Source organism: Trichosurus vulpecula, chromosome 4 (assembly GCF_011100635.1).
Source record: "Trichosurus vulpecula isolate mTriVul1 chromosome 4, mTriVul1.pri, whole genome shotgun sequence".
Taxonomy (NCBI): Eukaryota; Metazoa; Chordata; class Mammalia; order Diprotodontia; family Phalangeridae; genus Trichosurus; species Trichosurus vulpecula.
The window spans coordinates 421,610,933-421,683,021 of record NC_050576.1 but is presented as its reverse complement, the minus strand read 5'-3'; the positions used below and the strand labels follow the sequence as shown (position 1 = coordinate 421,683,021).

Here is a 72,089-nt window from a genome sequence, read left to right as displayed (position 1 = left end):
GATGCTCAGGGGCCATGACAACATAAAGAGCTCAATCAAAATTTTCCTTCTTTGACCTTTGAACTCAAAAGCAGATGAAAACAAAGGTTGGCTCTGGTGAAAGCAAATTAATTTTAAGGTGACACCTTAATGTTGGCTTCATCTTCAGAAAGATGGGAATTTTAGCCTCAAAACATGTGTCTTAGGAACAAGAATGTCCTAGGTACTTTATCTTTTCTTTTACACAAAAAATCAAGTTGTGAAGTAGGGATTCTAGGTTTGTAAGGGACATTTAAAAGCCTACTTTAAGGAGCTAAAGGTGATTGCTAATTTATAAGGAGTTAATAGAGTAGATCACCAGTTAATTTTGTCATAGAAGAGTACAATCTGTAACTCTAATATCTCCTAAGTGAGGTTGTATATTCAATAATTACAGATATTTAAATGAATATTTTCTTATTTTTGCATTCTTTGAAAATAGTAATGGAGGTAGTTTTCCCTTAAATTAAAATAAGCCATAGGCACTAATTCACAGATCATAGTCCACTCTAATAAGACAGGGAGAAAGAGAGGGAGAAAGAGAGGGAGAGGGAGAAGAGAGGGAGAGGGAGAAGGAGAGGAGGGGGGAGAGGGGGAGAGAGAGAGACAGAGAGAGAGACAGAGACAGAGACAGAAAGAGAGATTCTATAAATTGGATGAATCCCTGGGTACACATTTATAGTATTTGAGGGGAATTTAATGATTTATCTATACAGACATATTTTTGTATAGATCACTTTTATTACAACTTTGGTGAAACATTCAGGGGCAGATTTTCTTTTTAATTGGATACAATGTAAAATTTTAAACTTTCTTTAGAAACAACAAGTAAATCCATAAACAGATATTTAAGTAAATTCTATGAGCCAGTCATTTTTATGTGCTGGGGTTACAAAGACAAAAATGAATCATCTTTGATCTCCATAAACTTATATTCTAGAGGAAATGTCACTTAAGCATGAGCAAAATATATAGAGTGTGTGTGCACATATATATATATAAATTTGGGGAAGGGAAGGAGATAGCAATTGGGGTATCAGCAAAGATGTCATATAAGAGGTAGCACCTGAGCTGTTTTGAATGAAGCTAGACATTCTATGTAGAGGTGAGGGGAAATGCTATTCTATTCATGGAGCCTGTGGAAAGGTATAGAAATGGGAAATGGAATGTAATCAGTAAAGAACAGTAAAAAGACCAATTTAAGGGAACCTAAATACTCATGACAGAGAAGAATAAGTGATGTCAGGAAAAATAAGCTGGATGGATTTAGATTATGACCATTTTAAAATGCTAAAAAGTATAGTAGACATTTGATTCTTAACCACTGCATATATAGAACAAAGGAGTAACATGGTCAAACCAGTGCTTTAGGAATTTCATTTTGTCACCTGGTTGGAGAATGGATTCAGAGATATGACATTCACAAAATGACTAGAATAAGTGCAAAAGAAGCCAGGCAAATGAATACAAACATGTGAAGGCTTCATCTGGGAAAATCAGAAGAAAGTTTCATTGAGGAGTTACTTAACTCCTGACAGGTGGAGCTAAGATGGTGTAGTAATGGCAAGGATTCACCTGAGCTCTCCCCCAAACCCCTCCAAATACCTTTAAATAATGACTTTAAATGAATTCTAGAGTGACAAAAACCACAAAAGATGGAGTGAAATGAATTCCCACCCCAAGACAACTAAGAATATTGGTAGGAAAGCTCTATTGTACCAGGGTGGGAGAGGAGCACAGTCCAGCATAGGCCACACCAACATAGACCAAGTTCTAGAAAACCCAGAACAGGTGTTGGGGTGATTGAATCAGTAACAGCAGTGGCAGTTTCCAGATCTCTCAGACCACAGATGCCAAAGACAACTTAGAAGATGTAACAACAATGTTGCTGCTACTGTGGCTGTGTAAGACCAATAACACTAGCACACAAGAAGGCTGCTAGCACATGCTCTTTAATCTGCTTTTCTAAGGAAAGCAATTTTAAGGGTTTAGCAATCTTACTTTAATTAAACATACATATACCATTCACTTAACTCAGGGGGAAAAGCCAGCATCCTGAATTTCAGAGGGAATACAAACGGAAATTACAAACAGATCAGCAGACAGGCTTTTATCTGTCTGACCAAATCACAATACATACATAGTTACCAGAGAAAAGCACCAACATCTGGGTATTCAAAGCTGGGGGTACTGCTTCAATGGCTACCTAGAGTCTCATCACCAACACTCTTTCAACGAGTGTTCCTCCAAAGGCAAAACACTAACCTCTCAGTTTATATACACTTTTTCAGATTAAAGGGTGTCACAACCATATGACTCAAAACCACGTGACTTAGGCCTTCTTGTGACATACACACTTGCCTAGGGTCAGAGGGTGTCACAACCATGGGACTCGAACCCATGTGAAATATGCCTTTCCTTGATGTAAGCAGGTCATCAAAGACTCTCCATTCAATCAAAGATTCCTTAGTGCTGAGAAGCACTCCAAAACAAAGACAACAAAAAGTCCACTTTGCTTGCATTACATTTGAAAAGCAAAACTCTTCAAAGGTACTTGATTACCTCAGCATTCCAAAAGAGAAAACAGTACAAAAAAGTCCCACCCTAATTACCTTAACAGAAGATCAGGAGGATCTGGGTGAGAGTGGAGCAAATCCAGTACAAGCTGTGCCAGCACTGCCCTGACTCCAGAAAAGCAGGAACAGGTCTTAGAAGTGGCTGAATCATCATCATCAGCAGCAGCAGCAGCTGTTTCTGGAGTTCTCAGCCCACAGATGGTAAAAGGATTGCATCATCTGATCAGAAGGAGATTACAGGGGTCTCTTTGCTTGCATTGAGGTAGGACTCAGTTGCTTTGCCCATACTTCAATCCAGGTCACAATTCTGGGTGGCAGACCCAGGGTGAGAAGAAGCACTTGCGCACCAAATCTTGTGGCCACACTCATCACAGGACACTCATCACAATTCCAGGGCAGAAAAAAATAATTGCAGTTACTCAGAAATCAGAGCACTGGTCAAGAGAGTAGTAAACACCTCTCCTTAGATCATACCACTTTGGAAGAACTGAAAACTCACAAGTCCCTTGACGTATCTCTGAAAACAGATGGAAAAACCTCCTGAAGCTTGGGACAGTGTGCCCTCTACCCTGGAAGCAGAGCCCCACTTTAACAATGACTTAAAAGTCAAATAATAGGCTAGGAAAATTAGCAAACAACAGTAAATAATTCATACCATAGAAAGTTACTATGATGACAAGGAAGATCCACACAGTCAGCAGAAGATAACAAAGTCAAAGCTCCTAATCCAAAGCTCCCAAGAAAAACACAAACTGATCTCAAGCCAAGAGCTCAAAAAGGATTTTGAAAATCAAGTAAGAGAGATAAAGGAAAAATTGGGAAGAGAAAGGAAAGTGATACAAGAAAACCATGAAAAATGAGTCAACAGCTTGGTAAAGGAGACAAAAAATATACCGAAGAAAATAACATCTTAAAAAACCGACTAGGCAAAATGGGAAAAAAGATCCAAAAAGTCAATGAGGAGAATAATGCCTTAAAAAGCAGAATTGACCAAATGGAAAAAAGAGGCACAAAGATTCACTGAAGAAACAAAAACCTCCTTGAAAAGTAGAATTGGCCAAATGGAAAAGGCAGCACAAAAGCTCATTGAAGAAAATAATTCCTTCAAAATTAGAATGGAGCAAATGGAAGGTAATGACTTTATGAGAAGTGAAGAAACAACAAAACAAAGCCAAAAGAATGAAAAAAATAGAAGACAATTTGAAGTATCTTATTGCAAAAACAACTGACCTGGAAAATAGATCCAGGAGAGATAATATAAGAATTACTGGACTACCTGAAAGCCAAGATATATAGCCCTTTGTATATAGTTCCAAATTGGTTTACAAAATGATTGAATCAGTTCACAACTCCACTAACAGTGCATTAATCTCTCATTTTTCACCATATCCCTCCACCATTTGTCATTTCCCTTTCCTTTCCTATTAACCAATCAAATAGGTACAAGGTATGTAACAACAATGTTGCTAGCAGTGCTGTGGGTGTGTAAGACCAATAACACCAGGAAGGCTGCTAGCATAGGTTCTTTGATCTGCTTTTCTAAGGAAAGCAACTTTAAGGGGTTAACAATCTCACTTTAATCAAACATACATATATCATTCACTTAGCACCCTGAACTTCAGAGCAAATACAAACAGAAATTACAGAGACAATATAAACAGAGCAAACACATACGATTCTCAACAGACAGCCCTATAGCTGTCTAATCAAAGAATTACATAGTTACCAGAAAGACAGGCAACAACATCTGGGTTTTCAAAGTTGTGGGGCTCCTTAACGAGTACCCAAAGTCTCATCTGGCCAAATGACAAGAACAGTTTTCCAATGAGTGAGCCCCAAACAAAACGCTAACCTCAGAGTATATGTACCCTTTCTCAGGGCCTGAGAGCACCACATCTTTTGAGGACTTCACATCTCTCCTGACCTAAATAGAAAAAGCACCCGAGGCCCCAGCACACAAATCCAGTGTCCAAGCCCCTTGCCCTCAGCACAAAAAGCTTGGGACAGTACCCCTTGTGCTCCAACAAGAAAGCACAACTTTAGAAGTCAGGAAATAGGTAAATAAGATGAGTAAAAAGTAAAAGCAACCACCATAGACAGTTTCTATGGGGACAGGGAGGATCAAAACACAAACTCAAAAGAGGATGATATTGTCAATATGCCTACATTCAAAACTTCAAGCCTCAGAAGACTTTTTGGAACACCTCAAGAAAGATTTTAAAACAGAGGTAGATGAAAAATTGGTAGATGAAAAGAAATGAGAGGTATGCTAGAGAGAATCAATAACTTGGAAAACAAAGGACAAAAATTGTCTGAAGAAAACAATTCCTTAAAAAATACACTTGGCCAAATGGAAAAAAAAATCTACTGAAGAAAATACCTCCTTAAAGAGTAGAATTGGGCATGTGGAAGCTAATGACTCTATGAGACATCAAGAATCACTCAAACAAAATCAAAAGAATGAAAAAAGTAGAACAATATGTAAAGTACTTCATTTGAAAAACAACTCACTTGAAAATAGATCCTGAAGAGATAACCTAAGAATTATTTCTCTACCTGAAAGCCATTATCAAAAAAAGATCCTGGATAGCATCTTTCAAGAAATTATCAAGGAAAACTCTCTGGAACCAGTTGGTAAAATAGTCTTCGAAAGAATCTACCAATCACCTCCTGAAAGAGATCCCAAACTAAAAATACCAAGGAATATTGTAGCCAAATTCCAGAACTATCAGGTCAAAAAGAAAATACTGAAAGTAACCAGAAAGAAACATGTTACTGTGGAACCAGAGTCAAGATTATGGGGACTTAGAAGCTTCTACATTAAAGGATAGGAGGGCTTGGAATATAATATTCTGGAAGGCAAAGGATCTTGGATTACAACCAAGAATCAACTACCCAGAGAAATTGAGCACAATCTTTCAGAGGGAAAGATGGTGGGGACTTTCAATCATTCCTGATGAAAAAAACCAGAGGTGAACAGAAAATCATATGATTATCTTAATAGATGCACAAAAATGTTTTGATAAAATATAACACCCATTCCTATTAAAAACACTGGAGAGCATAGAAATAATAGAGTTTTCCTTAAAGTGATAAGTAGTATCTATCAAAAACATTCAGCAAGCATTGTATTTAATAGGGATGAGCTAGAAGTATTTGCTATAAGATCAGGGTTGAAACCAGGATGTCTTTGTTATCACCACTGTTATTCAATATTGTATTGTAAAAGTTAGCTTTATCATAAGAGAAGAACAAGAAATTGAAGGAATTAGAATAGGCAATGAAGAAACAAAGCTGTCACTCTTTGCAGTTGATATGATGGTACACTTGCAGAATCGAAGACAATCATATAAAAACTACTTGAAACAATTAACAACTTTAGCAAATTTGAATGATATAAAATAAATCCATGTAAATCATCAGCATTTCTATATGTTACTAACAAAGCCCAGCAGCAAGAGATAAAAAGAGAAATTCCAGTTGAAGTAACTGTAGATAATATAAAATATTTTGGAGTCTACCTCCCAAGACAAACCCAGGAACACAATTACAAAACACTTTTTCACAAACAGTCAGATCTAAAGAATTGGGAAAATATCAGTTGCTTATGGGTAGGCTGAGCTAATATAATAAAAAATGACAATTCTACATTAATTAACTACTTATTCAGTGCCACATCAATCAAACTATCAAAAATTATTGTGGTATTATTTTATATTACCAATTTTGGCAATTTATTTTAAATTCTGAAATTTAAATTACCAAAATATTTAGAGCTAAAAAATATTAACAAAATTCGTCTGGAAGAACAAAAGGTCTAGAATATCAAGGGAATTAGAGAAAAGAAATTCAAAGGAAGGTACCCTAGCCATACCACATCAAAACTGTATTCTAAAACAGCAGTCATCAAAGATATTTGGTACTGGCTAAGAAATAGAGTGGTGGGTCAGTGGAATAGATTAGGTACACAAGACAGTAGTTAGTGACTATAATAATCTACTGTTTGATAAACCCAAAGACTCCAACTTCTGGGACCAGGCAAATATTCCTAATACTAGGCAGAATTAATGTCCATACTCAACCTCCTGTTTATGGGAGAAGAAAAGGGTATGATTAGAAAGGCAGCCATGGAGGGATGAGAAAGGGGACACCCTCCAGGACCAGGAGTGGTGGCTGCAGATAGAAAATTCCCAAATGAAGATCCAAGCTGGGATAACAATATTAAAGAACATCATAAGAATATGCAGGATCTTAGACAATTGGTAATAGAATGGATAAGGGAAGCTATGCCAAAATTACAGAATATAAGACTTTTGAAATAAAAAAAAATGAATCTCCTTCTCAGTTCCTAGAAAAAATTAGGAGATATTCAGGATCCTGTTAAAGAGGTTAAATCAAAATGAAGGTTGTTAGTGAACCATTGGTTTCTGGGGGTGCTCAAGACTCCAAGGTGCCCACAGGCTGGGTCCTGCCGAAGGAATTCGGCTTGGGCCTTCTCGGCCAAGGGAGGGGATGGGGTTTGTTGGAGGTTCACCATGACGGGTTGTCTTGGGTGGTCCCACCCCTTTGTGACACCTGTCAGGTGGGCCAGACTTAGTCTGGGCTGAGCTAGATTGAATCTGAGCACCTTCAAGGAGGCAAGATGGAGATTATATACACAAAGATTGTAGGAGGCATTGGGGGGTGGTCTGGGGTGACTAGTAGAGGGCTTTAGGAAGGGTCTTGAGGAGGAGTCTAAGGAGGACGAGATGAGGTCAGACTCCAGCAACCAGGAGAATGGAATTGGGGGTTGAAGGTAGCTGAAGGCATGGATATTGATAGTATCAGGGGTGGGAAGTAGCTGGACAATAAAGAGCAAGGCTAGGTAGAGATTTGGGCCTAATGATAATGTAAGGCTTGTGGCCTTAGGGGAAGGCCAGATCTAGTTGGAAGATTCAAGGACAGTTCAAGGGGGCTCCCAGAGACTGTATTCCAGATTGAAGGGGGTTCCCAGAGACTGTGCCCTCATCACTGTGGCCCAAGTGATGCTAGAAGTAAATTTTGTCACTAGGGTATGGCCAGATATAAATAAGAAATTGCACAAATTGAGAGAGATGGAGTGAGAGATCAATGGGAAAATTATTGAGAGAGGCTCAGAAACTATATGTAAGGCGGGAGGATGAAAGATAGAAACAGAAAGCTCCGGTCATGGCCAATACTATGAGGGAAATTATGAGGAAGCAAGAAGGAAGAGGCGATCATAAACAATCCTTAAGGGAGAATCTCAAAGGGCACAGGGCTTCAGGATATAGGAGAGATGTGGGTAAATGGGCAGGTAGGACAGTCTGTTACTATTGTAATAAAGGACATTTTAAGAGAGAGTGTCCTGACTTAAGAAAGGAAGAACAGGGGAGCTCCCCTCCTCACTTTTGAGGAAGAAGACTATTGGGGTCTGGGGTTCTTTCTCTCTAGACCCAGCTGAGAACCCCTAGTAAACCTAAAGTTTGGGGATCATAAAGACATAATATTCTTGATAGACACAGGGACAGAGAGATCTTCCCTTTGTACGCTAGCCATTGGGGTAAAAATTGGGAGAAAAATCCGGAGTTAAGGGTGAGGATGGACCCCTATCTATTGGAAGGGTCAACAGGTTTTTGCTCAATTTATATATATATATATATATATATATATATATATATATATATATCAGAAGTAATAGGATCAACAATTCCTATAGGTAGTGACCTGGAAATGCAATTGATGTCATCTGAAATTTATTGTTTCTGTATTTCTAAAATTCTCTAGATTGTGAAGTTTGAGAAGAGCATTGTGATTTTAGTCTGAGTTTGATATATGTGAATTGGGTGCTTTTAAAGGATGTGATGAAAATTTGGTAATTCTAAACTGTCATATTTGGTTTAGAAATGTATTTACCTAGACTGAAATGGGTAGTTCAAATTTTACATACATAATAATGTTTAGGGCATTATTACATTTATTTTTAGAGCTGCATTAGATTAAGAAGTTGGACAATTGCTATAACCTAAGAAATTATAACTTCCAAGTTTTGTCTGGAAGTTCAGTTGAAATACAAAGGCCTGGTTGGGTCCTCCTGTCAATTCAGGATACATTGTGAACGGTTAGAAATGTGGCTTTATAAATTTTCTTACAATGCTAAGAGTATTGGGCCTTAAAAATGAAAATGTTACCATTAGTGATTAAAATAATTTCTCGTAATCTAGAGGTTAGATTAGGAATTGTACTTAGTTAAGAAATTGATGTTGTTAAGTGGACCAAGGATTTTTAGATATTCAATCTTGTGTAAAATTTTCAGGGTAGAGGGATTCCTATGGACAAAGGGTATGTAATGTATAGAAACTAGATGTTCTCCCCATTACAACACCTTTTTGGCTAAAGAATTTTGTGATATCTGGAAATTGTGTAATAACAAAGAATTGAGTTGTTATAATACTTTGAAAAATACAGGAGTGTGATTTTCAAGCCTGTATCATCTAAAGATATGGACTAATTGGTGATGGCACTTTGGGAATTTGAATTAATCCCAATGTTTAAAGGTTATTTTGCTTTAAGAAGGAGACATCTCATTTTAGAGCTGTCCAAATAATTGTTCTTATAATTTTTAGAAGGCCTGCTGAATTTCTACCTGTAAGCTAATTGGTTGCAGTTCAAACCTATTGAGACTGGGTGCTGATTAAATCCTGGAAAGAAACTAAGCTTCAGCCCAGCTGGGAGGGACCGTTCCAGGTACTTCTCACTACAGAGACTGCTATACGAACTGCTGAGAAAGGGTGGACTCATTACACCAAGGTAAAAGGACCTGTGGGGGAATCCCAAGAATGGACTATTAAGGACAATTCCTACCCCTTGAAGATTATTCTACACCGAAAGGGAGAGGGACACCAGGAGAGAATGGACTAATAACCTTTGTATTAATATTGTTTCCATTATCTTGTTAATCATTCAGTATATGCCAGCTTCAATGAAGGATGGAGGGATTATTCCACTAGTTGAAAATTAGGAATAGTGGAGATAACAGGGACAGTGACATTTTTTTTTTCCTTCCATCAGAATAAGGGGGGAGGCATAAGGGAAAGCACAGGCTTATCTCTTCTGGAAAAGGTAAAAGAGAGCTAAAAATTAGTAAAGTTAGGTAACTTAAGGTAAAAATTAGGCAAGAAAATGAGATCCAGATACAATCCTATTGTCCTGGTTACTTGGATCGCTCTGATCATTGGAGCCGCTATCTCCCCTCCATGGAAGGAGGAGAATAATTTAAGTCATTGACAGAACTTTTAATGTAACCAATTGTTGGATCTGTGGGGGTCCACAACAATTTGAAAGTTGGCCCTGGGTACCTGTACCTCTGAGTCTGGCCTGGATCCTTAGTAATCGGTCTCTTCCATACCAGACCTAATGACCTCTTGTGGTATAAGGCTTATGAGTAAGGGTAATATAGGTCGGAATTTCTGGCACTCGGTAGCTATAGCAAGGTGTCAAGCAGAAAGAAAAACTAGTGGAATATTCCTGGATCCTTATAGACAGTGGAGATGGGGTAATGGTTCTGGCAATAGTCACTGATCATTGGAATTTGCCTTTAATGGGACTGTTAACTGACTGTTTTTCTGAGTCTAACTCCAGGTGTGAGTATCAAGGAAGGCTGACCCAAGATGGCAGCAGCCCTGTGGGAGGGCAGGCATGAACTGCAGGTATGATTTCTTGGCAAAGTTGAGGGGGCAACTGTTCAGCATGTGCTGAGGTGGGACCATCTTGACCTGATGCCTCAACTGAAACCTGGCAGACTAGGCCTGGCTCAATGCAGCTTGCAGTTTGACACAGCCTCTGCCTGGAGTTGACAGGAAGCTGGGGAAAATACGGTCCGCTTACTCTAAGTCCCTATTCTCTTGGTGGCAAATTTCTATAATCAGAAGGTTTTGTAAATCTATTAAAATAATTGATTATGGAACATCTTAGATTACTCTAGGACTGGGACTAGTGTTAAGTTAGGTTTTTTTTCTTGGAAATGGTATGGAGACAATTAGGTCAAGGGCTTGTGAGGATATTTTGTTATTTGGTTAATATCATGCTTGTCTAAAGCTTTGTTACAATTAGTAATGTTAAAAGAAGAATGGCTTGTGGTTTATTTCGTACATGCCATCAAAGAAACATGGCATGACTAAAAGTTTTATATATGTACTGTGTTAAGAATTGGTTATCTAATGTATTTAGGTAGGTGCTGGAGTCCGCTGTTAATTCCTTAGTGAAATATTATCCTCCTAGTGAGGAAATGTTAATGTAAAGTATGTTAAGTAAAGTATGTAGGGAGTTAATGTAAAGTATGAGGAACTGGGTTCTGATGTAAAATTTCTTAAACATGGCAATTGGCCAAAGTTCCAATTTTGAATTTGTAAAAATGATCAGGGTATAAGGATTAGAAAATTGTGCCAAGGTGACTTTTGTAGGAGAATGGAAAGAAAGCTGGTTCCTACAGGAAGGCAAAAAGAAGATGCTGGAGATGGCTGGAACAAATACCAAGGACCAGAAGACTTCACTGATGTTCCCTGCCAGACAGCTTATGGGAAGAGACTTTTGAGTCTTAAAGGAACAACTGCATTATCGTTTTCTTTGGGGTCTCTGTATCTGTATTTACAAAGGGGACTGCCCCCTTTGATTTTTCAATGTGTCGATCAATCCTTCCCATATTTAAGGGGGTGATGATTAAGAAGAAAAATTCAGATGAGAAAGAGAGTAAGGGAATATTAAAAATGTGGAAACAAAAATTTGAATAAAAGAAGAGGGGGAAATTGTAAGAAATGGGAGGAGGAGTTTTGTTTCCACAGAACTAAAGGTGTGCTTCCCTGCCCTCCCCCACCCCAGCTTTAGCAGAGACCAGGCCTCAAGGTTGGTCAGGTGAGAGGTCAGAGGCTTGTACACATGTGCATACTTTTTGAGAAGGCAGTCTGGGGAATTAGAGAGGCCAAACCCACTTGAACCAGTTCAAGCTTATCTAGGGTCTGGTCTTGGTCAAGAATCCAGGCCTACTGATTTGCATCATTTGCATATGTTAAAGAGGGAAAGTAGGGGAAGTAAAAGAATATAGTTTAATACAAGGAAAATCTAATTAACTTCACTTTTGCTTCTGTATCCTTATTATCCTATTTATATAAACTGTATAACCTAGGAAAACTATGTAAAAAAACAAAGATTGTAAACTAACCATGACTCTAGCAGGAGTGGAGGGAATGGTTACCCCTGCTCCTGCAGCTGTATCAGTGTGAGTGTTCCCATGAGCACTACACCCGCTCTCTCGGGGAGCGTAATAAAATGCCTTCCTCTGCAAAAAAAAAAAAAAAAAAAAAAAAAAAACAACAGCATGGGGATTTCTGACAAATGCTTTCCTGAAATCTCAATAAAATGTCTTCAAAACTTTACTGATCTCTTAGCCTTATACTTTCAAAAGGCTTTGATTTCACTGATATACCTACTACTTTCATTGGTGCAGCTAAAAGCTTATCAATGCCTTTTTCATGCTTTATGTTTTTTCATGTAGATCCCACATGAAGATTCCACTCACCACGCTGGGAACTGCCCTCTGTATCTTTTGGCATTGACTGGATGCAAATAGAATATGTGGACTGCCCATTAGTTATCTTCTCTTTTACTGCATGCCTGGACCATCTCTTTATTTCTATGATTTCACTAATGTGGGTATTCCATCCAATGGTGGAGATTGCAATAAATCCATTCCTTAATATGTGTCACTATCATCAATATCTTCCCTTCTGTTCAATATATGGAATCCAACCAATGTGCCACTTCTCTTGATGTTGTGAGGAAACCAATAAAGTACTTGGGCTGCCCATAGATTATGCTCTCATTACATGAAAGTTTCATTTTAGTTTTTCATCATAGTTTGATAACATCACTTATACATTATTTCCAGTATAATTCCTTATTTTTCATATTTTACAGAATGAGTCCCTACTTTTCTTATATTAGAGAATTTTTATGCCTATGATACATCTCTCCTTTATCCTTTGGGTGATCCACAAATTAATATCTTCAGAGAATGTTGAGTTTCATGGCTCAAAGCGATAAAATAACACCAGAGAAACATTAGCTTTAAAATGATAGGTATTTGTTTTAGGGATAAAACTGGAGTCATTAAAATATCTTAGTTTTCCAAAGGCAAGTCAGTTTGCTTTCCTTTTATTGTTCAATTTTAGGCCTGGCTTCTGGTAGTAGTATTTGTCCAAGATCTAGATAATAGGCATTTTAAATACTATAACCCATTGTGCAACACTCTAGATTCTATTATAACAAGATAATTGTTACAATCTGTTTTGGTGGATATCCCCAAACACAACGTTCTTTTGAGATCATATTTCTCCCACCTAGAGTTCTCTTTGGATTATTTAAAAACATAACTTGAATATGATCTCCACTACTGTGGCTAAAGTCAGCCCCAAGATCTGTACAAACATGTATACATGTATAATGTATACATTATACATTTATCAGGTAAAAGACAGCCTTTATTTGATCTCACAAAAAATCCAGAAAATGCACAGTTACTCATAGTAGGTCATAAATACATAATGCAGTTTCCCTTTTCTCTCTAGTGCATCTCATATGGATTAGGTCCCTTTTTAGAAGGGAAATGAACTTGAGGCTGCTAGAATAGTCTCAATATTCCAGTGTTCCATCTTTCACTACCAAAAGATATATAGGCACTCAGTTTTATATAAATTTTTAAAATACCTTAAGGTTTTTGAACTTTGCCAAGACAGAAGCAAACTTTGGCATTTAGGAGAGGCAATTGTTTTTCTGATCAGATCTGGCTGCTCAAATAACTTGCAATAATAGTCAAAAGTCTAGTCATTACCATTTGCTACCTGGTATTCCCTCCTTAGAATTTCTTGCTCCTTCTCTAACTTTGAGACCACCTGTGTGTTCCTGTTCTCTCTCCAATGTTCTGATACTATTCATAATCCCATTTTGCTAACTAGCAATCTTGGTTCTGGGTCTCTTGCATTTGGGGTTGTTAAAGAGGCAACCCCCTAAGGATGGTGATGTTTAGTTATTTCACATTCTCTGACTGGTCTGAATTCTAGGACTCAAATCACTGAGATTACTAGCAAGGTTGCATCATTGAGATGGGGCCAAGAACTTTGCGTCCACTCTTCTCTACCCTATTCTCTGAAAAAGCAAAAGACCAAGAGGAGAAAAGGGCCCATATATGTGATGAAGAGAAGAGTGGTAGCATGGGTGAGGAATAGAGTCATGAAAGAACAGCATTCAAGTACCACCTCATATACTTATTAGCTGTTTGACCTTGAGCAAGTCATTTTCCTCTCTCCCGGCCTCAGCTTTTCATCTGTGAATTGAGGAATTGGACTTGGCGATCTCTAATGTCCATTTTAGCTCTAAATCTATGATCCTATGACTTAAATTTGTAGATTGGAATAAAGGGTGACTCATCCTACAAGAGTCTATCATACCTGCTGAGACAATTCATTCATAATCACTGAAATCCATCCTCCAGGAGTCACCACAGGGTGTATAATACTATTAATACAAAAATAAAATAAAATATTCCAAACAAATTTTCTCTACTCTTAAGATGATCAAAAATTCCCCTAATTAATACATCCCCAAATCCTTAATTTTTCTTAGGTGAATAGGTCAAACTCATCTGAAAGTTTATGTATCTTGTTGAGAAGGCTTTGCAATGTTTGGGGGCTTGATAAATCAATATAATGTCATCTACAAAATCCTCTTTGACTTTGACACTCTGCTAGATCATTTGCATAAGAGTGGTGCACATCTTTGCCTTTATGCCACAATTGATACTTATAATCAATGAGTTAACAAGCAATATTATTTTTGTTAATATATATATATATATATATATATATATATTTCAAGAAACCTTGTATAATTTTGACAAATAGACAGGAGAAAACTTGCCAGAGGAGAGTCTTGAAGATAGCATTTCTCTCTGTTAAATCTTAATGCCTTTTTCTAGTCAACAAACAATAAGCAGAGTGGGATCTTATATTCTCAACATCTTTAGTAAATTATATCATGGATAGTCTATTGTGTAATATTTCTTGAAACACATAAGAGGTTTCTTCCTAATGCCCATCATCACTGATGATGCCCTCAATACTTGTATAGATAATTTGTATAAAATTTTACACAAATGGAAATTATGTGTATATATTTATATATACACATATACATAAGTGTGTATATATATACATATATTTACATACATACACACACGCACACACGTGTGCACACACACATATTAATTTTCTCAGTTGCCATTTTGAATTAATAATGTCAGAAATTTTTCCATGTCGCTACTTTTTCTGTATTTCTTACATCTTGAGAACTGATCCCTCAAAATCTGTAAGATGATATCTCTTCCCATATGGATGCATCAGTATATATTTGATCTAGTTTAGCTGCTTTTCCTAACCTTATTATATTTTTCATTTCTCCTTCCTCAAGAAGCATATATACCTGATATTGGATTGCCAAATACGGTAGCTGTACTGTCCTTGATAGTGAAAAAAGCATGTTATAAATATCTTTATAGTTTCTATCTTTTATGTCTTGGCTTCCTTTAAGTTTAATTGTTAATGCTTCCAGGATGACTGCTTTGGTGGTTCACTTATCAAACTTTATTTATTTATTTTTCTTTTCCACTGCCTCTTCTTGCTTTTTTTTGTAGTGCTGCTCATAATCTTCCATCACTCGTCTCCATGAGATTTTCCAAATGAAATTATATTTCAAACTAATCTTGATATTGATTTCCATATTAGTCCATTTAACAAGTGTATTCTGTTTGCTGACTAAAGCAATACTTAGTCCCTTTTGGTCTTCTCATTATGGCAATTGATTTACATTGGTCAATTGTTTGTACAAAGTTGTTAGAATCAGTGACAATGTTCCTTTTCACATCTAGATCACAATCAGAGGGCATTAATAATTTGCTTAAATAGTTAAATTTGAGTTTACATTTTTCTTTTTATTTTTTTTCTTCTTATTTTGCCTAAATTTTGATCTTTGCTTTAACAAGTTGGTGGTTTAGCACAGGTGATTCAGGGATAAGTAGCACATCAGCAATGTCATTTTATTTTTAAAAATATAGTTAATTTCATTTTTTATTTTATTTGGGCCATGTCATATCCAGAAATTCCCAACTACTTCCTCTGTAAAAGTTTTCTATGTTGTATAGGCCTAAAACTTTTGTGTTGTCTATAAGTATTTGGTTTCTGTCATTCCTTCTTCCTAAAAATATTTTCTATACTACAGTTTGTTTAGGCATTCCACAATTGATATTCATGTATTTTGTTTCCAAAGGAAGGAAGGAAGGAAGGAAAGAAGGAAAAGAAGGAAGGAAAGAAGAGGAAGAAAGAAAGAAAGAAAGAAAGAAAGAAAGAAAGAAAGAAAGAAAGAAAGAAAGAAAGAAAGAAGGAAAGAAAGAAAGAAAGAAAAAAAGAAAGGAAGGAAGAGAAAGGAAGAAAAGGAAAAAAGGAAGGAAGGAAGAAATCAATACAAGCATTTTGGGAGCAGAAACTATTTCTTTTATTCTTTTGCTTTGTATCCCCTGTGCAAGTAATTAATAAATGTTTGTTGAAATACACTGATAGCCACTGAGAATCAAAGTATGTGATCATTTAAGTTAGAGAGTTTTCTGTAGTTCTTCATAGGATTTCTTTACATCTTCATCCTAAAATCCTACCCTGAGTGACATAATCCATTAAACTTTAAAGTATTCTGTTAAGTGAGACAGCCAGTGCAAATGTACACAGTACATTATATCTACCAGGCCCCAGACCTCAGACCATGCTCCAGTTCTTGTTTGAATACCTACCATTGTTTCTAGAAAAGGCATGAAAGTTGACTACTCTGTGATGTGTTTCTCTATCCCTGTCACTCAACAAATTTAAATACACTTTTCTGAACACCGCTCCCTCATGAGTGTAGTCCTTCCTGAGCACAGGAAAACTTCCAGAGCCTGGATGAAAGGAAGCCACACCGCCTTCCAGCTTGCTTTCCTCTACCAAATGACCTAATACATTTTTTTCTAAAATTGTTTCAAATACTGAGGTTTGTTCTGGTGAACAACACTTACATTTAGTGTCCCCAGACCCAGCCAGTCAATTCTACTTTGGATTAGAAAATTCCCTCCCCTCACCTTTTTCTGCTGTTAAAGCCATGACTATCAGTTCATATGTCCTCAGCCAATTTCTGAGATGCAATAGAAGAAAACCACAAAGGAACTATGAGGGACTCAATGTTTTTATTTGACATGCAGATATGTATGTGGGGAAGGACAAAGGAGTGTGGTTAAAGAACAGAATCCCCTTTTACATTTAATCCATTTTTCCAAATCCATGCCTTTGTTATATGTACCTGTCAAGGAAAAAAAATCACTAGTCTTTGTTTGGCATTACTGTCAGTAACAAATATCTCTTGATAAAGCTCATTTGTCTCTCTATTTAAGACCCTTTCACCATTTTGCCCAACAGTCTTTCAGTAAGGCAATAAAATCACATTTACATTTTAATATTTGTTTTTCAGCTTTTTCAGTAAAGTTGACACTTTGTGACCTCATTTGAGATTCTCTAGGAGAAGATACTAATTTGCCATTTTTTCTCCAGCTCATTTTACAGATGAGGAAATTGAGGCAAACAGTGTTAAGTGACTCCTGAGCCATCCAGACAGTGAAGTCAGATTTGACTCAGATCTTTCTCACTCTAGGCCCAGTGCTCTATTAGCTGTGTCACCTACCTGCTCCACATTTGAACATAGATAGTTGTAACTCAACAAAATGTAAATTAGCCCTCAATTTAGAGGAAAATATTAGATACTTTCTCTCAGGATTATGAAAAGTTTTTCTAGGAAGATTACAGCATGGAATGTGTATATAATCTTGCCCATGGGGGTTTATGCTATAGCCAGACACCTAACTATAAGACAAGGCAAGGACTATTGTTTTGTGTATTTATGTTTTCTCACAACACGATATAGAAAACAAAAAATTACTTGATTTGGAGTTGCAACACTTGAGTTCAAACCCTGGCTGTGCAAGCTACTACCAGTGTACCTATGAGGGTCACAATCTCTGGACCCATTTTTTTAATCTAGAAAAAGGATTCTTATGTGCTTTCCAATTCTGAATTCATGATCTGAGGTTGACAATGATTCTTAAGGTCTACGTACCACTTTAAATTTTACTTAAACCACCCTATGTTGGTGTGTATCCTACAGGAAGTTCTGTAAGAGAAGTAGTACAATATTATTACAATTTTAATGTGAGGAAGCGGAGGCTTAGGTAGGTAGAGTGACTTTACCAGAACGACACCTAATAAACACTGAAGCTGTGAAATCAAATCAGGTCAATCTTGCTTTTTCAAGTCAGGAGTTCATTTCACTACAGCATGCTGTTTTAGAAAAAATAATGTAGATTCACCAATGCTGAGACCCAAGATAACATTCAAATCTTCGAGATAATGAGCTATATTAGAAAAAAAAGATTTTGTAGCAATATTACTGTCAAATGAAACCTTTACAGAATGCTATAAAAAGAAAGCTGACAGAATTTTCATCAGGTTGTTGTCTAAATATGTACTAGCAAGGTGGTCTTTTTTTAACTTCATAGACTTTCTATTCACCTGTTTCTCTGTAGGCATATCCAGAGTACAGCTTTGAAAGGTTAAATGAGCAAGAATAGTCTTACTTGCACAGGTAGAATTATCTTTTTATAGTTGATAATAAACATTTAATTTTAAATTACAAGCTCCCACAAAGCAAGACCATTTAGAGAAATTAATTGTCAAGTATATACTTTCCACCTCCTGGAATGAAAAACCAAAAGCAGGTTCTATGCCCTTATTTACATTTATTATGGATGAGAATTTAAAAAATCTTGTCTATAAATCAGGTTTTGAATTTTACCATAATTGTGCTTTTCAATGTAGATAATTAAATTGCTATGTCTCTGGGTAAAGGTCAGCCTGTTGAGATAGGGAAAATTAATCTCTCTAGAGCATTTGCCCTTATTAACCATGAATCGTTGTTTCATAAGCTTGAAACCTTGGCTGGATTCCATCTTGCCTAAAATACTTTGTAAATTATAAGAATTCTCTAAGAACCACTCTAATAGTTTTATTTAATCTCCAATTAACCTGAATAAGCACCTCTGTTTTACAATTTAACCAATACTAGGATGGAGTATTTAGAAATAAGCAGAAATATAGATTTAGTGTACTTATGGAATCAAGGAATTTATCTTTGTAGTATTTGGTATGGCAAAAGTAAGGCTGTGCTAGAGCTGCTTCCTTCTAGGGGAAAATTTTCTTAATCTCTTTCCTTTCTCTCTCTTCTCCCTCCCCTCTCTTCCCTCCCTCCTTTCCTCCCTCTCTCCCTCTTTTCTCTTCTCTTCTCTTCTCTTCTCTTCTCTTCTCTTCTCTTCTCTTCTCTTCTCTTCTCTTCTCTTCTCTTCTCTTCTCTTCTCTTCTCCTCTCCTCTCCTCTCCTCTCCTCTCCTCTCCTCTCCTCTCCTCTCCTCTCCTCTCCTCTCCTCTCCTCTCCTCTCCTCTCCTCTCCTCTCCTCTCCTCTCCTCTCCTCTCCTCTCCTCTCCTCTCCTCTCCTCTCCTCTTCTCTCTCTCTCTCTCTCTCTCTCTCTCTCTCTCTCTCTCTCTCTCTCTCTCTCTCTCTCTCTCTGTCTTTGTGATAGTTCAAGTATCTGTGATCCTAACTATGAGGGTCTCCCAGTGAAGAGCTCATAACTCCTCCATGCTTGGTGGACTGATGAGTTCCTTTGGCCATTGATGTCTCTAAGCTTAGTTAGATTGCATTTTAGACAACATATCTGAAGTCTATCAGGGAACCCTCATTCAAACTCTCTCTAGCTTGGTAGGACCTGCACTTAAATTGGCACAGCTTTGTAGAACTGTGCCATCCATATGCCACAATGAACAATGAGGCATCAGAATAAGATAATTGATGTTCTATGAGAGAGACAGAGAAAGTGAGATATAGAGACAGAAAGAGCCATAGATAGGTAAGACGCATAATTTTAAAATATTTTGATTAATTCCATCCAATCCATCCATCCAATACACTAGGAATTTTAGTACATAGCAATTGAAAGGAATTACTAAAATCAGTATCCTCAAATGAAATCTGCAGCCAACTCTAAACTTGTGTTATGACTTATCCTTGCACAATTTACACAAATGTGGGTAATAGGAGCAGTACTAATTCCATGCATTCATAAAGCATGTGAAGATTTACAGAATACTTACTTCAGAATAGCCTTGACATATAGTGACAATACCACTGTCACTATTTGGTTTACCTTTGGTCACTGGTAGAAAACATCAGAGTGAAGATGTGAACCCCAGTCTGGTGACTTCACACACCAGTCAGTGCTCTTTCTTCCACACAATGTTGCAAAATGTTGGAGCTTTGGCCTTTTGCGGGGGAATAATTAACATATCTTTCTTACAATCAAGGAGAGTGGGAAGACAAATAATTGAGAAATGAAGAAAGAAAACAATCTGTATTGTATGCCCATATAGCAGTAGTTATATTAATATCACACAGAGGACATCTATCTCTATAAAATACATATGCCACTGATTTTGTTGTTACTGCTGTTGAGTAAGTATAGAATTTTGCCAGATAATCCATTCGTTACCATTTCTGTAGGAGCTCTCCTTGATTATAAAGATACCATAAAGACCCTTTTTAAAAACTATAATAACAAAGACTGTGTCTACAGAAGAAAAACAGGAGTTTTTTCCAATTCAACTATTTGGCCATTGCTATCTGTCTGTCTATCTATCTATCTATGTATCTATGTATCTATCTATCTATCTATCTATCTATCTATCTATCTATCTATCCATCCATCCATCCATCCATCCACCTATCTAAATATAGACATGAATGACTAACTCCTGTACTATTCGGATTGATTATTCTATCAAGGGGATTGTCTAGGAAATTATTTAAACTTTCTATTCATCAACCCAAGAGGAAATTGAGCAAATGAATGATTACATACATGAAAAAGTACATTTTTTTCTGTATGGAGAAAATTAGCTTTGATTAAATCCTAATAACATATACACTCCTAGGTCTTGATTTCAAGAACACCAAAACATCTGTCCCAAAAGGTATACTAGCTGCATACAATTAATTCAAATACTTTTATCCATTAATATCTGATTGGTCAATTCTGAAACATAATTTCATAGGCTTGAGGGTCTCCCTCTTTTTTAAAGATGAGTTTTTGCTCAAAAATTAAAATTATTTTATGGATTAACCTTTGAAGATCTATGGCTGTAAAGTACCTGGTAGTTTAATTTTGGTGGTCTCATTGAAACTTGTGAGAGGATTTTCCTACATGTGAAGACAGACATTTTGTACTTGTCCTATTCCCTCAGGATGTTCACTGATCAGAATATTTGCTACCAAGCTAAACTTATTTATTACTTTAGAAGCATCATAGGACCATATCATAAAATCAGTACAACACAAGCTCCTTGATGGTAAGGATGTGGTGGGGCCTGAGGTGCAACAATATATTTAGATTGACTAGATCTCTCTCCATATCTCCAGTGGAGTCTGTGATTTCTACCTTTAGGTGGAACAGAAATATCACTCCTCCACTCTCCTATCTCCAAAAAGTCTATTGGGATAGATTATATCTACCTATGCCAAATTAGATATTTTCAGTCTAGGTATAATGCACTTTTGGGAGTACAGGATAAAAATCAATCTGGTTGTTCTGGGTGGAACTTTTGTCCCACCACAGACCATGAAGATGATAGCTTACTCTTAGTCAACTTAGCTCCTTCCTAACAAATTCTTGTTACATAAAAGAAAATCACAGATATCTAGGAAACATATTTATGAAACCAAATAGTAAAAGAACTAGATTGGCTAAAATGGTAGAACAGGAAAGTGACACATGTTGGAGGGAATTTGGAAAAAATGGGACACTAAATCATTGTTAGTGGAGTTGTGAACTGATCCAACCCTTTTGTAGAGCAATCTGGAATTGTGCCCAAAGAGTTACTAAACTACCTATACCCTTTTACCCACTACTTGGTCTATTTTTGAAGATTATTAGGGGAAAAGGAAAAGAAGCTATATGTTCTAACATGTGTATAGTAGCTCTCTTTTTGGTGGAAAAGAACTTGAAATTGCAGGGATGCTCATCAATTGGGGAACAGCTGAACAAATTGTATTATATGATTGAAACAGAATACTACTGTGCTATAAGAAATGATGAGCACAATGATTTTAGAAAAACATGGAAAGACTTGCATGGAGTAATAAAGAGTGAAATGAGCAGAACCAAGAGAACACTGTATACAGTAATAGCAACATTGTTTAAGAACAACTTTGAATGAATATTTTGACTATTACAAATACCCAAATTAATTATAAAGGACATATGAAGAAAGACACTATCTGCATCTAGAGAAAGAACTGATAAATAGAAGTATGTATAAAATAAATTTACACATACACAAATACCTACTTATGCACAGATAAACATATACACATATACATACATGTATGTATACACATACATACATGCATATATATATATATACACTCATATACATACTTATGTGTGTATACACACACCCCTATTTGTTTCTAATAGTAGCCATCTCTAGGGCTGGGGTGGGCGGGAAGAAAATAGATTTACACAATAATTTTATTTTATATTTGAAATAAATAGCAAGATGTACATATTAAATTTACAGTTTCATATGCAATCATCTTTTTATTGTATTATGTTATGGAAATGCTTTTTTATTCCATAAATTTAAAATAAAAATTGTAAAAGTATAAACCCCCCTGAAATTAGGTATAGTTTTACAGATTAGCGTATATTTGAGAGACGAGCATGGAGTTGCAAAACTCTCAGTGCCACCAATGTCATAGGAGAAATATTTTACAAAATAGATAACAACAAAACATAGTATTAGTGCTTTTCTAAGTCAATAAGTGGCTGCATAGATCCATTTCTATTTCAGTTTGACACCATTGGTATAGACTGTAGAATCCACGAGTATGTTAATGCAGGAGTATATTCTTTGACTTGGAAACATAATTACATCTTAACTAAACTGAAATGTGAACAAATTCACCAAGTCCATCCTTACCAGTTTCTGGCATTAAATGCATTCATAATCACAGACAGTTCAGAGGTTAACTTTCTCTATATACCTGAATGTCTGGGGAGATCTGCCCAATCATTCCAAGTTCATGCCTTGCCTCTCCTCACCTTCTCATTCTAACTCTTCTGTACTTGTCTTTCTCTTTAGTCTCTCCAACAATCATCATTCATAACTCTCATATACACTGTGCAAAGTATCATTATTCCAGAGGTCTCCCTCAGGTCAGGAGGCATGTTTCCCCACTAATATGCAGGTGTCACAAATATGTCCTTCAGGAAAGTGTTCCAAGTCTACCTGGTGTAGCAATGTTAAAGCTTAAAACTGCACTATCACTTTAGGAACACCCTGTTTATGGATAATTTATATATAATGGAGGAAAGCCACTGTTATAAATGGCAATGAATAAATTAGGTGACAAAATTTATACTTACGCAGTATCAGTAGCAACAAAACCAGTGGTGTGTATACATACATATATTTCATAGATAGCAATATCTTCTCTATTATACTGATATATTTATAAATAATAAAATACATATGTATTGCATATATATTTTAGTTGAACCATAGGATCACAGGTTTTGAGGAAGAACAGACCTTAGAAGTCATCAAGTCCAAAACTCATTTTACAAATGGATAAAATGAAGCACAGAGAGGTTAAGTGACCTACCTGAGGTCACAAATAGTAAGTGGCAGAACAAGGATTCTAACTTAGGTCCTCTGACTCCTCTCAAGAGATGAAAACAAAGTCAGAATAAAGAACAGATATGTGGATAAAATTATATTTTCTTTAATTCTTTTTGATTATCAATATAAAGCAGGAATTTTATTTAAACAACTTTCTGTTGGTAAAGATGCAATTTTTGCTACCCATATACCTAAAAGAGATGAAGAAATAGGTATCAGTTTAACTGCTTTTCTTTCCTACCTTAAAAAGGATAATTTAGCACTGTGTGTGATTAAAAGTTCAAAGAGCAGTGGAAAGAAATTGCTTCCTCTTTTTAAATTAATGTTGAAAATATGTATCCCCCCCAATTTTTCCTAGTGCCACATATATGTTAAAGCACTGATGCCTATGTGGTACAAGGCATAGACTTGGTCTAATGATTGAAAATACTTTTAGTCATCATTGTATCCTGTGTAAAATTCATCTCTTGCCATTTGTTGACAAAAAGGATTTTTATAACTTACATTTACTGCTTCAAAACCAGTATTCTTGGTTAATTGCCAGCACATTCCTGAATTATTCCAAATAAATATCAGCACAAGTATAGTTTGGATTTATGAACCACAACCACTGGGAAGTAGCTAGAACCTAAAAAGATACCTATTTATAGCAGTACCACTCATTTTTCATAACTCAAGGAGGTAAAAGCAGAGGAAAATGTCTAATACACATACATACACATGTTTACACATGCACACATACATATATCCACACACATATCAATGTATATAATACACGTATACACATATATGGTAAACATGAAGAATTCAGATAAACTTGAGAACTTGTGAAGTGGTCAAGATGAGAGCAGCAGGAAGAAGTACCTTGAGCTCACCCACCCCATCCTAAACTCCTTCAAACAGATCTAGAAAATACACTACACCCAATCCCAATGGGGAAATCCACAAGAAAAAAATCACAACAAATTATTTTTATAGGCTAGGTTTGCAAAGCAAAACAGCCATTGGGGATGGATTACAGTCTGGCCAATGGTGCAATGTGAGGAATTCTCTAGTACAGGTCTGTCCAACCTTAGGCTATCTTAGGGCCACATTAAAATAAAATAGTTATTCGAGGGCCGCAATCAGAATAAAAAAATATGGTACACTAATAGAAAGTGGGGGAATGTAAGTCATCAATACGACAGGCAAAGGCATGAAGCCCGAAAGCAAACACAAAACCGCAAAGCTACCAACAGTTTAAAGGTAGCTGCATACTGACTAGTCTGCATCGTACTGACAGAACACATCCCACAGATCGATTGATAATTCCTTGTGATATGTTCCCATCCATAATACTGCTTAAAAACACCAATGAAAATTAACATCAATGAGATTATGTATTAGTGATGGAATTAAAAAATCAAATATGCATTCCATGCAAATTATTTTTTTTATTTTTTCACTCGTGAAAATTAAAACCCACAGGCCATCCACATAAAATCACACTGCGGGCTGTGTTTTGGACAGCCCTGCTCTAGTACATGAAAAGGCTATCTACCAGGGCAAGAAGAGGTCCCTGAAGAGGTCCCATACCAGGGCACCTTGACTTCATGCAGTGTCCAAACAAGTATCAACTGGCAGCCTTGTCATTCACTGAGCAGTTTCGCGCAGATCCAAAGTCGATTAAGAATGGCAGCTTCACTCAGGGGTGGAACTCTAGGGTGAGGAGCTGTTGTAAGCTCTGGGCAGTATACAAGGGACTGAAAGAAACAATTCAGTTATTGGGCAGCCACAATCAGGATTGCACAGGACTTAGCAGCTGCAATATGAAAGAATCAGAGGTCATGGAACATGATATTCCAGAAGGCAAAGAAGAAAGGACTACAACCAAGAATTACCTACTCAGAGAAAAATAAGCATAATACTTCGAGGGGAAAAATGGTCATTAAATGAAATAGAAGGATTCCAAGCTTTTATAAGAAGACCAGAACTACACCAAAAATTTGACTTCCAATATCAAGACTGCAGAGAAGCATAAACAGGTAAAAAGGGAAAAGAAAACATAAAGGACTCAATGGAACTGAACTGTTTGCATCCCTATATGGGAAGACAATACTTGTGATTCTTAAAAGTTGTATCACTAATAGTACAGCTAGAAGGAATATACATAGATAAAGGCTACAGGTATAAGGTAAATTTGAGGGAATAAAAAAGTAAGGGATGAGAAAGAGGAGTAAACTGGGTGCAGAAGGAAAGGAGAGGTAGAATTGGGTAAATTATTTCACTTGAAGTGATATGAAAAACCTATTACAGTGGAGGGAAAGATGGGTGGCTGGATGGTGGGCATTCTTACCCATCAGTATTGGCTCAAAGAGGGAATAATATACACAGTCAGTTGAAAATAGAAATCAGTCTTACTGAACAGGACAGTAGGAGGGAAAGAGATTAAAGGCGGGGGGTGAAGGGTTGGGTGGGGGAAATGACAGAAAAGTGGTGAGACTGAGAGAGGCAGTAGACAGATGCAAAATACCACTGAGGAGGGAAGAGATGAAAAGAGTGAGAGGAAAATAGGATGGAGGGAAATACAGAGTTAGTAATCATAACTGTGAATGTGAATAGGATGAATTCTTTCATAAAATGGAAGTGAATAGGGGCAGCTAGGTGGCACAGTGAGTAGAGCACCGGCCCTGGAGTCAGGAGGACCTGAGTTCAAATCCGGCCTTAGACACTTGACACATGTACTAGCTGTGTGACCTTGGGCAAGTCACTTAACCCCAATTGCCTTGCCAAAAAAAAAAAGCAAAAAAAAAAAATGGAAGTGAATAGAAGGTTGGATCAAAAACAAAATTCCACAGTATGTTGTTTAAAAGAAAGTCACAGAAGCATAGAAACACACACACAGAGTTAAGGTAAGAGGCTGGAGTAGAATCTATTACACTTCAATTGAAGTAAAAAAAAAAACAGAGGTAGTAACACAATTCAGAAAAAGCAAAAACAAAAATTGACCTAATTAAAAGAGATAAGGAAGGAAACTACATCTTGTTAAAAAGTACCATAGACAATGAAGAAATATCAATACTAAACACACATGCTCGAAATTGTATAGCATCCAAATTTTACATATATATATATGTATATATACATACATACATACATATACATATATATGCACACACATATTTTTTTATTTTTCAACATTTACTTTTATAATATTTTGAGTTCCATTTTTTCCCTTGCTCCCCTCTTCTCCTCCCCCTCCCCAAGATGGTAAGCAATCTGATGTAGGCTTCATGTAGCATCCAAATTCTTAAAGGACAAATTAAGTGAGTTATAGGTTTATGACCAAATAAGAGATAGAGAACATTATGAAATGTAAAATATACAATTTTGATTAAATTAAGTTAAAAGACTTTTACACAAATAAAACCAAGGCAACTAAGATTAGAACAAAAGCAGAAACCTGGAAAACAATATTTAGAGCAAGTGACTCTGATAAAAGCCTCATTTTTGAAATATATAGATAACTGAATCAAATTTATAAAAACACAAGCCATCCCCCAATTAATAAATGGTCAAAGAATATGGACAGGCAGTTTTCAAATGTAGAAATCAAAGCTATCTATAGACATATGAAAAAGTGTTCTAAATCACTTTTGATTAGAGGAATGCAAATTAAAGCAACTCTGAGTGACCACCTTACATCTATCAGATTGGCTAATACGAAAAAAAAAGAAAATGATATATTTTGGAAAGGATTTGGGAAAATTGGGACATTAATGCATTGTTGGTGGAGTTGCAAAATGATCCAACCATTCTGGAGAGCAATTTGGAACCATGCCCAAAGGGCAACCAAGCTGTGCATATCCATTGATCTAGCCAATATCACTACTAAGTCTGTATCCCAAAGAGATCATAAACATTGGAAAAGGACCTCCATGTGAAAAAATATTAATAGCATCCCTATTTCTGGAGGCAAAATATTGCAAGTCAAGGGGATGTCCAGCAATTGGGGAATGGCTTAAAAAGCTGTGGTTCATGAATGTAATGGAATACTATTGTGCAATAAGAAATAATGAACAGGCAGACTTCAGATAATCCTGGAAAGACTTGTATGAACTATTACAGAGTGAAATTAGCAGAACCAGCAAAACAAGGTCCACAGCATCAGCAACATTATGTGATGATCAACTGTAAACAACATAGCTCTTTTCAGTAACGCGATGATCTAAATCAAGTACAAAGGACTGAAAAAAGAAAATGTTATTCATATCCAGATAAAGAATTGATGAACTCTGAATGCAGATTGAAACATACTTTTTTTCATTTTATTCTTTTTCATGATTTTTCTTTTGATCTGTTTCTTCTTTGATAATTGTGACTACTATGGAAATATATTTTATATGATAGCACATACATAACCTATATCATATTGCCTACCATTTTTGGAAGATGGGAAGGGATGGAAGGAGGAAGAAAGATTTGGACTCTAAGTCTTGTAAAAATGAATGTTAAAAATTGTCTTGACATGTTTAATACCAATGTGATATACACAGTGCCTACAGCAGCTATGAATATGCTGGTGTAGTTCTGAATCACAAAATATAACAGACTCTCTTCATTGAAGGCAGAACCAAAACATTTATTCAAACACCAAAAAGCCAAATCCCAACACCAGTAAGCCAAATCCATCATAGCCACAAAGAAATCTATAAACATTAGCAATGCAGGAAGCACAAACATCCCCAAGCTTTCCCTCTGTTAGGGCCTTCCCACAACAAGGGCTAGCTAGCTCATGCTAGCTGCTGCTCTGTATGTCTCTCTCTCCCAGCTCTGACTCCTCTGTCTCATTTCCTCTCAGTTCTGCTCCACCTTTCCTACTCCACCACCTTCTGCTCCACTGATTTGGCAAGGTCCTCCCACCACAGGCTCCATGTGACTCAGACTTGCATGTGACTCAGACAGGTCACATGCACCTATTAATGGATGGGAAAATCTTCAGATTGTATTAGCAATACATTAAAAATAAAACGTGTAATTGGGGAAAAAATAAAACACTACTTTTTTAACAGGAGGAAAGGAATACATTGTGGGGAGAGGAAAAAGAAATTTAGGGGAAATTATCTCCATTAATTGTGGTACAAAAGTAAAAAAAAAATCTTATAAAAATGAGAAAGGTAGAGCAATTGATACTTGTACCTCACTCTCATCTGAATTGATTTGAGGAGAGAAGAATACACATGTATTTGAGTACAGGAATATATTTCAAGCAACAGGGAAATAGGAGGGGAAAGGGTAGATTAAGGAAGAATTATTCCTAAGCAAAATAACTATAATTACAAAAAAACATTCTTTTTGCAATGAATCTGAAGCAATGTCAACCACCTGGGAAATGGATGAATAAATTACGGTATACAAATGTGATAGAATAAAACTTGTTTAAAGAAATTAAGGAGAAGGCTTGTATGAAATGATGCAAAGTGAAAATAAGCAGGAGAACAATTTATTCCTTGAATGACTTATGAATTCTGATCATTGTAATAAACAATGACGATTCCTGAGGAATAGTTATGAAACATTAGATTAGAAACACTGGAGGCATCTAGGTGGCAGGTCAGGAGTGAAGAAGATCTGAGCTCATATCTGGCCTTAGACACTTACTGTGTGACCCTGGGCAAGTCAGTTAGCCTCTGTATACCTTGATCTACTGCAGCAGGAAATGGCAAACCATTCCAGTAACTTTAACAAGAAAACCCCATGGACAATACTGAGATAATATGGTCCATTGAGTCAAGATTGAACAACAATAATGAAACATAGACATACATAAATATACACTTACATATGTGTGTATACACATATGTAAACATATATTTCCTTTTGGATATGGCCAATATGGATAATTGTTTTGTCTGACTGCATATTTCTGTAACAAGGATTTTTTTCCCCTTTGCTCTTATTTGGGAGAGGAGAGATAGAAGGGAGAAAGATGAATTTTTCTTGATTAAAAAAATTAAAAATGATTTGAGGGGAGGGTGAGGGAATCGGTCAAAGTGGGGGTTATACAAGAGTGTTTGATTAATGGGAATGGGAGGATAAGGGAGGGATCCTTGGGAAGAAAAGGGAGGGATCTTCAGAGGGGAAGTTGAAGGAATAGATCAAAGGAGAGCATAGAAGGGTGTTTAAAGTTATGGGAATAGAAGGATAAGGGAGGGATCCTGGGCGGGCGGAGTAGGGTAAGTAATAGGAGGCAAGGTAGTGTGTAGAAGTAAAGCAGTGGAGTTAGGAGGGATAAGAAATAAGAGATATGCACAAACATGAAAACAAAAATCAGGAGTAGAATTTGTTAGGAAAAATATATGTCTATATACGTAGTATGTATGTATGTGTACATATGCATATGAGTATGCATATGTCTATATATAAACATGTTATCACTTTATTGTAGCTTTCTGGGGGTATGGAGGAAGGGGAAAAAGGAACAAAGTAAAAAGTGCATAGCAAAGAACAAAAGAAAACTTACAAGGAGGCAAAGAAAAGATGGACAGCTCTCAATACAACATGTAGTATTTATTATGTAGGATTTCTTGAAATGGAAATTTATTGTTATATATTTTGAATCCTCTCTTACATTCTGCCATGCACATAACATGCTTTTTTCTTTTCTTATTTGTATTTAAGTTCCAATATTTAATTTTACAATATATTTCTTTCTCTTATATATTTAAGTTTTAGTAATAAAAAGAAAAAATTAAAAATGATTTGAGCTAAGTTGATTCATAAGAAGAGTCATGCAGTGAGAAAGACAACACTGAAAGAAACCAGAAATCTGATCAGTTCAGGGACCAATTTTGACTGACCCATAAAATGTCTCCCATTTTCTTTCTTCTTCAAGGTAAAAGAGTCATAGGATTATAAACATAGAGATGACGGCATATCAGAAGTCACATAGAGCAACCAACTCATTTTGTAAATGATAAAGCCAAGATTTTAACACAAGAATTGAAGTGACTTACTCAAGGTCACCTATATAGAAAGTTGTGGATCTTGGATTTGAACTTTAGATCCCATGTTCTTTCCACAGATCTGTTCTGCCTCTCAATGGACTAGATGTGATGCCTTATTAAACTTGGTGAGAGTTGGACTGTTTTGGTTAGCTATACTTTCTTATAAGGGAGAATTCTACAAATGAGGCATGGGAGATACCATTGGGATACGATAATGAGATGATAATTTTAAAAAAGATTTAAATTCAAAACATATAGCAGAGGCTTACTTTTGCTGGTTTTATCATAGTGTTCTTATCATGAGTGTTTAAGTATTTATCATAAGTTTAAGTTTTTCTTTTACTTTTCTTATCCTCCAATAAATCATTCTTCATTTTGCATTTTATACTCCTTTCCCCTCCCCATAGGAAATTCAATTCACAGAAGAGTGATTGTTCCTAAAGTGAAAGCATTGTGCCTATCATTCGATTTACTTCATAATAGGTGGATTGTATTTAAATGAATTAGGAGAACATTTCCTGCTTTTGAAAAATCATTTAGATAAATATGTACTATACATGTCTCCCCTCTAAACCAAGCAGTGGTTTTCGATAACTTACACTTTTGTTCACTAAATTCAGATATTTCTGAGCTAAGGTATTCATTCTATGTCATCTTTCTACTGAAATGAAAAAGAAAAAATACATTACTTCATAAGTTTAAATTTGGATGTAAATGAAAATTCATCTCTGATGTGGATCATTCCCTCATCTCTCTCAGGTCACTTACTGTATTTTGCATTTATAAGTTCATTAGATGTAGTTTCCTTGTAATGATTTAGCAAATGATTAGTTTATTCTCTTATGCAAATGGCACCTAACTACTATTTGAATTCCAATTACCAGCACTGAGATCGAGCATTTTATCATACTAGTGTGATATCATCTTGAAAAGCAGCCTAGATCTTAAAACAAAATGTGAGAAATTCCTTGAAGAGAGGCACTTCAATCTATAAAACCAAGAAATTAATATACGTGTCTAATGTGTTTGTTTCTTTATGATTAAGAACATTAGATACGATTTCATGCAATGCATATCATCTCTTCTTTTCCAAACCTCCTTTTGAATAAAATCTGTCACTAAATCTCATGGTGTCCAGAGAAGGATGCTTTTTCTGGGAAAACACAGGGATGGTCAAGAGAGCAACAGGAGAGGTAACTGACATGGCCTTATTAAAAGCAACGGTAGTGCTGATTAATTACTATTCCTATTTTTGGTCCTCCTCAAGTATGAAGGACAACAACCAGCAACCTGAAATTCCATAATGCATTATTTTGCATTATAGACCAAAATAGGAAGGAAGGAGAAGGTGAGTGTAGTAGAAGGTTGGATGGTAAGAACATGATTGTGTTGAAATATGGTTGGGTCTAGAGTAAGCTAGATATAGTAGACTGTTGCCAATTAGGATGACACATCCCCAGGAAGCAAGTAAGAAAGCTGAGTGCCTTAGCTCTTCCATGGTCCATGGAGTTCTGGATCAGTGGGTGTATGAGTGGCAGGGAATGTGGGTAGGATAAGAGTATAAGTGATCAGTCAGATTAAAGCATTTTGGGATAGATATGTTAAGTAGCTATTTTAAGTGAGAATCAGCTAAAATAAGGATTCTTAGAGCACACATAACATAGCCCCAAGTTTAGTGCATGCCCTGAGGCATGGAAAGTGTCCTTCCGTAAACCCACTTACAGCAGAAGGCTCAAATAACAGGCAGAACATAAGGCATCACAAAAACAATAATAATAATAGCTAACATTTATATAGTGCTTACAATGTGCCAGGAACTGTGGTAAGTGCTTTAAAAATACTATCTCATTTGGTCATCATAACAACCTTCGGAGATAAATTCTATTATTATCCTCATTTTGTACATGAGGAAACTGAGGCAAACAGGTTAAGTGACTTGCCCAGGGTCACTCAGCTTAGTAAGTATCTGAGACCAGATATGAACTCAAGTCCTCCTTACTTACTTCCTATCTATTGCACCAACTAGCTGCACAAACATTGATCATGCTCTAAGGATGGGGTCCTCATTGGCCAGTACCTTTGTTACTCACAAAAGAGAGAAAATGCCTAAATAGTATTGAGGATTCATTCATTTGTCCTATAAACAATCAAAAAACATTTACTAAGTGCTAAGTGCTTACGAAGTCCCCAGAGACCCAAAGACAGAAAGAAAACAGTCCTTGCCCACAAGGAGCTGACATTTTCATAGTCTTCCTTAACTACCTTTCCCAATATTTTTACTTGCTTCCAAGAAAGAAGCTCATAAATATATTTACACTAAAGTATCATAATTAATCTTAGTGTTTTACATCTTCCAAAGGTATTTTAATTTTTCTACAGGGCCCAAAACATTAAATTTTAATTCAAAATAATGCATTATGGACTTTCAAGTTGTTGGTTGTTGTCCTTCATACTTGAGGAGGACCAAAATAACATCACTATGTCAGGGTCCATGTATGATGGGTCCAACCACGGCTGATCAGACCAATATGAGCTCAGAAGTCTCTTCCACAGTTTGGGCATAAATAGTCCATATGAACATTTGGAATGGAGATGCTCTAAATTTTCACATTTTATGTTGCGTTTCAGTTACTGCAGGTCTGATTTGCTCATAGACCACAGCACTTTCTTTGACAAGGGCATGTGATGCTGGGTGGTCTTGTGCCAGTATTTCCCATGTCTCAAAATCAATTCCAAAGTTTTTCAGAGTGAACTTGAGAGTGTCCTTGTATCACTCTTTCTGACTTTTGTGTGAGCACTTGACTTGTGTGAGCATTGGGTAAAATAGTCTTTTAGGCAAACATACATTTGGCATTGGAACAATATGGCCAGGTCATCAAAGCTGCATTCTCTGCAGCAGAGTTTGAATGCTTAACTATTCAGCTTGAGAAAGGACCTTAGTGTCTGGTACCTTCTCCTGCCAGGTGATCTTCCAAATCTTCCTAAGACAACTCAAATGGAGGAAAATCAGTTTTCTGGCATGGTGCTGGTAGGCTGTCCAGGTTTCACATACAACAATGAGGTCAGCACAATGGCTGTGTTAGATAGACATCCAGTTTGACAGGCAGCCTAATACCTTTTCTCTTTCACACTTTCCTTTGGAGCTGCCCAAAGACTGAACTGTCTCTGGCAATGCATACAATAAGCTTGTCATCTATAAAAATCTGGAAAGTATATTGCCAAAATAAGTGAACTTATCCACAGTATTTAAAATTTCTCTACTGATGGTTCCATGTCTAGATGGTGTAGTGCTGGCTGGTGAAGAAATCCTGTTTTCTTGGTATTAATTGCCAGGCCAGAATTAGCACAAGCAGCAGAAAACTGATCCATGCTGTTGCATCTCAGCCTCAGAGGCTACACTGAGTGCACAATTATCTGTGAACAACAACAAAAAAAAGTGCACAACCATTCTCCCTACACTTTATTCTTGGCTTATGGACTTTCCAAATTAAATAATTTAACGTCAGTGTAGTAGCCGACCCTCATGCCCTTTTGTCTTCATTGAAGGTATCTGAAAATGTCATTCATGAGAGAGAGCACATAGCCCTGCTTCACACCACTGGTCACTGACTGGGAAAGGATCAGAACATTGTCCATCTCATAAAATACTGATGAACTTCTTTGAAAAATCAAATGCCATGATCTCCCACAAGCCCGCACGACTAGAAATGACCTTGGTCAGATTGATGAGCATTGTGTATAGACCTTTGTTCTGCTCCTGGAATTTCTCCTGGAGTCATCAGGTAACAAACACACAAACACCCAAAAAACAACCAAACAACCACTCCTCAGTTTTTCCTGAAGCCATACCGGCTCTCCGGTAGGTGACCATCTTCCAGATGAAGGATCAGCCTACTAAGGAAGACTCTCACAAGAATCTTGCTGAAAATAAGTAAGAGAAAGACTCCCTTGTCATTGTCACATGATAGCTTATTTCTGTTTCCTTTAAAGAGATGGACAATGGGGGCATCCTTGAACTCCTGGGGGATAGAACTTGCCATAAACCCCAGAAGATTTCAACCAGTTTTTGTTATGAGCAGTGGACCCCCTGTCTTGTAGAACTCACCTAGAATAGAATCACCACCAGGCACTTTGCCAGACAAGAAGAGCCTAATGACATTCAAAACCTCTTCTTCAATTGGAAGTTCAACTAGAGAAGGATTGACTTCAAACTGAGGTATGCAGTCAATGCTTCAGCAGTCTGTTGAGAACACTATGGAACTGTTCAGCCCATCTGTCCAAGATCATGTCCTTATCACTAACCAATATGTCCTCATCAATGCCGAGTAGCTGGGATGTACCATAGGGCTTTGGCCCATAACTAGTATTCAGGGCATCATAAAAGTACTTTGGATTGTTACTATCAGTATAAAACTGAATTTTTTCTGCTTCTTACTGAGCCAAGAATCTTGCATCTCTCTAAGTTTTACGTGCATTTTACTTTTGATTTAGTTAAATCCCGCCTCCTTAGAGGTGGACAAACTATCCTGCTGATAAACTCTGTGGAGTTCTTGTTTTTCATTTAATTAGTAACTTCTAAATTCATCAAAACAATGCTGATGTTTGTGAATGTTCTGGCCCGGATGAGTAAATGTGGTTCCGTTAACCTAATCTCTGAAAGCTGCCTACTCCTTTTCTGCTCTACTGTTGGCTCATGTTTCCCTCCAAGGTAGCAACAATCTGTTCATGTGTAGAAAAGCACTCTAATCTGTTAACCTTAAGTCTTCTGATAGTCATTTTGTCTCGGGGCCCTACATTTGTTGAAGGTGAATGTTTAGCTTGGAGAGGATAAGTTTATGATCAGTCCAGCGCTTTGTGCCACATATCACCTTTGTCACTCTCATATCCTGTCTGCCTCTTACTCTTATAATGACATAGTCTATTAAATGCACATGTTGGTTGTGAGGGTGCATCCATGAAGATTTGTTTTGTTTATGTAAATTGAAATCAGTGTTGGTGATGAGAAGGTCACGAGATTCACAAGTCTTCATGACTAAGTAACCATTTCTGTTGCTGTTTCTCACTCCATTCTTCCCAAGACTCCCCGATATCTAATAGTCTGTGCCTATTCTGGCATTAAAGTCATTCAGAATTACAAGCTTTTCCTCTTTTGGCACATTGATGGTGAGGGTCTCCAGGTCTTCAAATTTTTTTTCTTTCACCTCGTCAGTATTCATCATGGTGGGAGCATGTACACTAATGATGGTGGCATGGTGCTTTCCTGAAAGTGGTAGTTTCATTGCCATGAGCCTGTTGTTCACTCCGTTTGGTAGGTATACAAGCTTGTTGACTAGATTAGATTTGATTGAGGAACTTACACCAACTTCACAGTGCTTACCATCACTGAAGGCATTATAGAAAAATGTGTATCTAAGTCCAGCTTTGGTAAGCTGGCCTTGATTTGCCAACCTTCTTTTACTCAGAGCTGTTATTTAGATGCAACACCTGCTGAGTTCTCTTGTAGCAAGAGCTGTTGGTCTTTCAGGTCTATTGAATTTTGTGTTGCCCATAAATGTGCACATGTTCCATGTACCAATGATGAGTAGAACCATCTTTGCAAAAGTTTTTGTATATTTTTTGTATGTGTTTTTTCCACAGGGTAACATGCCTTGCTGTCATCATAATCTGGCCAGAGTTAGGTTAAATAAAGAAGACAAATTTTAGGGCACCTTTTCTAGACCCTTCCTCATGCCAGAAGGTAAGCAGTATGGTTCTTAAAAAATGCTGTTCAGACACCTCTGTGGCTGCCACATCCCATTGCTGCTTCAGTCCAGTGAGAAGACTATACTTTGGCCTGGGCCACCTGTATGGAGGATTGTGACTACAGCTCCCAGTGAATCCACACCTGCTACTTCATCAATTGTCTGTTGTCACACAACTCCAAGGTAGATAAAAATGGTAAAATAGTTTGGGTGATGTCTTTTGACTCATACATAAAATGGGTTTAAGTGATACAAAGTTCCAAGAAGTCATCAGCTTCATTCTCTCTTCCAGATTCATCAAAGTCCAATGGTAAGCTAGAAGCCAAGATGACTGGCAATGGGCCAGGATGAGGTGGCTAACTATGACATCTTTAATGTCTGACCAAACTCTAAGTGCTACACAGGATCTGCAGGCTTCAGTCACCTTCACAACCTTTGGAACAAATTGTTTTCATCCACTCTTTCTAGTGGGGGGAATTCTTCACATGCATGGAATTATGCCCCTCAACTTACCTGATTTAGCCAATCTGCCAAAATTATTTTACTAGGATGTAGCCACAGTACATGTTACACCTTCTTGGAGCCACAGGTGAGAGTTGGGTAGCAGATGGACACTAAATTCTTAAATTTATTGGCATATAATTGGGCAAAATAACTCCTTATAACTGGATTGATTTCATCCTTGTCAGTGGCATATTCACGCTTTTCATTCTTAATACTAGTTATTTTTTCTCACCTTTTTAAAAACCATATTAACCAATGGTTTATCTATGTTATTATTTTTTTGTAAAACCAACTCTTAGTTTTATTAACTAATTCAATGTTTTTTTACACTCAGTTTTATTAATCTCACCTTTAATTGTCAGGATTTCTAATTTAATTGGAGATTTTAATTTGTTCTTTTTCTAGTTTTTAAATTGCATAACTAATTCATTGATTTGATTTTTCTATATTTTGTTGGTATAAGCATTTAGAGATATAAATTTTCCTCTAATTACTACTCTTGATGTATTCTGTAATTTTTAATATGTTGTCTTTTTAATGAAACTATTTACTATTTCTATAACTTGTTCTTCAACCCATTCATTCTTTAAGATTAGGTTATTTAATCTCCAATTAGTTTTTAATTTATATCCCTGTGGTGCCTTATTAAATATAATTTTATTGCATTGTGATCTGAAAAGGATGCTTTTAATATTTCTGCTTTTCACTATAAAAAATTTATGCCCTCTTATATGGTCAGTCTTTCTGAAGGTACAATGAATGGTTGAGCTACCTTTCATTCTAATAAGAGTAAGGTTCTTGTGACACCTACTGTACTCATTCATTACTTTTTACTTGTATATTCTTACATATAATAGTAATAAAAAAGGAATTTCTGCCTCACTCTTCCTTTTTTACACACATGTATTTTCCCTTTATTAACCCTTCTCATTCTTTCCTCAAAACTCTCAAAATAGAACCAATACACCTCCAGATTTTTGGTTCTCATCTAACTTCTTCAGTACCCTTCGAAGACATTAAAGTTAGGCAGAGAAATTTCTTTCTCTTTCCCCTGTTCTAATGTTAGCATTACATCATTGTACAGCCCTTTCTAATTGGTCCATTAAATTTACTTCCTAGGCTTCTCTTGAATCACGATTCTATTTCAAAGTTTCTACTTAGCTGTGACCTTTTCTTTCAGGAGTGCTTAAAGCCCTCTATCCCATTAAAGGTCTCCCCACACCCTTCCTTGTGGGACTATATTCAATTTTTTTCTGAATTATTTATTCTTGGTTTCAAAGCTATAATATACATGTGTGGATATGTATATATATATATATATGTATATATATATATATATATATATGTTCTCTTTGAATATTTATTCCGTGAACTTTCATTTGTAGTAGAATCTTGTAGATCCTTACTTAAGTCCTTCATACTGGAATTCCTTTCCTTCTGCTTGCAGTATGTTTTTCCTTCATGTGAATTTTTGTGCTGCTGCTCCAGGGATTTTTCCTTTTGGGATTCTTTTAAGGAAAAAAAAAACTCCTTAGATTCATTCTATCCTCATTTTGTCCTCTGTTCTAATAGATGTGGAAATTTCCATTTATAATTTCTTGAAATTTAGTTCCCAGATTTTATTTTTTATTTTTGGTATTCTGATAATTATTAAATTATCTCTCTTTGACTTGTTTTCCAAGTCATTTGTTTTAAATAGTCGATAGATATATTTTCTTCTGTTTTTTAAAATTTGATTTAGTTGTAGTATTACTTGTTGTCACATAAAATCCTTGATTTCTGTTTGTACCATTCTAATTGTTAGGGAGCCCTTGAGTTGGAATCTCTTACCCATCTCTGGTTGCTTTGGGAAGCTTTTGTCTTTATATACCTAAGCAAGTACTGTCCTTGCTGACAGAAGCTTTGCCTATCACCTTTGGTCTTCTGACTGATTTTTTGCATAGTTTTGTGGTGGATGAAATCTACTACTCTAGTTTATTTTTGAGTTTTTTGACCACTGTTCAGTGTGGTATGATTTTTAGATTTTTTTGCTGGAGTAAATTTGTGGGAGCCAAGCTGCTGCCTCTATTCAGGCGGCCATATTGGCAAGAAGTCAATTCTTTTTCCTAAGAACTGTTTTTGTGTTGTAATTTTAGTATATTAGTACCCACTTCCTTTTCCCATCCTTGTTTAAGAGTCTTGAGAGGCCACATGTGAATGTTGTTTATTTCATTTGGAAACTTCCCAGATATCAGGGGCTAAAGGAGAATAACAGCACCTGGAGTCCTTGCCTTCAAGCTTGTGATACACCTGGTACAACACCAGATCTCCCGCTGTGTTTGGTTTCTAATAACATTCACAGCAATTCAGACATGGGGAGCTGTTTATATTCTTCAGCCTTTGTTAGCTTTGCTATTCTGTTGACTACAGAATGAAAAAGCAGATGAGAGGGCCTACGTAGAGCAAAGAAAAAAGGCAGGCTACTTAACTGTATCAAGGGACCTTGAGATAAATAAGAATTTTGCTGTGAAAATAAAAAGAAAAATATGATTGAGATGACAAAAAGCCAGATCTCTTTGTCAACTTACTTTGGTTCTACCAAGATCTGTTAACAGCTGTGAAGTGTGCAAATTAGGAGGTAAAGCACCAATGATATTTTCAGGCTGGCAATGAAGTATACTTCCACATTTGTTTATCACTTTTCCCTTTATGTTACTGAGGATTGTATCAATTCTAGCTTTTCTCATCAGATTCAAATGTTGCATCAAGAATCTAATGAGAGAAATGACCTGGTTCAGAGTGAGTCCATCAGGGGCCTATTTCCCAAGAGATTCCTTTGAGGGGACAGAAAAGAAAGCAGATGTTTTCCATCAACAACTAATGCTGGAGAGCAACCATTAGTCCCTCTCTAACCACATGCTCTAGGCCATAATCATGTACTCCCTTCTTCTGCTTTCATAGACACAGCAGCATGTCATAATTCAAACTCTGCTTTGTTGACACAGCTTGCTTCAGCTGCTCACATAGCAAAATGTTTGTTCGCTGAAACTGAAGACACAGCAGCTCTTTGTAGAGTGACTAAAAGGAGCTGTTGATTTCTGCATGATGTTTGCAGTTAAATCTATTGCAGGATAGGGGCCTAGAAATGCTGCCCTTCTATGTTTATGCTATTTAAGACCCCAGCTACATATGGGATAATTTGACTGCTTCTATCATTATAACTAGAAAAAAGGCTTACATATCACGTGGGGGAGGTTCTTTCCTAGTTAGCCACCACGTTGTTGTTCAGTTGTTGTTTCAGTTGAGTCTGACCCTTCATGACCACATTTCGAGTTTTCTTGTCAAAGATACTGGAATGGTTTGCAATTTCCTTTTCCAGACCATTTGACAGATGAGAAATCTGAGGCAAACAGGGTTAAGTGACTTCCCTAGGGTCACACAGCTCATAAATGTCTGGGGCCACACTTGAAATCAGGTTTTCCTGACTCCATGCCCAGAGCTGTAGCCACTGCACCACCCAGCTGCCCAGCCATCATATTAGAACATTACTAAAGTTATTTGCCTTGTGGACATTTGCCAAATATCCCTTTGGACAAAAATGGATAATTTTCTGATGAATAAACAAAAAGAGAACAATGAAAGTGACACTGATTGTCCCTTAGAGAACAAATCAACCCTGGAGCACCAAATCATCTTTTATCATATGATGTCATCATTACTATCACTGACTAAGCTGCTTATTTCCTGTACAGTAGATGTGTGTGCATGCTTGTTGCTACAGGAGTGACTAAGATTGTCTTTCCTTACCAGCACATATTGGTCCCATTGTATTTCATGTATGAGTCCCATGATATGAGTGTGATAATGAGTCATAAATTCAAGGCCTGGAGTAAGAGGTAATATGGTTCATTTGAAAGAGTACTAATCTTATAGTCAAGAAACCTGAGGTCTAGATCCAATTCAATTTGCAATGTTTAAGATGTTTTAGATAAGTCAAATGATATGTTTGAGCTTCCTTTTCCTCATTGGGGTTGGATTAGATGCTCTCTGAGAGTATTACTAATTCTTAAATTCTGATTATAAGTTTGCATGCTATATTGCACTAAATGTACATCCTACTAAAACGAGAACTCTGAAATATATCTATGTGTGTGTGTATATATATATATATATATATGTGTATATATATATGTGTATATATATATATATATAAATTGGGAGGGGAAGACCTGTGCTTTCACTGATATAGGAAACTCCAAAACGCAGATCTCTCTCTGTCCTGAAATTTGTAGTCTTAGAGTTACTGGTAATGCTAAGAAGTAAATGACTTGCCCAGCGTCCCACAGCCTTTAGGTATAGAAGCAGACTTGAACTCAGGAATTCTTAACTTTGAGGCACACTCTCCATCTACAATACCATACTAAATCTCACACTGAAAAAAACAATTATACGAATTTAATGTACAAAATCATTTATTTTGAAAAATAATATAATTGGGTAGGGAATGGAGAGAGGAGAAAAGAAGGCTCATGAGCTCCAAGGTTTCCCTGACTGGGGTTGAGAATAGGCAAATAGGTACCATTGAGAAACTACCAAAGCTACATTTTGGAACAAGATGAGAAGGAGAAAGGCAAGAAAATTTGTTTCTGTGTGTTCTATGCTTGACCTCAGAAAGCTAGAAACAGAAAAGCCAAAAAGCAATTAGTATATGACTATATATTATACTCAGATTTGTTTAATCCATATTTTTGGGAAAGGAGCTTAATAATACAAATTGCCAATTAAATAAATTTTTCTTCTAAATATTTAGGAATAATTTTCAAGTATAGGACCTGTGTGTCTAATTCTCTTATTTTCTACAAAAGTTACCATAGCCAGCCACTTAAATACTATTAAGTGTCCCAATTCTTCAGCGGACCATGAAGCCCATCTGTTTTCAGAAAATGACTTATTCCTGGCTCTCCATTTCAACTATTATGTTGTGGAGGTGTTCATAACTCACATCTAGATTACAGCAATATACTCCTAGATTTTCTTCTGCCTCCAATGTAGCAAAAAAAAGCATTGGACTTTGAGTCAAGAAAGACTTAGAATAAAATACTATGTCTAATTTACTAGCAGAGTAACCATGAGAAAATTACTTAATTTTCTGAGCTTCAGTTTCCTCATTTGTAAAATAGGAATGATAATAACTAAAAGATTGTTGTAAAAATAAAAGGAAAGAAGGTGGTGGTGGTGGTGGTGGTAGTGGCAGTGGGAAAGAGAGGGGATCTACTTAATCAAAGCTACCAGCCATGCTAAAGATTACAATACCAGAATGATATAGTCATTGTTTTAAGTTTTTGATTTTTTTTGCCTCTTTTTTATGAGATCTACTGGGTTGCTAATAAGATTAAAATCAAGACATGCTGGAGAGGGAGCCAAGATGTCACTGGAAAAGCAGCAACTTACCGGAGTTCTGTAACCAGAATAGCCTTTGTTTTCTTTGAGTAATTCAGTGAGCCTTGCTAGGTGCTAAGCCCCAGGCCCAAACTCCATTAGGTGTTAACCTAATCCATGTGGATGTGAACCTCCCAGGGTCCTAAAGGGAGGGGCCAACTCAAGAACCAATCACCAGAGCCTGAGCTCTGGTGATTCAGATGATGTTTGATGATATCTGAAGCCCTATAAGAAGGAAGGACAGAGCCATTTGTGCGGGGCTTTGGAGATGGTGTTGATGAACAGACTCCAGGCAGCTGTAGCTAAGGAGCCCTCCAGCTTGTAAACCCGGATGCTGAGACTCTGTTGAACTCTGGTAACTAGGTGCTGGTATTTGAATCAGACAAAGTCTGTCTGTTGATGTTGGTAATTTGTTTGCATTTTGTTTTGAAGTTGAGGGTGCTGGATTTTTCCCCTGAACTAACTGAATGATATTTGAATGCTGAATTAAAAGTAAGCTTGTCAACCCCTTCACCTTGCTTTCCTTAATTAAGCAGATCAGAAGAACCTGTGCTGTTGGCAGCTTTATGGGTGCTGGCTGTGGGTGAATCTTATACCCCCACAGAAGCTGCTAGCTGGATTGTTGAAACAAGCTCTCACAAATTCTGTCAGATACCTCTAAAAAAGTGAATCAGAGTAGATTCAGAGCACCTGGTGGGCAGAACTGCACTAGACCACACCAGAACAAGAGCAGCAACAGAACCCAGCCAGCAAATGGGACTGGGACAATGCTGGGTACATGAAACTGGTGGCAATCCCTAGGCCTCCCAGCCAAGGATGGGAGTCTGTCAGAGCTACGGGAGACAGCAGTGCAGCTCCTGTAGCCATGAGAACAACTATTCCTGAGGCTTGCAGCCCACAGTCTAATGGTTTGAAAGTTACCTTCTTGAAGTTCCAGGAGCCATGATGACTAGGTAAAATGGCTCTCATCCCTCCATTACTTACCTAGATAATAGTCCCTTGGGAGAAATAGAGAAGCCAGAGGTGGGATTTCAGTAGCCAGACAGTGGGAGTTCTTAAGCCCCGGGGGGGGGGTGTGTGTGGAGCCAGCAAGGGTCAACACCAGGAACTCAGAGGTGCCTTCACACAGCCAGGGAAAGTGGCAGACACCAGCACAGACAACAGCAGAGACTACACATGCTATAGCACAGCCCTAGGGGAAGAGAAGACTTCCAACAGTCAGACCACACCTCCCCCATACCTCACTAAACCAGAGGTCATAGCACATAAAGTCAGTAACCAGGGCCCCAGTTCCCAAACTAGATACTTGGGATAGAGCCCCCTGGTCCCAGAAGCAGAAATACACTTTGAAAGCCAGGAAAAAGACAAACAACATGAAGAAGTAATCCAGAAAGCCAAGGACTATTGGTTCTTTCTATGGAGACAGGGAAGATCAAAATACCAATTCAGAAGAGGATAGCATTGATACTATATCCACATCTGAAACCTCAAAAGGGAATGTGAACCAGTCTTAAGCTCAAAAAGTATTCCTGGAAGAGCTCAAGGAGGATTTTAAAAACCAAATTAGAGAGGTAAAAGAAAAATGAAAACAATCACTGATGAGATCAAATCTTTAAAAAGTAAAACTGGCAGAACAGTTAAGAAGGTTCACAATCTAATTGGAGAGAATGATGCCCTGAAAAGTAAAATTAACCAAATGGAAAAGGAGGATCAGAAGCTAAATGAAGAAAACAACTTGTTAAAAATTAGAATCGGGCAAGTAGAAGCTAATGACTCTATGAGGCATCAAGAATCAGTCAAACAAAATCTAAAGAATGAAAAATAGAAGAAAATGTAAAATATCTTATTGGACAAACAACTGACCTGGAAAACAAATCCAGGAGAGACAATCTAAAAAATATTGGTCTACCTGCCCCATGGTCCTAGAACCAGAAAGTAAAATAGTCATTGAAAGAATCCACCCCCTGGAAAAGCTCCCAAATTGAAAACTCCAAGGAATATTGTAGCAATCAAGGAGAAAATACTGCAAGCAGCCAGAAACAATTCAAATATCATGGAACTACAATAAGGATCATGCAAGATCTTGCAGCTTCTATATTAAAAGACAGGAGGAATTGGAATATGATATTCTGAAAGGCAAAGAAGCTTGGGCTACAATCAAGGATCCAATACCCAGCAAAACTGAGCAAAATATTTTAGGCAAGGAAATGGGCATTCGATCAAATAAGGGAATTCCAGACCTTTTCGATGAAAAGGCCAGAGGTCAATGGAAAATTTGATCTTCAAATGCAAAACTCAAGAGAAACATAAAATGGTAAACGGGGCAGGGGGGAATAATCTTGTTTTTCAATAAGGGATAATTGTTTACGTCCTTATATAGGGTTATATTTTTATATATGTTATATATATATATGTCAATCTTGAGAATTATACAGTTATTATAACAATGGAAAGGGATATACATGGACTGAGGGTGTCAGTATAAAGTAACTGATATGATGATAAAAACATAATTAAGTGGTGTAAAGTGGTGGTTCTGGGAGAAGAGGAAAGGAGGAGGTAGAAAAGGGTAAATTTCCCCCCATCCTATCCCAGCCCCAATTATTCTATTCTCTCCTTTGACCTTGTCCCTCCTAAAAACTGCTTGCTTCTGATTACCGCCTCCTTTCATTTTCCTCCCTTTCTACCACCCCCCCATCTTTTATCCCCTTCCCCCCTAATTTTCTATAGGGTAAGATATATTTTCATAACTGATTGAGTGGGTCTGTTATTCCCTCCTTAATCCAAATCCAATGAGAGTAAGCTTCACTCATTTCCTCTCATCTCCTCCCTCTTCCATTCCATTGTAAAAGCCTTTTCTTATCCCTTTTATGTGAGATAATTTACCCCATTCTACCTCTTCTTTTCTCCTTCTCCTAGGACAACATTCCTCTCTCATCCCTTAATTTCAGTTTTTAGGTATCATCCCTTCATATTCAACTCACTCTATGAGCACTCGCTCTCCCTCTCTCTCTCTCTCTCTCTCTCTCTCTCTCTCTCTCTCTCTCTCTCTCCCTACCTATTCCTTCCAACTACCCTAATACTGAGAAAGCTCTCATCAGTTACAAATATCTTCTTTCCATGTAGGAATGAAGCAGTTCAACTTTAATAAGTCCCTTATGATTTCTCTTTCCTGTTTACCTTTTCATGCTTCTGTTGAATTCTGTATTTGAAAGTCAAACTCTCTACTCAGCTCTGGTCTTTTCATCATGAAGGCATCAAAGTCTTCTATTTCATCGAATATCCATTTTTTCCCCTGAAGTATTATGCTCAATTTTTCTGGGTAGGTAAATATTGGTTTTAATCCTAACTCCTTTGATCTCCAGAATATCATATCCCAATCCCTCTGATCCCTTAATGTAGAAGCTGCTAGATCTTGTGTTATTCTGATTTTGTTTCCATAATACTTGAATTTTTTTTCTCACTGCTTGCAATATTTTCTCCTTAACCTGGGAACTCTGGAATTTGGCTACAATATTCCTAGGAGTTTTCCTTTAGGGATCTCTTTCAGGAGGTGACTGGTGAATTCTTTCAATTTCTATTTTGCCCTCTGGTTCTAGAATATCAGGGCAGCTTTCCTTGATAATTTCTTGAAAGATGATATCTAGGCTCTTTTTTTGATCATAACTTTCAGGTAGTCCAATAATTTTTAAATTATGTCTCCTGGATCTATTTCCCAGGTCAGTTGTTTTTTCCCATGAGATATTTCACATTGTCTTCTATTTTTTTCATTTTTTTTTTGGTTTTGTTCTATAATTTCTTGATTTCTCATAAAGCCACTAGTTTCTATTTGCTCCATTCTAATTTTGAAGGAATTATTTTCTTCAGTGAGCTTTTGGACTTCCTTTTCCATTTGGCCAATTCTGCTTTTTTTTTTTTTTTTAAGAACCTTCGTGTTTTTATTGTTAGGATACGTGAGAGGGATGAAACGTGAGGAGTGGGTGGCTCCAATGGCCAGGTGGCCATGTTTCACAGGCTTGTAGGTGATAGAGAATTCACCCAGGTAGTGGCCGATTATCTCGGGCTTAATTTCTACCTTATTGAAGATCTTGCCATTATAGACACCCACCATACTTCCCACCATCTCGGGCAGGATGATCATGTCTCGAAGGTGTGTCTTCACTACCTCTGGCTTTTCCATGGGGGGCGCCTCCTTCTTGGCCTTCCTCAGACGCTTCAGGAGGGAATGCTGTTTGCGCTGCAGACCCCTCTTGAGTCGCCGACACTGCCAAGTGCTGTACAAGTGCATGAGCTGTTCGTAGGACATGTCCAGCAGCTGATCCAAGTCCATGCCACAGTAGGTGATCTTCCAGAAGGTTCCCTTCTTCTTCTGCTCCACTTCCACCATCTTGTCTGCTATCAGGAAAAGCCCAATTCTGCTTTTTAAGGCATTCTTCTCCTCATTGTCTTTTTGGATCTCTTTTGCCATTTGGGTTAGTCTATTTTTTTAAAGTGTTCTCTTCTTCATCATTTTTGTGGTCTCTTTTAGAAAGCTGTTGACTCATTTTTCATGAATTTCTTGCATCACTCTCATTTCTTTTCCCAATTTTTCCTCTACTTCTCTTACTTGATTTTCCAACTCCTGTTTGAGCTCATCCATGACCTGTGACAAATTCACATTTTTTTTGCATGCCTTGGATATAGGAGCTTTGACTTTGTTGTCTTCTTCTGAGTGTATGATTTGATCTTCCTTGTCACCAAAGTAAGATTCTACAATCTGATTTTTTTCTACTGTTTGCTCATTTTCCCAGCCAATTACTTGACTTTTGAGCTCTTTGTCAAGGTAGGACTCTGCTTCCAGTATGCAGAGTGTACTGTCCCAAACCTCAGGGGTTTTGTGCAGCTGTTTTCAGAGATATTTCTAGGGACCTGTAAATTTTCAGCTCTTCCAAGGTGATATGATCAAAGGAGAGGTGTTTACTCCTCTCCTGGTCTGTGCTCTGGCCTGTGATTCAACACAGGCACTCTTTTCTGCCTTGTAAATGTGAGGAAGATTCCCTCTCCATCACCATCACAAGCTCCACCAGGCCAACACTCCTCACCCCTTGAATGCCACCCATCACAGCAACCCAGATCCAAACACGGGCAAAGCAAGAGAATCCTGCCTCAGTGCCAACAAGGAGATCCCTGCAACCCCCATCTGATCAGCCACTTGATCCCCCTGCTGCTTGTTGCCCAAGAGCTCTGTAAGCAGCTACCACCACCATCTTGGGGCTGAGGCCAGACCATGGTACTTTCTCACCCAGGTCTGGCAGACCTTTCCTACTGACCTTCTAAGTTGTCTTTGGCATTTTGGGGTTGAGAAGTCTGGAAACTGCCACAGCTGACAGTAATTCAGTCCCCTGAGGCCTGCTCCATCCCTGTCTATGCTGTTGCAGCCCATGCTGGATTGCACTCCTTTCCCAGACCAGTGCAAGAGACCTTTACTGTCAACCTTCCAGGTTGTCTTAGGCTTGAAATTTGTTTCACTCTGTCATTTTGTAGTTTCTGCTGCTCTAGAATTTATTTAGAGTCATTTTTACAGGTATTTGAATGGGTTTGGTGGAGACCTCAAGTGAGTCTCTGCTTTTACTCCACCATCTTGGCTCTGCCCCAATGGTCCCGTTTTAAAGATAGGGAACTAAGACAAATAGAGGTTAAGTGATTTGCCCAGGGTCACATATCTAGTGAGTGTGCGAGGCCAGATTTGAACTCAGATATTCCTCACTCCATGCTTTGTGCTCTACCCACTGAGCCACATAGCTGTCCCAATAAGAGATTATAAGAATGAAATGTGCAATGTTTAAAAAAGGATATTGATTCAAAAAAGCATTTCTTCCTTTTGTCTCCTACGTAATATTCACAGAAACAAGCTACATCAGATCAAGAATATTCTCCAGAAGCCTGTAGTAGCTCTGGTAATATTTACTATCTCAATTGCTCCCTTCCAAGCTAGGCCTTTATGCTCCAGTGAAGTCAAATGGTCTCTCAACTCCTCGAATTACCAATGAAATTTGTCAGTGGGAGCTGCTCCCTGTTGTACTGGATGCTGGGTAGAGCTAACAAAATAAAAATTAAAGAAGGTAAAAGGAAAGGGAGGAGGAAGCCCCAAACATGATTATTGTTCTGTCCATGGTGAAGCATTAAATTTTTGTAGCTGATGACTCTGCCTAATTGATGATCTAGGGTATCTAGTGCTAATCCTAGAGTTGTAACCGAAAAGGACCACAGCAACGATGGCACATGACAGATACTGCTTCTACTAAATGTGGGCAATAGTCCATAACTTTGGCTGCAATGTACAATTAGAAATGCCTACCTGGAAGCGTTTTGTTTGTGTGTGTGTGTGTGTGCGTGTGTGTGTGTGCACACGCGCACGTGTATTCCTATAAGTATCCAAGAGATTACAATACCAACACCATTACAGACACAAAGGAGATACAAATCCAGTAATAATTTTTTGGGCACTGTCTATTCAGTTGTACACAAGTTGCAGTTTGCATTGATAAGTTGTATACAGCCTGATGAATTTATACATATTTATTATATTTGAATGTTATTCTTTCAAAAGTAATCTAAGACCATTGAAATCTTACTTCATATGCTTGAAGTAGAGAAACCCATGAGGATTCAAATGGGATTTCCCTAAAATAACTGATGTCATTATGGGTGAGAGGGGAGAAATATAGATTAGAGGAGTTATGGCACGTCATCCTTCAGCTGGACCATTCTCTTAGAGTTAGGATGGATGGTTCAAGTAGAACCAAGGCATTGCTGGAAAATCAATCCTTCACTCAAGCTGACCTTAACTCTGGGAAATCCAAGAACCAGTTTGAGCTTCTGCTTGTTCTTGGTACCTGGAGTCACTTGGGAATAAGCGCATATGTAAATAAACAACATGGCTCAGTCTATATTCATTTCTGAAAATAGGGGTTGTTCTTGTTCAACAAGGAGCATTTGTCAGTTGTGGGACTCAGGGGTCATGTCTGTATTGCCAAGACACTATTCACAATAGTTGTTATTGCTGTGAATGTGCTGACTTGGTTCTGTACAGCAAAATATATCAGACTCTCCATGTTGAAGACAGAAGAACCAAAACCTTTATTCAGACACCAGGAAACTAAATCCCAAAACCAGTAAGTCCAATCCATTCAAGCAGCAAAGAAGTTAATGCGCATTATCATAACAATATGTCATATCAAATTTATTGCCTTTTACTTGATACTTGACCGTTCTTTACTGTCTTTACTTGAGATGATTGATAAAGGGAACTTAAACCTAGGAAGGAAGTTAATATTTGTAAGATCTACTCAAACAAATACAGATTTAAGATTGATAATAGAGTTCCTTTCTCTGATCAGAAAATACAAAGGAACTATAATGGGCTAGGTCATACAGGAAAATGTAGGATTTATGACTATGGCTTAAAATTCTTGGATGATATGTGTTCATGTATTTTTCTACTAAGCAAAAGAGGCAGATGTTAACCATCACAAGAGCCTGGGTTAAGGTTTTGTATATTGCAAAGTAACTACTGCAAGTTAGAATTCATGTATTTGGTCCACAAAATACTCTTCTACTCTGATGTCCCTGACTTCATATCATTAACGTAGTTTATGTCTGAATAAAATCAAATAGGCTTTTAAGAAATATGTCACTGGATTGATTCAACATTTTCTAAGGCTCAAAGCATTTATTAGTTCTAGTTATTCATGATATTTTATTTAATTTAACTGTGCAGGACCTTAGGATGATAGAATTGGTGTATTTCTCCATGCTTAAAGATCTCCAAATTTGTCTACTCTAGAGGCTAGGTGTTTATAGTTTGTTTCTACACATAACCTTTTTATTTTAAAAATGTATATTTGGAGTCAGCCTCAGGGAAAATACTTAGCCAAAGGAATCCCTTAGGTTCTATAGTAGGAATATAGTTGATACTGGGAAAATACTTACCATAAGGTTAATCAAATCCTAGTGCATTGGCAACTATTGCCTGGATCTATTGCCTATCTTATTAGTTGCCTAGTACAAAGGCAACCATTTTGAAATATGAAAATAACACTTTCTACTTTTATGACTAATTGCAATACATAGGAATTGCATTTTTCATAAAAATGTAAAAAAAGTTTAAATAATTTTTATACTCCCCAATATCCAAGAGCCTTTGTAATTTCCAAAGAAGACAATAATCATCTCTTTTCATTTCTAGATTACAGACTTTATCTACTTTTTTGTCAGTTTATAATAATTGTAAATTAAAATGTCTTTAGTTTTTTTATTCCTCTATAAGAAAATCCTTAGAAAATAAAAGTCCAATTTTTACACCAACTTCTTGCTTTTTGTTGCTACCCATCACAGGGTTCAATTTGTATAACACGTACAAATTTTTCCTTTCAAAGAAAATTCATGTATATATAAAATCTTTTTATTCAAGGATTGAATATATTATTTAGAAAAAGATGTAAATCATGTGTAAATATGGAGGAGTTTGAAAATAGCTATACAAAGAAAAAAATCCATATATTCACTCATTTTTCCTTTTAACTCAGAACCAAAATCAATATTTCCAGTGCAAATGATATCTATTCCATAATTTCTTCCAGCAGATTAGATTTATCTGTTTCAAAGCATTGTTTAGCAATACTACCTCAGGGATTCATCAGAACATGGCCCCCATTGAGTCCATCCTTTCATTTCCCTGGGTATGAGCTGTTTCCTTAAGGACCTTCTGTTTTGGTTGACTTGGTTGCTCTTTCACTTGTAAAGGTTATTTTACTTACTTTATGCAGACAGCTTATTCTCAAATTTGATTTGGAATACTGGCCAGTGAAAGCTGCATTATGATTCATAATCATTTGTATCAATTCCTTTAGCTTCAAGATTTATTTAGATAAAATTCATTTCTAATAACAGCCGTGGAAGCGACGTCGATGCTGAAAGAGTTCATTGTCAAGGCTGAGCTGTTCTGGCGTACTGTAATTGCCACTGATTATTTTTATGTTGTAATGAAACAGTAATGATCAAAGCAAAAGGCATTTCTTGGGAATTCACGACTGGCTAGGTCTGCCTCGGGCCATTAACCCCAGTCATTAATTCCCCTGAAATGCATTGTGCTGAAGTCGTTATCGCTAATAACCAGAGCTGTATGAAAACATTTGTACACACTATGGGGGGAAACTGTTGATTATTTTCTGCCCTTACACGTTTTTGATTGAAAAATCTACAAGTGATGAAGTTTGACCAACAGAAGCAAAATTGATTATTGTTCAAGTAGGAGGAATGATCTACATAGCAGCAATGTCTTCCCAAATTCTCTGTGTTCAAATATTTGACTCTATTTTCATTTTCACTTGTATACACACATATGCATGTATGTGTGTATTGCATGTATATTCATATTTTGAAAATTGTTTATGTATCAGTTAAGAATTTTAGAAAAATCTAGTTATTTTTATTTGTAAGTAAATTCTAATGCCAGAAAAAAAATGGCATAACATTTTTTTTCTCTATGTACATCTGTTCCTTCCTTGTACCACTTGTAGAATAAGCATGAATGACAATTTACTTGGAAATTAATTCAGCATTCAATGACCAGTAAAAAAATTGCTTTCTTCCTTTTGAATTAGAATTCCTTAAAATGGGAGCATCCTTCATATCAGGGAATAAAATATCTCAACAAAAGTATCAGTCATAAGGCAATATTTACAGGAAGTGTCAATTTTACAAAGAGCCACTTAAAATTCAATTTTGAAGTTTCTGTGGTAGCTGAATAAGCAAAGGCATCTTAGTAGGCATCTTACTTCAGTTAAGCTACCCTAAAAGACTGCCAATCTAGCTCAGAAAGAAATGAAAGTCAATGAAGTTAAAAGTCAATGAGTCAAAAGTTAATTCTGTGAATTCTAATCTGGGATGAGAGGAATAGGCAAAGTATTGTTTCATGCTATAAATTGAAAATTGTATCCTATAGGTATTTTATACCTCTTGTGTTAAAGATCTAATGGAGCTAATGCTGGCATTTATTTCTCATTTTTTGAAATACAGATCTCAGCTTAAGCTTACCTAGTAAAATAATTAAACTAATTTAAAATAATACTGTGGTGCATTATTACAATTGCTATTGAAATACATACATCAGAAATGCTGAATATATAAAAATGTATTTAAGGAACAAAAATTTCTTTTGTCATCTAGTATTGAACAAAAAGTATTGAATTTGTAGTCAGAGGACATCTGTTCAGTTTCCTCACTTGTAAAACAATGAATTCAGACTTCATGATTTATAAGTTTCTTTATGGTTTTAAATAATAATGCTTTGGCACCAGATTATTTTTCTATTTTCTATTAAATTTAATTATAGATAGATAATTGATGGGCAGCTAAATGGCTCAGTGGATAGAGTGCCAGTCCTGGAGTCAGGAAGAATTATCTTCCTGAGGTTAAATCTGGCTCCAGACACTTACTAGCTATGTGACCTTGAGCAAGTCACGTAACCCTGTTTATTCTTCATCTGGAACATGAGCTAGAAAAGGAGATGATAAATCTCTCCAGTACTTTTGCCAAGGAAACCACAACTAGAGTCAAAAAGAGTTGGACATAACAGAAATGACTGAACAACAACAGATAATTGATACATAGATTCTCATAATTATTCTCAAAGTAGCCCTTTCTTTTGGAAATTTTATATAGAGCTATTTTTAAAAAGAAAATCAGTATTTTGAACAATTAGTCCCAATGCCATATAAACTATTTGGAAAAATAAGTGCAGTGCTACCAAATTTCTTTCATGACACAGAAATGGTACTTATACCTAAACCAGGAAGAGTCAAAAAAGAGAAAGAAAATTTTAGATCAATTTCCCCAATGAATATTGATAAAAAATATTAAATAAGGTACTTAGAAGAAGATTACAGAAATATGTCACAAGGATCATACTAAGAATTATACCAGCAATTTAGGACTGGTTCAACATTAGAAAAACTATCAGCATAATTGAACACCTGAGTAACAAAACCAACAGAAATTTTATGATTCTCTCAACAGATGCAGAAAAAGTTTTTGACAAATACAGCAACCATTCCTATTAAAAACACTAGAGAACATTAGAATAAATGTAGCTTACCTTAAAATGATACATAATACTTATCTAAAACCATGAGCAAGAATTATCTATAATGAGGTTAAGCTAGAAGCATTCCCATTACAATCAGGGGTGAAACAAGGCTACCCATTATGACCACTATTATTCAATATTGTACTAGAAATAGTATATTAGCTATACCAACAAGAGAAGAAAAAGAAATTGGAGGAATTAGAATCAGCAATGTGGAAATAAAACTATCATTCTTTGCAGATGATTTGATGATATACTTAGAGAATACTAGAGAATCAACTAAAAAACTAGTTGAAATAGTGCACATATTTAGCAACGTTGCAGAATACAAAATAAACCCACATAAATCATTAGCATTTCTATATATTATCAAAAAAGTCCAGCAGCAATAGATAAAAAGAGATTTACACTTAAAATAACTATAAAACAGAATAAAATATTTGGGAGTCTACATGTCAAGACAAACCCAGAAATTATATGAACACAATTACAAAACACTTCTTATACAAATAAGGTCATATATAAACAATTGAGAAAATATTAACTGCTCATTTATAGGCTGAAGAAACATAATAAGAATGAAAACTCGACCTAAACTATTCTCTTTATGCAGTGCCATACCAATCAACCAAAAATCATTTTATAGAGCTAGAAAAAAATAATAAAATTGATCTAGAAGAACACAAGGTCATGGATATCAAAGGAATCTATAAAAAAAGTAAAGAAAGGAGGTTTAGCTGTACCAGATATCAAACTGTAATATAAAGCAGTAATTATTGAAACAATTTAGTACAGGCTAAGAAATAGGGTGGTGGATCAGTGGAATAGATTAGGCACATGTTACATCATAGCAAATGAGTATAGTAATTTGGTATATAATGAAAGCAAAGATCCAAGCTTTTGGAACAAAAACTTATTACTTCACAAAAACTTCTGGGAAAACTGGAAAATTGTATGGCAGAAACTAGATTCAGACCAACATTCACACCATATACCAAGATAAGGTCAAAATGGGTACATGATTTGAATATAAAAAGTAATGCCATGAGTAAATTAGGAGAACATAGAATAATTTGTTTGTCAGATCAATGGATAAGAACCAAAGAAAAATAGAGCATTATAAAATGTAAAATAGACAATTTTGATTATATAAAATTTAAAAAGTTTTTGCACAAACAAAACTAAACTAATACAACCAAAAATAAAAGGAAAGCAGAAAACTGAGGAAAAATTTTTGGAACAAATACTTTTGATAAAGGACTCATTTCTCAAATATATTGAAACTGAACAAAATTTGTAAAAAATATGTCATTCCAAAGTTACTAAATGGACAAAGGATATGAACAGGTAGTTTTCAGGAAAAATAAATCAAAGCTATCTATAACAATATGAAAAATTGCTCTAAATCACTATTGATTAGAGAAATGCAAATTAAAACAACTCTGAGGTACCACCTTGCACCTATAAGATTGGCTAATATGACAAAAAAAGGAAAATGATAAATGTTGGAGGGGATGTGAGGAAACTGGGACACTGATGCATTGCTGGTGAAGTTGTGAACTGATTCAACCATCCTGGAGAGCAATTAGGAACTATGCCCAAAGGACTATAAAGCTCTTCATACTCTTTGATGCAGCAATATCATTACTAGATCTATATCTCAAAGACACTCTCCCAAAAGGGAAAAGAACCTGTTTGTACAAAAATGTTTATAGCAAAACAGGTGAAGCCAAGATGGTAGGAGAAAAGGTAGGGACTCTCCTGAGTTCTCCTCCAACCTTTTGAATACCTTTAAATAATACCTCAAAACAAATTCTAGAGTGGAAGTATCCACAAAAAGATGGAGCGAAAGAGTTTTCCAACCAAAGACAACTTAGAAGGTTGGCAGGAAAGGCCTGTTGCATTAGGTGGAGAGTTGAATGTAGGTTATGTCAGTGCAGGCAGTGCCAGTGCAAACTGGTTCCCGTCAAACCAAGAGCAGTCCTTGGAAGCCACTGAATCAGTGGTAGTGGTTTTCAGACCTCTCAGCACACAGATGGTAAGGGGGTCAGCCAACTGATCAGAAGAAAATTACATAATCCTTTTGCTGGCACTGTGGCCAGGTTTCTGTTACATTGCCCATACTTGGATCTGGGCCACAGTCGTGGATCTCAGTCCTAGGGCAAAGAGGAGCACTAGCAAAGTAGCCACAGTGGAGCAGGGACCCTAGTCACTGTTCCAGGGTGGAAAAGAGGTCTTGTGGTCACTCACAGACCTGTGCACAGTACAGGTGAATAGTGGACACATCTCTCTCTAGATCACACCACCTTTGAAGAATCAAAACCTTAAAAGTCCCCAGAATTACCTCTGAAAAAGGCTGTATAAGGGGCAGCTAGGTGGCACAGTCAGTACAGTACCGGCCCTGGAATCAGGAGGACCTGAGTTCAAATCCAGCCTCAGACACTTGACACAGGTACTAGCTGTGTGACCTTGGGCAAGTCACTTAACCCCAATTGCCCGGCCAAAAAAAAAAAAGAAAAAAAAAGGCTGTACAAAAAGCTTGAAGTTTGTTATAGCTTCATACACTTCAGAAGCAGAGTCCACTGTAGCATAGAGTTAAAAAGTAAGAAATAGGCTGAAAAATGAGCAAATGGCAGAAAAAGATCCCAGCTGTAGAAAGTTCCTGTGAAGACAGGAAAGATCAAAATATGAACTCAGAAGAGGACAGCAAAGTCAAAACCGCTATGTCTAAAGCCTGAAAGAAATAATATGAATTGGTCCCAGGCCATGGAAGAACTCAAAAAGGATTTTAAAGATCAGTGAGAGAGATAGAGAAAAAATTGGGAAGAGAAATGAGAGTGATCCAAGAAAAATCATTATCAGGGCAGTGTGAAGGTATATACATAGAAAGCACAGATGAGAGTTGAAAATGATGGGATGACTTTCTAAGATAAAATAAAATTAAGGGGTGAGAAAGATGAATGCACTGGAAGAAGGAAAGGTAAAGGTGGAATATGGTAAATTATCTGACATAAAAGAGACCCAAAGGAAATGCTACAGTGGAGGGGAAGTTGGGTCATGGAGAGGTGGGGAATGTGTGAACTTCACGGTCATTTGAATTTGCTGAAAGAGGGAATAACATTCACATTCAGTTGCATATAAAGATCTGTCTTGCCATTTAGGAAAGTAGGAGGAGGAAGGTGATAAGAAAATGGGGGGTGCTGATAGAAAGAATATAGATGGGTGGGAAGTCAGAAGCAAAACACTTTTAAGAATGGGCAGGGTGGAAGGAAAGAGAGTGGGATAATGAGGAGAAAATAGATTGGAGGGAAATATATATAGTTGGTAATCAGAACCATGAAAAAAAATTTACACCAAGTTTCTCTGATATAGACCTCATTTCTCAAATATATAGAAAACTAAGTCAAATTTATAGAAATAAAAGCCATTTCTCAATTGATAAATGGCCAAAAATTACAGCAGTTTTCAGACAAAGTAATCAAAGCTATCGATAGTCATATGAAAAAATGCTAGAAGTCACTATAGATATTTTTCCATTTATTTAGATCTGACTTTATTCACGTGAAAAGTGTTTCATAATTATGCTCATATAGGCCCTGGGTTTGTCTTGGCAGATAGGCTCCCAAATATTTTATAGTGTCTACAATAACTTTGAATGGAATTTCTCTTTCCATCTCTTGGTGTTGGGCTTTGTTAGTAATGTATAGGAATGCCGAGGATTTATGTGGCTTTATTTTATATCCTGCAACTTTGCTAAAGTTGTTTATTATTTCAAGTAGTTTTTTACTTGATTCTCTAGGATTCTCTAAGTAAATCACCATATCATCTGCAAAAAGGGATGATTTAGTTTATTCTTTGCCTATTCTAATTCCTTCAATTTCTTTTTCTTCTCTTATTGCTACAGCTAACATTTCTAGTACTAAATTGAATAGTAGGGGTGGTAATGGATATCCTTGTTTCACCCCTGATCTTATTGGGAATGCATCTAGCTTATCCCCATTGCAAATAATGCTTGATGATGGTTTTAGGTAGATGCTATTTATAATTTTAAAGAAGGTTCCATTTATTCCTATGCTTTCTAGTGTTTTTAAAAGGAATAGGAAAGCAAGGAATTCATGACACAACAAGAGATAAAGAGCATTACAAAATGCAAAATGGATAATTTTGATTATGTTAAATTGACAAGCATTTGTATAAACAAAATCAATGCAACAAAGATTAGGAGGGAAGCAGAAAATTGGGAGAAAATCTTTACAACTAGCATCTTTGATAAAGGCCTCATCTCTAAAATATATAGGGAACTGAGCCAAATTTATAGGAATAAAAGTCATTCCCCAATTGAGAAATGGTCAAAGGATATGAACAGGCAGTTTTCAGAGGAAGAAATTAAAGATATCTATAGGAATATGAAAAAATGCTCTAAATCACTACTGATTAGAGAAATGCAAATCAAAACAACTCTTAGGTACCACCTCTCTCCTGTCAGACTGGCTAAAATGACAAAACAGGAACATGATAAATGCTGGAGAGGATGTGGGAAAATTGGAACACTGTTACATTGCTGGTGGAGTTGTGAACTGATCCAGCCATTCTGGAGAGCAATTTGGAACTAATTCTAAAGTGCTATAAAAATGTTCATACCCTTTGACCCAGGAACACCACTTCTAGGGTTGTATCCCAAAGAGATCACACAAGTAGGAAAAGAACCCATATATACAAAAATATTTATATCAGCTCTTTTTGTAGTAGCAAAAAATTGGAAATCAAGGGGATGCACATCAATTGGGGAATGGCTAAACAAGTTGTCATATATGAATGTAATGGAATACTATTGTGCTATAAGAAATGGGGAAGATATAGACTTCATAATAACCTAGAAAAACCTACACGATATAATGCTGAGCGAGGGGAGCAGGACCAGGAGAACATTATGCACAACCACAGATATATGGATTCTGTGATGACTAACTCTGACAGACTTTGCTCTTCTCAGCAATATAAGGTTCAAAGACAACTCCAAAGGACTCATGATGGAGAGAGCTATCTACATCCAGAGAAAGAACAACGGAGTCTGAATGCTGATTGAGGCACACTGTTTCCTCTTCTTTTCTCCCTTTTTTTCTCTTTTGTTTTGTGTTGTTTTGGTTTTGTTTCTTCTTTCTCATTATTCATTCTATTGGTCATAATTCTTCTTTGCAATTGACTATTGTGTAAATAAGTTCAATGTGAAGTTATATGTAGAAGATATATAGGATTCATGCCGTATTTGGGGAGGGAGATAGGGAGGGAGATGGGGAGGGAGGGAAGAAAATCTGGAACTCAAAATCATGTGGAACTGAGTGTTGTAAACTAAAAATAAAAAAATCTTAATTAAAAAAAAGTCACTATAGATTAGACAAATGCAAATTAAAACAACTCTGAGCTACCACCACACACACATCATATTGGCTAATATGACAGAAAAGGAAAATGACAAATGTTGGAGGGAAAAATTAGAACACTAATGGACCATTGGTGGAGTTGTATACTGATTCAACTATTCTGGAAAGCAATTTGAAATGAAACCTAAGGGGTATAAAACCATGTTTACCTTTTGACCTAGCAAGACCACTACTAGGTCTATATCCCAAGAAGATAATAAACAAAAAGTAAAAGGACCAATATGTGCAAAAATATTTATAGCAGCTCTTTTTGTGGTGGCAAAGAACAGGAAATTTAGGAGATGTCCATCAAGTGGGCAATGGCTGAACAAGTTGTCGTATATGATTATGGTGGAATACTATTGTGCTATAAGAAATGATGAGCAGAGAAAGAACTGGTAGAGTCTGAATGAATATCAAAGACACGTTTCCTATACTTTATTTTTCTTGTACTTTTTGTCTGTTTTCTTTCACAGCATGACTTACATGGAAATGTGTTTTAAATGACTACACATGTATAACCTGTATACTGTTGTCATATACCCTTTCTGTATCAGAACAAAATAAACTTTCTTTTAATTGTTCAGTAATTTTCAAGTGCCTCATTCCATCCCAAAATGAAATCCGAACTAAGCGAGTGCTTGTATTAGTGTCACCACTAACATTTAGCATAGTTACGGAAGGTTGGGAAGAGATGAGCTGCTTTTGGGGCTCATCTCATAGATAAAGTAGAAGAGCCTTGCAAATATGAAGATGGGATGATCAGATGGCAAGATACCGAATGACTACCAGTCTCAAGAGTCCTCTTGTTTATCTATGATCTTTATCTTTCTAGGGAACAGGGAGCAGGCACCCAAATTAGCCTGAGAGATTAGCACAGTGATTACTGGAGGAGGCTTCCCAAAAAAATAAAGACTGCACCATTTCTAGCCTTCCATGATTATTGTTGATTGTTCTGTTTTGGTGGGATTGCCAACATAATAAGACTGGGGCTGGAGCATTCAGCAGTTATAGACAGAGTGCTTGGCCTTTCAAGTACCATGCAGTGAAAGCTGAGGGGAAAACTAATTTAGTTAAGTGGCCATGTAAGAATAATTCCTGATGGATGCAGGGACCAATGGGCCATGGTAAGGAGCCCACCCTCTAGTCTCTGAGGACCCAGCCAAAAACCTATACTAGGCCATAAAGGTTCTAATTTTTACTGAGATTGGAGCATAGAGATTTGGGCTATCCCATCCATAGTAAGTAAACTTCAAGGTTATTATCACTACTCTTAGAAGGAGGGTGACTCTGTGCTCTGAGGATGCAGACAGTGAGCAGACTTTCTCCACCAAGGAGCTAGGGTGGTTGTATGAGAAGTTCAAACAAAAACCACTGGCTCGATGGATCTTGAGGCATAATCTAATAATTGGAATTTACATTGTAGCCCATTTCAGGCTGCATGTCTGGTATGTGAACGTTTTCAGGGATGGTATAGAGAAGATCTTCAGCAATACTAATTCTTGCATATAGGCGATGGGTCTACACAGGTACTTTGGGGATTGGAGAACATGGGAAAATCAAAAGTCCTCTCCTGTAGGGTCATAACCAATGGAGGTACCTTTTTGATGCCTTTTGCTTCATTTTTGGACATGTCAGCACCTAGCAGAGACATCATATGCTAAACGTCAAGGCTGGAGATACAACAAGAATAGTAGAAGTTAGTGAGTGGGTCCAGTGCCAATGTGGACATTGAATTGTTGATACCATATTGTTCTGGGCATAGGACTTTATGATTTTCCAAATCAAAGACAGTGCCCAACTGAACTCCTTGTGCCAGTTGGAGTAGTCACTTGACCCAAGTGGTCCTCAATTTGTCCCAAGCGTCTCATCTCAAGACAAGAGGGTTTCCCCTGTTAGCGCTCCACTTTCTACCTGTATTTCTGTCTGGCTTGAACTCTATGCAACATGATTCCCTTATGCTGAGTACTCCTTGGCAGCCCCCCTTTCCAGCTTCCTTTTGTGTATTGTCTTCTCTCATTAGATTGTAAGTTCCTTGAGGACAGAGACTGTGTTACTTTTTCTTTTTTGTATCCTGCGATCTTAACACAGTGCCTGTTGGAATTGAAGGTTTCTAATTTCCCTTCTAGGTATAAATCTATGATTCTATAATCCTGATTTTTCTTCTAGGCAATTACCCAATTTTCTTTCCAGGAGCTTCTTGAGGTCTGTGCTTCCTTAATTAATTGTAATTGCCAGGGTTCTCAGAGCTCAGAGCATCATAAAACTCATTAGTATCACTGTATTTTTGGAGGAGGTATACTTATTTTGTTCCAGATCGTGGAGATTTTGTTCTTCTTTATTCCTCACAGATGAAGGAGAGCTACTTGAGGGCCAGAACCATTTTCATTTTGGTTTCTGTATCCCCAAGGCCTAACTCATTGCCCAACACGTAATGACATGCAAAGTGGGACTTTTCCCTGTTTTTTTTTTCTTTTGGAATGCTTCTCAGCACTAAGGCAATCAAGTGCCTTTGATTGAGTCTTGCCTTTCTTTCAATAAAGAGTCTTTGATTAAATTAAGAGTCTTTGATGACCTGCTTAAGTCACAAGAAAGCCTAAGTCACATGAGTTTGGGTGACATGGTTATGATGCCCTCTGACCCTGAAGAAGTATATATATATGTATACTCTGAGGTTAGCATTTTGCTTTGGAGCTCACTCATTGGAAGACTGTTCCTGTGATTTTGCCAGATGAGACTCTGGGTAGCCCTTAAGGAGCCCCCCATGGCTTTGAATACCCAGATATTGGTGCTTCTCTCTCCGGTTACTATATATGCATTGCTATGGTCAGACAGAAGCCTGTCTGTTGATTTGTGTTATTTTCTCTGTCTGTAATTTCTGTTTGTATTTGCTCTGAAGTTCAGGCTGCTAATTTTTTCCCCTGGACTAAGTGAATATCTGTTTGTTTAATTAAAGTAAGATTGCAAACCCCTTAAAGTTGCTTTCCTTAAAAAAGCAGATCAAAGAAGCTGTGCAAGCATCTCTCCTGTGTCCTGGTGTTATTGGCCTTACACAGCCACAGTAGCTGCAAGTAGTATTATTGTTACATATATTTAATAAATACTTACTATACTGAATTGCTTTTTACAGAGTCTGACCTTATAAATTCCAAGTAGTTCTTATTAATTCCTTTCAATAACCTTACTCAATCATCCAACAAGATATTATCTCCTGTCCAATTCAGGCAGCTACATTTATATTGATCTTAAGTGTCCAAAGTATCCCTTGGGTTAACTTGTTCCAACTGAACCAATTATGCACCTGTCAAATTAACAGCACAAAGTAAATACATATAATTCTGTGCACATAAAACTAGAGCAGGTACTTTTCCCCAGTCTTGGTTTTCTGACTCTAAAGGTCTCGTGTACCCTTGTATGAAAATAATCAAATGTGTTCCATACCTGAAAACGTCTTTGAAGTTTGCATAGGTTGAGTAGCTACTTATGGTCAAGAGATAAAAGTATCAGTGCCATTGCAAAAAAGATTCATCATAAAATTTTAATTAAAGAATAATCTGTTGCTGAGAAATTACCAATGGGTGTCTATGTCATTCACAGCCTTCACCCATGATTTCAAACAACACATTCAAAATCACAAGAGAAAAGCTGTTCTATTTATTTGCAATTAACAGATAATGATAGCATAATTGATATGAAGCAGTTTCCAGAATATTTTTTCTCTATTTGGAGAACAAAGAAGGTGTATTGCATTGGAAGGCAGGTGATATGCAAAGAATCATTTGTGTGTGTGTGTGTGTGTGTGTGTGTGTGTATGTGTGTGTGAGTGAATGTGTATATGTGACAGACTTTAAGAATATAGGTAGTGAAGGGAAACATTTCCACAAACCATAACTTCTAAAATAAAAAGACAACAGGGTATCAACAAAGGCTCTTTGTCCTTGCCATTCTGGATGTATTTAGATGGGAGAGAATAATATAGAATAATTACCTCCAACTTTTTGTGCTAGGAATGAAATTATTTAAATTTTATCGAATTAGTCTATCACCATGTCACTATTAACTACTGTTTATGTTTGATCAATAAAGGATAGAATAGGGAGGTAAGTGTACTTTAGTACAATTTACAAGGGACAAAATGGTGGGTATTTACAAAAAATTCATTGGAATAAAGAACAGGCTTATTAGAATGACTGTTCTAGAGCCAGAAACATGACGTACTGGGCATGGATAAGGGTGAAAGAGAGGGCATTCCATGGGTAGTAAATGGAGGATATAGTTTGGCTTTGAGTTAAAAAAGTTATACTTTGGATTATTACATTCACATTTATTAAATGAATGTCATTTCTGTAAGATTTTGTTTGTCTGAAAGGAGCCTAACTTTTCTGAAGAGAACTGAGGATTGATTTAAAAGAATTACAGAATCACAGAGTTTGAAGAGTCTGCCAAAAGTATCTTATTCAACCTGAATCGGAACAAAAATCTCTTTTATGATATCTTTCAACAAGTGGTCTTCCAGCTTCTACTTAAAGTCCTGAAACAAGAGAAACTAAAAGCTCCCAAAGCAGCCCATTCAACTTGTATATAAATTTAATTGATAAAAAATGTTTTCTTACTAGAACCTAACTTTCTGTTTCCTGCAGACTTCCATCCATTGCTTCTAGTTTTGCTTTCTGGGACCAAGCAGAGCAAGTCTGGTCACCCTTCCACATGAATACTTGAAGATTTCTACTTCAAATACTTAAAGATAGTTTTTCATGTCTCTGCTTAAATCTTTTTTACCTCCAGTTTATATATCACCTGGTCACTCAGTAATCCTCAAGTGGCAGGCTCCTCCTACAAACAGATTGCACTGCCCCCTGGGAAGACCAACCTCACCACAAAGTTGGAGCCCATTCTGCTGGGAGGCAGAAGGTGGGCTTCGCAGACCATAAACGTTTTAAGCATCTGTCATTTTCAGCAGAACTGCTCTCCCAAATGGTATTCCTTTGACTAGCAGTCTCTTACCATCTGTTACTTACCCAGTGCCTACGATACAAAATCCCCTGTTGACTTTCCTCCTCCAAAGTCAGATTCCATTCTCTTATCCTTAACCTTTTCAATCTTTCCCCTTTGAATTTCCATTTCCTCTGCCCTTCCATTGTTTCCTCTGTAGTTTGCATTGCATATCTAACAAACTTTCTTGGTTTGGGGTCTTTTTTTATAGCCCTTCTATTTCCTAACATTCACAGAGACCTGGCTTTTCCCAGGTAACATGCCATATCTGGCCATGCTCTCCAGTGATAACTATTCATTCTTTTATTCCAATTCCTTCATTGGTCTTAGAGGGGTAATCAGAATACTCATTGCTCCCTACTAGATTTTTCTCTTTCCAAATTTGCAGATTTTTCCTTTGTTTTCATTATTTAGCAATCTCTCCTACAAATTTGTCACCAAATTCAGATAATATGGGCTGTTGCCTACCAGTTATAAGATCATTTCTCCCCTCCTTTCTCAAGTAATTCGTTACCTTGCTCATGGTCGTTCTCTTCTACCCAACTTTTGTCCTTATAGTAGGGGACCTCAATATGCATCTTGATGATTTCTCGAATACCTTCCAATTCTCCAGTCTCCTCAAACCTCATGATCTACTCTTTTCCTTCACCGATGATGTTTTCTTTAATCCAGAACTCTGAAATTCATTTGTCTGATAATAATTTCTTATCACTTGATCTATTCTTGTGATCTTACCTCTCAAGCTTATTTTCTGTTTCACATGAAGCAAAGCCAGAAGCCTGGGGGCATTAGAGAAAAAGCCAGAAAGACCCAGTCCAGTAGCTTAGGGCATAGCAGCCTCTCAGTAGTAGACTAGGGGTAAGCTAGGAAAATGTGGTGACACAATTGTCCATACCAGGACCAGGGAAGTGGTCTAGTCAGAAAAATGCAGCTCATTAGTACATCATAGAAACTCTTACTTGCGGGCCAAATGTAAGCCATACCATACAATTCAAGGTGGAGTATAGAAAAGGGGCAAGCCAAAGACAGTTGGAGTTTGTAGTTGTATTTCTCTAATCCCTAGAATGGGCTTGTGGTGATCAAGATATAACCTAAATCAGACTATGCTCCAGAGCTCCATGATTAAATGCAAATGCAAGAGTCAAGAGAAATATAAAGGAAAATACATTTTAAAAATTCATAATTAATTGTTTATAGATTAATAAGGAGAAAAGAACTTTTCAACACTAATGTCTTCTTGGTCATAAAGAGAGTTAAATATGAAAAAGGTAGATTTGTTTTCTTATGATCTGGCAAACTATAGAGAATTTCTTTAAAAGGAAGAGAGAGGAATATACTAGAATATAAAAGGAGGGTAAGGGACAAAAGTTGCTATCCCACATAATCAGGGTGAGGGAATCAGTAGAATGGAGGCTGAGTATATGAGTTCTAGATCACTAGTATTGAGCACAAACTTCTCCTTTCTCATCACCCTTTTCCTTGTAAAAAAGGGGTCAGGAAGCAGAGAGAGGAGTAAGGCTAAGAGGATATGATGGCAAGAAATACACACGTAATAATCATAACTGTAATGTGAATGTCATAACATCACTCCTAAGGTGGAGTATGGTAGCAGAAGGGATAAGAAGCAGAATCAAATAGTTATGTTCTTTTCAACAACATGAGGAGAAACAGTGGGGAGGAAGACATGAGGCTGAAAAACCAAACAAAAGATACTGTAATTGTCCATGTATCAAGTGATGAAGGTGGTGGCTGTGTTAATAGTATGATGGAGACTTTTTGAGAGATACGGTGAAGGTAGAAATGATAAGATTTAACAACAGATTAGACATGTCGGGTAAGTGCTAGTACAGAGTGAAGAAAGACACTGAAGTTGTAAGTGGGGATAAGAGGCCAGTTGGAAAAATGGAAAAATTGTTTTCAGGGGAGGTGAGAAATGACCAATTCTGTTTTTTTGGTATATTGTATTTAAGATGCTGTTGGACACAGCTCTTGTGCCAGTACTCTTCAGGTTCAATGTCGGAACAAAATGAGGCATTGAAAAGTCATTGAACAGCTAACGAAAGATGGTTAAGTTTTCCCTAATACAGCAAGGATATACAATAAGGATGCAGTGTGTCTCTTAGGTTTTCTGGATGCATCCACCACTTGTATCCATATGGAAACATGTCTGATCATCAGAGCAACATGGGGGGAAGGATATGGTGGTTTGAATGATTTTCAGAAATCCATTAAGTCTGAAGGTCCCTGGTTTTAAATGGTTGAGACTTTTAATATCTTCATATTACTAGGAACCTGTGTCAGAGAAGTGAGGGCCAATTAGATCTTGAATTCAGTTTCACCTTCTTTTAGGGAAAACTTCTCCATGTTGGGCATGGAAAGAAAGAAGATGTATAAAGGAAACAATAGTGTTGTGAGTAGGAGGAAAGAAACAGCATCAGGGAAATGTTGGTCCTATGATAACTGTCTGGTGGATACTCACTTTAAGATACCCAAAAGACAGTTATTAGTATAAAGTTGGCTATCAACAAAGATGTAAGGGACAGATATATAGATCTGAGAATCATCTTCATAGCAATAATAATTGAACCCATGAAAGTTGATGAGATTACCAAACAAAATATTATTTAGAGGGGAAAGAAAAAAGGGCTCAAAACAGAGCTTTTTGGAAAACCCACATTTAGTGGGCGTGAACTGAATTAAGATCTAAAAAAAGAGACTGAGAAATAATGGCCATAAAGAAGAATATCCAAGATGAGAGGATGACCAGCAGTAACAAAGGCTACAAAGAGGTAAAAAGTATCAGAATTGAAGGAAATCCATTTTATTTGTCAATTAAAAGATGATTGATAACTTTGGAAATAGCTGTGTCAGGTGAATAATGAGATCTGATGGTACATTTAGAGGGTTTAGAATCAAGTGAGAGGAAATAGAGTTGGGAGTATGTCATTTATCTCATAAAGTGAAAGCTTTTTCAAAGTGTTCAGCTGAGAAGGAGAAGAGTGAGATATAGGACAGTAGCTAAAGCAAATGATCAGATGAAATGAGGGGATTTTAGGCATTTGGTGGATACATGAATGTGTTTGAATACAGTAAGGAAGAAGCCATTAGATGAGGAGAGATTGAAGATGGGGGTGGTAGGGATGAATAGCGGGGCAATTTACTGGTAAATATGGGAAAGGATAGAATCAAAGTCACATTTGGAGGGTTTTTTCCTTGGTTCCCTCTTCATGTGAGATAGATAGTGGGTGAAGATGTCTGACTCTTGGGAGATGAGAAAGTAGGGAAAAGAGGGAGTTTTCAGGTGAATTGCCTCATTTTTCTTAGCAATATATGAAAAAAATCTTCAGCTGAGAGGCTGGGGGAAAAGAATATTGTGGGAGATTTGAGTAGGTATCCAAATATTTGGAACAGTTTCTGTGTTGGGTTGGATAGAGAATTGATTAGGGATATATAAAATTATTGCCTTGTTAAAGTGAAGGCCTAGTTGAAATTATGTTACATAGATTTGTAGTGTACTCAGTTATATAATTTTCTTTAGTACCATTCACCATCATGTAAATAAGACCAAAGAGGTAAGTAATTCAAATAATCTAAGGTTATGGTTTATCAGAATGTGATCTGTGTTAGGTCAGGAGGGCAAGGAGTTCAAGTGTAAAAATAGTGTAGATTTCAATTATTTCATCAAGTGACTGAGAGGGAAAGGATAAACTCTGGAGCAAGTGCATTGATGATGATGTTCAAAACAACTGAGAGGTAGAATTGAAGATGAAGGTGGAGAACAGTGCTTAGGTTTTAAAGTATAGCAAAAGATGTAATGACAAAACCTATAGTTAGATAAAGGGATTTTGGAGTTCATGAAAAAGGAAGCTGAGTTCTTTGTGGGTAGTATGATGGTTAAAGTTGTTTCTGGGTGTAGCGGAGGTGAAGTAGAAGGCTAGATCATGAGTAGATTTAAGAACTATGAATTTAAAGTACTCAAGGGAGTATATGTATATGTGTATATATATGTGCACATACATATACATATACATGTGTGTATGTTGAAATGTACAGTATGAGAGGAAGAACTGTGGTAGAGTGACACATTGTGATCCAGGCACTGATTTCGTTGAGGAATGAAGGGAAAAAAATCCTGGGGGTTGATAGGTAATGGTCATCAGGATATGGATTGGTTGATAAATTTGTATAGTATGAGAATCAAAGGAGAAGTTGCTTCATAATGGTGGTAGAGTGATACTCTGGGAGTTACAAATGGGGAGTAAGAAATATTTCACTCCTCAGTAATGACCAGTGAATTGGGGTATGAAGTTCTGGAAAGTATGCATAAGGATTCAGTGTCATTGGGAAGGAGTCATCTTTCAGTAAATTATGAAAGATGGAAGGAGTAAAAAAGAAAATTATTTCAAAGAAGAAAGCAAGTTAATTAATTATAGAGCAGGCATTCCAGTGACCACAGTGGATGAGGCAAGTACATGTGGAACAGGGCATTTTTTTGAGGGGGAAGAAGTAGGGTTCAAAAGGGATGAAAATAAGAAATAAGGCAATTGGGATTGGGAATTGATTTTGTACTTTAGTGGCTAAGGGTTGATAATCCCTGGAATCAGAAGAGTATCAGGTCAGGTGGCAGTTTGCTGACTATTGAGAAAAAATATCTTTGCAGAGCATCTCTGATTGGAGAAGTCCATCGAAGGAAACAGGTAATTATTCATAACACACTATGCTTCCTGTCCTTCTGTAGTATTTACTCTTGGTTGCTGTCATTTATCATTCATCAAATGGGTTCTTTTTTATTGATAAAATTAGGTCCAGAATATTAGCTATCTTTTGCCATTCCTCCCTGTTTAGAATAATTAAATTATCATTAAAGCAAAACCATTTAACTTCCTTCAGGAATAATAACTCGCATTTTATAATGCTTTCAAGCTTACAAATATCCCTCTTATATTGGTAGTGAAAATAATATTGTTCCTTTTCAAATGTAGAGCAAACAATTCCAAGACACTTGCCTAGGATCACAGAATTAATATGTGTTAAAGCCAAGATTCAAAACCCAGATCTCTTTACTCTAAGCCCAGTGCTCTTTTCAGAACTTCCAAAGACTAAACTAGATTGGTCAGAACCTTCGCTGCTTTAAATTTACATTGTACATTAATAAGAGGTGTATACCACCTAATGTATTACTTCAAATAATTTACCTTAATTTACTTTATGCAAATTTTAGTCCATTCTAAATCTTTGGGGCACTGAGAGGTTTTTCATAAAAGCCATTCAGACCTATCAATCGTGGATAAAGTACCTTTATTATGTTGTGTTTTGATTCATGTAAAAGAAGCCCTATGGTCTAAAATGAGACACCTAGGGGTAGCTAAGGATTATTTATAACAAGGGAAGGCTATGACACGGGAGGTTACTGGAACTTGGATACTGGCCATACCAAGTGGAGAAAAATGCATAAACAATGATCCTGGGGAGATGCTGCCTTTGGACTTGGCACATCCAACTCCTCCATTATTTTATCACTCCTCATTTAGGTATGAGATACTTGGATTCCTGTCTCCACAACAGATGTGTCATGGGTTTTACTGGGAATGTGTAAGTTTTCTCTCAGATGTCTCTGACTGCTTTACTGTATTTTGATAGACAGGGATTGGCCAGTGAGACTCTAGCTACTTAGTGTTGGGACATGAAAACTTCGAACATGAAGTACAAAAAATTTCTGGAAAAATATGGAAGGGAATTTTGAGTAGGAGTAAAAGGTGGGTCCAGAGCAGAGGTAGCCTGAGTGACTGGATAGCCCAAGAAAATCAGAAAGCTCTTCTGGACTGTCACAATCTTGTCCCCTGGTGGAAGATAAGGTACTGAAGGTTGAGAACATTTTTGTTTTTGTCATGGTATCCCAACCACAGAGAGACAGTTCATACTGAATAGAGAGCTTGAATTAAGGTTAGAAAAGCCAATTGTGCTTCAGACTGCTGAAGGAAAAGATTTTGGCAAGACATGAGAGGAGCAAGTATTCTTCATCATGTCTCTATGCCCAGCTTGCTACTCTAAACACTTCAGGGAGTTTCTCTTTGGGTAATATCTAGGAAATTTCTTGGTTTAGTTGAGTGATCTCACCCTCAATGGGAGAACTCCACTCTACTTTTCTATTATTGTTCTCCTATGTGTACCTTCTCTAATTTCTCTTTTGCTATGATTTTGTTAAATAGGTTTCTTTGATATTTGCTTTGTGTGTCCATTGTGGAACTGGTATTTTTTGGAAAGGGGTTAAGCTTTGGATATAGAAATTGGAGCTTGTCTTTCCCCTTAAATCACAAAGCTATCAAAAGTTAGCTGAAACCTAATCATTCCCCCTAGATCAGGCCTGCACAACATATGGCCTGCATGTGCTTGCAGCCCACCAAAGGAATTTGGTTGGCTGTCATGTAGCCCAGGGCAACCAACCCTGTCAGTATCTTTCTAGTCTAACCTGCCATGTGACCTGTGGCAACTAACCATTGTCAGTATGTCTCTAAGACTGGGGCCAGAAGAAGTTTACAAGTTGTGCAGGTCTTCCCTAGATGGAACAATATTTAAGAGAGAAAAATACTTATACTTCTAGCTTGATGTCCCTTCCCCTCTCTCTGAGGAATGCAGAATAACACTAACCTCTTCTTCCCCTTCTTGCAGAAATACAAGTTAGCCTTGGATAGGGGTGGGGAGAAAAGGATCTAAGGATATCTATCCTGCCTCTCTTCAAACCACAGAAAGATAGAACTCTTGCAAAACATGGAACCTCATACACATAGGGCTCTACTCTATATTGCTTCATTAGAAGTGAGAAACACTTAGCCATGATTCTGTTATTTTTTTTCCCTTTCTTGCCCTACCTTCCTGGACCCACTAATATCAAAACTAATAGGAAAAAGAAAATGAGTATTTTCCTTCATTCTGGGTATCTGGGAGCTTGGACCATTTTTCAGTTATCCTTACTACCACATCTTGACCTTTCAGTTCCTAGAGTCCTTTCTCAGTATCACAATGGCATTGTCTTGACTAGGCCCTTATAGATATCTCTTTTTCTCAGAGTTATACCTCTTGATCTATCAAACGTTCTAGTCCACCCTCCCAAGGGCATTGACATATTAGTTCCTGGACCCATCTAATCTATTGTTCCTAAGATGAATCTCTATTAAGAAAGCTCTTTCTGTTCACTTTATTTAAAAAAAAAACAAAAAGGTTTCTAGAAGCCATAATCAGGGATTGCCCAGGTAAAATTGTAGACATGGGTAGGAGTATGAGTTGTACGTTCTCTCAACTTCCTTTTCCCATCCCCTTCCAGCCTCTTGGCTTCTCACTGAGGAGCAAAATGCTCTTTTATTGCCTTTTACTAAGACCTCACTGTTGCAGAATGCAACCTCTAAGTTCTAGAATTCCAAGAAAATGATCTGATTTTGTATTTGATCTTAGCTCTCCTCTTCCAGAGGCATTAAAAGAAGATTGCTAATTCAAAGAAATTACTAATTAGTCAACTTTGGGAAATGTTTGATAGTGAAATGAAGAATTTTAGGTAATATAGGCAGAGATGTTTTGGGGGAGGTGCTACTTTAAAAAGTCCTTTTTTTGATTGGGAGGAGGATTAGAGATAGTCAAAGTTTTGGCTTCCTTTCTTTCAAAAAAAGGGGGTGGGTGGGAGAGCAAATTGCTTATAAGTAGAATTATGTAAGAAGGGGAAGACACAGTAGCAATATTAGACCAACCCTGCAAATTTATGGCACCTTTCAGGACAAGATGATGAAATACTTTATATTCAGATTAAACAAAGAATCAGGGATCTTTCCCCGCCTACACTTTAAAGGGCTATGAATTTTCCCACTTTATTTGACATTTCATCCAGATGGAAACACATCTTTATAGTTTATTTACCCAGATTAAATATCACTGCACAGTTTTCCATGTCAGAAACTTATTCCCAAAGAGATACCCTGTTGCTACCAAAATCAGTTTTTACAAATTAAGGAGTGTAAGCTTGTGCATGTGACCAATAACAGATCTGTACTCTGAAGTGCATATTGTCATCTGCCTGCATGAGTAACTGTGATTTTAACATTGGTGTAGTAATTATCCACCCCTCCCCCACCCCTTCCCTTCTCTTTCACTGTAATGTTATAAAATAAAATTGAGTTCAAATAGGGATTAAGCAATTTGGTAGTATTCAAAGTTTAATACAAGGAAAGGATTCAGAGCTTGGAAAAGGAGAGACCTAAGTTCAGATCATACCTTTGACAGCTATGTGACATAACCAGGTATCAAGTTATTTACCTCAGCATATTTGTAAATTGATATGAAAATCAAATAAGATAATACACAATATGGCTAACCTTTCAATTAGTTTTAGAATCAACTAATTATACTATT

General features: G+C 36.9%; 1 protein-coding gene across 1 annotated transcript; it reads right to left on the bottom strand.

Moving 5' to 3' along the window:
• Positions 1–41,120: 41,120 nt before the first annotated feature.
• LOC118847363 (40S ribosomal protein S15-like) lies at positions 41,121–46,554 on the bottom strand. Its single transcript, XM_036755818.1, has 2 exons — positions 46,106–46,554; positions 41,121–41,145 (listed from the first exon to the last, which is right to left on the bottom strand). Exons 1-2 carry the CDS (start codon positions 46,537–46,539, stop codon positions 41,121–41,123), a joined length of 459 nt encoding a protein of 152 aa, XP_036611713.1. The 5' UTR covers positions 46,540–46,554.
• Between the last annotated feature and the right edge of the window lie 25,535 nt (positions 46,555–72,089).

Excerpts from the sequence above, each read along its gene's own strand:
- LOC118847363 (XM_036755818.1), bottom strand. The coding sequence starts at position 46,539 with ATGGTGGAAGTGGAGCAGAAGAAGAAGGGAACCTTCTGGAAGATCACC. Across the intron at positions 41,146-46,105 it reads TCACGTTTCATCCCTCTCAC|TGTGAGATTTAGTATGGTAT; the intron begins GTATCCTAACAA and ends TGTTTTTTTCAG.